At 37.8% G+C, this 54,484-nt stretch overlaps 4 protein-coding genes, 1 long non-coding RNA gene and 1 pseudogene across 7 annotated transcripts in view; 4 read left to right on the forward strand and 2 right to left on the reverse strand.

The window, feature by feature from the left end:
- The window catches only part of LOC104758028 (3beta-hydroxysteroid-dehydrogenase/decarboxylase-like), a 5,579-nt gene extending 4,286 nt beyond the window's left edge, over positions 1-1,293 (forward strand). Inside the window, exons 8-10 of one of the 2 annotated variants that reach the window (XM_010480832.2) lie at positions 185-383; positions 488-554; positions 800-1,293. In XM_010480832.2, the coding sequence (XP_010479134.1) occupies positions 185-383; positions 488-554; positions 800-1,008 (475 nt within the window). In that variant the 3' untranslated portion in view covers positions 1,009-1,293. The remainder of the gene's footprint in view (positions 1-184; positions 384-487; positions 555-799) is intronic. The other variant, XM_010480833.2, reaches the window with a different exon arrangement.
- LOC104759804 (uncharacterized protein At2g29880-like) lies at positions 5,138-5,794 on the reverse strand. Its single transcript, XM_010482688.1, has 2 exons — positions 5,438-5,794; positions 5,138-5,350 (listed from the first exon to the last, which is right to left on the reverse strand). Exons 1-2 carry the CDS (start codon positions 5,792-5,794, stop codon positions 5,138-5,140), a joined length of 570 nt encoding a protein of 189 aa, XP_010480990.1.
- LOC104758029 (defensin-like protein 289) lies at positions 12,374-12,904 on the forward strand. The gene is made up of 2 exons (XM_010480834.2): positions 12,374-12,488; positions 12,583-12,904. The coding sequence occupies exons 1-2, from the start codon at positions 12,437-12,439 to the stop codon at positions 12,837-12,839; spliced, it is 309 nt and encodes a 102-aa protein (XP_010479136.1). The 5' UTR covers positions 12,374-12,436; the 3' UTR covers positions 12,840-12,904.
- On the forward strand, positions 23,491-26,546 carry LOC104758030 (DUF21 domain-containing protein At1g47330-like). The gene is made up of 11 exons (XM_010480835.2): positions 23,491-23,854; positions 23,966-24,042; positions 24,128-24,211; positions 24,290-24,403; positions 24,493-24,579; positions 24,699-24,838; positions 24,938-25,025; positions 25,252-25,325; positions 25,423-25,640; positions 25,722-25,942; positions 26,014-26,546. The coding sequence occupies exons 1-11, from the start codon at positions 23,677-23,679 to the stop codon at positions 26,323-26,325; spliced, it is 1,593 nt and encodes a 530-aa protein (XP_010479137.1). The 5' UTR covers positions 23,491-23,676; the 3' UTR covers positions 26,326-26,546.
- Positions 29,314-31,366, reverse strand: LOC104758031 (annotated as a pseudogene).
- On the forward strand, positions 31,557-33,272 carry LOC104758032. 2 transcript variants are annotated; one of them, XR_762609.2, is made up of 4 exons: positions 31,557-31,821; positions 32,034-32,088; positions 32,711-32,794; positions 33,137-33,272. It is a non-coding gene; the product is annotated as an uncharacterized LOC104758032 (long non-coding RNA). The 2 variants fall into 2 exon arrangements; XR_762610.2 differs by lacking the exon at positions 33,137-33,272 and adding an exon at positions 32,967-33,130.

The following is a 54,484-nucleotide window of genomic DNA, read 5'->3' on the forward strand; positions in this document are numbered from 1 at the left end:
GTTACAAGAAGGTTCTTCCACTTTTTGAGGGTTTCTATCTGTAGTCGTAATTAGATATCTCGTTTCCTTCCTTATCATTTTTCCTACCCAACGTAAGTAAAAAATAAAATCTCCGAGTACACTTGATTTGCTTTTGTTCATGATGAGTTAATTAGAAATTGGTAAATTGCTGTATGTTTTTCAGGCCAAGTATAAAGATACCTGCAATTATAATGATGCCAATAGCACATCTTGTGGAACTGGTATATAAATTACTGGGGCCATATGGGATGAAAGTACCAGTGCTAACACCTTCTAGAGTAAGGCTACTCTCTTGCAACAGAACTTTTGATTCTTCAAAAGCAAAGGATCGTTTAGGCTATGCTCCTGTTGTCCCACTTCAGGTTTATACAATCTTTTCCTTCATTTGAGACAGAGATCGATATATCTTCTGCTTCGCTATTGCTTACCCTTGCACTTTCATTGTTTTTTTTTTCTGTAATGCTAGGAAGGTATAAAGAGGACGGTAGATTCGTTCTCACACTTGGCAGCTCAAAATCAACCCAAAACAGAAGGTACATATAGCTATGTCTCTGGATTTTTTTGGGAATTTCTTTGTAATTAATTAACTAACTAAAACCTGAACCCTGAACTGACACTGAAACCGTACCTAAAAGATTAGATAGGTACTAAGATTCACGAAAATCTAAACCAAAATCTTGATACTAAAAATTAAACTACCCTACTCATAATAGAAATTCACTAGTAATCTTGGCTCACATTCTGAGAAAGTCTTATTGGTGGCATATGAACGTTGCAGTTACTGATACAATTCAATGGAAAAAGCAGACTCTCATTGCCATAGTCATTCTGATTACTCTCTATCATAACTTTGTTGCAACCGGGGGATCTTCTTCTGTCATAATAATTGTTCTTTCCAAGGTTTTGTTGGTATCATCAATGTTTTTGTTCATCCATGGCATGTTACCAGAGAAAATGAAATTGCTCGGGAGCAAGAAGAAAGACTAAAGAAGATTCAAAAATTTGAGCTTTGTGTAAGGTAACGGCTTTATGTTTCCTCTCTACATTGATAGACATGACTCTCCTGTGTAGATGGATGTTGCTTGGTCTGAGTTGAACTCTGTAACAATCAAGTTCGATTACTCTGATACCAAAATTTAAGAATCGGTTTGGATCAATACTTGTGTTTGTCAGCTGAATTTAATCAACGTAATACTTTTGTATAGTTTTACACGATAACAAAGATTACGATTATAAAATCTGGTCATCGTCAAGCCAGTGAATATTTTTCCAGTTTTTTCTTCTCTTGATTGTAATCAAGTGATTGATCGTCTCCGACAATATTACTAAATTTTAGCTCTTTAGTTTGCTGATTTTCTAATTTTTGAGTTGAGTGACAGACTGACAGCCGTTGTAGGGCCATTGTTGTTGCTGTGATCTTTCGTTTCTTTAACATATCTTCTNAAACCAAAATCTTGATACTAAAAATTAAACTACCCTACTCATAATAGAAATTCACTAGTAATCTTGGCTCACATTCTGAGAAAGTCTTATTGGTGGCATATGAACGTTGCAGTTACTGATACAATTCAATGGAAAAAGCAGACTCTCATTGCCATAGTCATTCTGATTACTCTCTATCATAACTTTGTTGCAACCGGGGGATCTTCTTCTGTCATAATAATTGTTCTTTCCAAGGTTTTGTTGGTATCATCAATGTTTTTGTTCATCCATGGCATGTTACCAGAGAAAATGAAATTGCTCGGGAGCAAGAAGAAAGACTAAAGAAGATTCAAAAATTTGAGCTTTGTGTAAGGTAACGGCTTTATGTTCCTCTCTACATTGATAGACATGACTCTCCTGTGTAGATGGATGTTGCTTGGTCTGAGTTGAACTCTGTAACAATCAAGTTCGATTACTCTGATACCAAAATTTAAGAATCGGTTTGGATCAATACTTGTGTTTGTCAGCTGAATTTAATCAACGTAATACTTTTGTATAGTTTTACACGATAACAAAGATTACGATTATAAAATCTGGTCATCGTCAAGCCAGTGAATATTTTTCCAGTTTTTTCTTCTCTTGATTGTAATCAAGTGATTGATCGTCTCCGACAATATTACTAAATTTTAGCTCTTTAGTTTGCTGATTTTCTAATTTTTGAGTTGAGTGACAGACTGACAGCCGTTGTAGGGCCATTGTTGTTGCTGTGATCTTTCGTTTCTTTAACATATCTTCTGCACTTCCATTCTTGCTCTTAGGTAAAAACTACAGTAGTGAAAAATCAGCATCTTCTGATTTTGGCCAACATAAATAAATGTTATGCGTCAAATTTTTATTTTGTTCCCGTCTTATTTTATTTGATTTTGAAACCCTTAGTCGTCCACACAAAAGGTGTGGGTTTAATTCCTGGGAAAACGACCAAATCAACTAGAATAATTTGCAGAACACGTTTTTGTATCCAAACGTTATGCCATGCATTTTTTAGCCGAATTATATTTCCGCTAGCCATTTTTTTTTTTTTTTGACATAAACATAAAACAGTGTATGTCAAACATTTAATTGGGTATGAAAGTCCATTTTGTAAATTGTTCAGGTTGATTGAGGCAGTTTTTCCATTCAATATCCGCTACTTGCTCTGAGAAATACAGTAAAACCTATATAATTTGATACTCAATTGATGAATTAGAAAAAGTTATAAAATAACAAATATTTCTGTCCCAATGTAAAATTAACACAATTTGATAAGAGATATATATGAATATATATATATATATATATATATATATGATATTATATGATAATGGACCAGCAGCTTGAATCTAAGGAGCAGCACCTTGAAGTTGAGAAGAATAAAGTTAAGGAACAGCTTGAACCCGATGAGAATAGAGCGAAAGAAGAGGCAGCCTTGCAAATTTCTAATGGCCCAATGATGAGACCAAGCGACTTAGGTTCTGAGTGGAAGAGATTTTAAAGACTTTAAAATTAATTTAAAGTCTTAAAAACCAAAATTTTATCAATCATATTTTAGTTGCTTTAATATTTTTTAAAGCCTTAAAAGTCTAATTGTCCATTCTTTTAGTTTGTACTTACAAATTTTTAAAGCCACAAATGTGAGACTTTTTTGGCTGTTAAAAATTAAATAATAAAAAACTGTAGTTATTTGTTCTCTTCCTTATTTTTCATGATGATTGAAATAATAATAAAGCTCTCCACAAGTTTAAATATATATTTTACATATATTTTTTTATAAATTAATTATTCTTATTTTGTTCTCTTTCTTTTAAGATCCATTTCAATAATAATTATTTTTATTTTTATTATCATTATTAATATCATCATTTAAATATTTTTAATAATAAAAATAACAGTTACAGTTTGTTACCGTACAAATTTTAACAGTTAAAGTTTGTACAGTCAAAGCATCTACAGCCAAATTCTCTACAGCTAAAATTTTAAAATTAAAGTCTTTACAACCATAAGTAACAATCATTACCAATCAGAGCCTTTATCAAGCTATCACCATGCTTCTACAATAGATTGAGGGCAGCCTTAAACAAGATGTTTATCCAACTACATTGGTTGTGATCCGCTAATGTATGGTTTTCTTTTTCTTTAAAGGTTTTTTTGGTCAGAGCTTGATCAAAAATTTGTTGTATAAAACCATTTTTCTGCTTTAAAGCTGTAGTGTTTTAGTATATTCTATAACTATTTTTCATTTTGATAGTCCTATATGTCATTAAAAATACGACACTTTAGGTCAATAATCATAAATTTGAATTTATGTATACCTTGTACAAGAAATTCATTGATGAGGATATCAAAACCAAATCAACTGAATATAAAGAAGACACCATCAATATCCCCACTATGAATCAAGCACCAAGAACTAGATCATGCAAGAGGAAACTAAGAGAAGAAGTCAACAATTCTGTAGAGAATCTCATTGCTATCATAGAGCTTGAAGAACTCCAAGAAGACGAGATCGACAAGGAAATGCTAGAAATCACTCAAGAGAAACTCAATACTCCAATAACTGTGTTCCTACCAGTTTTCCAAGGAATCAAGGAAGCTTCTTTGTTTACCATTTCAAGTGCAGGAGAATCCACCGGTTTAAGAGAACTGCCTGGCCACAACAAAGCTTCAGACTGGCCGCTACTCGCTCAAACCCACCAGGATGATATTTGGCAAAACCGGCCAGTTTGACAAAATGCTCACAACCTGGCAGTTTCAATTTTCTTGTTTTGCAGGATTATGACTATTACAGTTTTTATGAGTCTTTCTTTTAAGAGTTGTTGTTTTTCAAGTTTAGTCCTTAATTTATTATATAATATTTGACCCTAGAAGGTTCCTAACTGTTGGACTAGTATATAAATTCCCTTATTAGCTATGTAACCCTTATGACGTTGAATGAAATAAAATGAATGTTTTCTTAGGTTTTCTTCTGAGATAGAAGCAACCACCCTCTCATTCTTCTTGTGCATGATTCTTTGAAGCTTGAGTGTTATGTGGCTTATCATAGATCTTTTTACAGATCTTTGTGACGTCTCTCGGTCCACCCACCGATCCATATCCCTCTCTATTAAATCTGTTGTTAGTGTCCTTTGGGCAGCAACAGTTTCACCATCTATCTACTTCACTTCATCAACCATTCACTAGAGTTTTTAGAGAGTGCAAAGTGCCTTAGGCTAGCTATAGATTATATATCTTACTCTAAAATAATAAAACAACTTAGAGCATCTCCATTGGAAAAAATAGAACATCTTAAAGTAAAATAAAAGAATAAAAAAATAAAAGATTTAAAGAGATGATTGTCTCCCAACAGACACTATATAACCTTTCATACACCATAACATTGGTCACTTTTTTCTACAATTACCAAAGAAAATCTTCAATTAAAAGTTAGTAGAAATTATTAAATTAAGGGGGTGGTATTGGAGGAGAGAATGTGAAAAAATTTATTAGAAAAGAATTAATGACATAATTCATAGATTTTCTTGTACTGTAAAAGATTTCCAAATCTTTCTTTGTGATTCTAAAGTCTATAATTTGTATCATTTTATTAGATTTGAGTAGAATTTTAATAGAATTGAAAATGGATAAATTCTTCTAGTTTTCATCTAACGTAGAAAAATAGTTACAAAATAAAATAAAAGAGTAGACTAGGTCCCAACAACAAATCATCTCTTGCTTGAAGATCATCATCTTCGACTTCAAAAGTTTCAACATTTGAATCACCACCAAGTCCAAACGTGTTGTTTCCCTTTGCTATAACAGTTTCAAAAATCAATTGCAAATCCTCAAAATCTTCGAAAGTGCTGGTTCTTAGGTTTTCATGCTTTGGATGCCCCTGAAAAAATATCATACATTAATTATTATTTATCAGTCGTAATTAAAACATATTTAAATTTGGGAAAGTTAACCAAAGGAGAGTTACCAACAAGTAGGCTGCCCACACATCATCTGGAGCTGTAAATTGTTTTCTGATGGGATCCCATCCAAAACCAGAACTGAAGCGTAAGAGTTCAGAATACAGTTTATATTCCCTCCTTAGAGACTTCATTCGATTTAAGTAATTAATGTAAGTCTTATTGCATTTAAGCTTTTTATTTAGCATTGGTAGTATCTTTTTCTCTACCGTAGTTTTACTTATTGAACCGTTTTTGTCACGCCACCCCTGTTTGATAGCTTCAACTAATATAGCCTGCAACTCTTGACTCTCTTCATATGTCCAAGCATGATATGGACCTTTCTTAGCTTTTGCTTTTGTGTGGGACTCTTCTCCTGCATCCATTCTAAAGAGAAAGAAACAAAAAAAAACATAAGGAAATGACTTAACATGGGAGTGTAAATAATTATATAAATCTGAAATAGAAAACTTACTAAGGATGACTGTGGTTTTCTTCAAATTGTTTTTGTGAGATGATATTTGTTTGTTTTGCTTTTGAGAAGTGAAAGGGTCTCCAATATTATATAGGAGAAGAATCATTGTAACAAATACTACTTTAAAGGGATTTTATGATATATGGTTGATAAGAGCAGATAGTAATTTAAAATTTGAAAACAAACATGCTAGAATATCCATAAAAAATATTTATCAGCTGATCCGATACATGAGAACACAAACTTCACACTAATCTTTCGAATATCCATAAAGAATATTTACTCAGTATCACTTTTACCAAATCACAGTCTGAATTAAAACAAATACTAATAATGTTGCTCATTTAATAATAATAGTCTCATTTCCAATATGTCAATGTTTAAAAGACGTATGCTCTGTTCCAATTAGTTTTGAGAACAAAGAGATCGAAGTAAAAGACGTTAAATCACATACGAATACATGACTCTATTTGCAAAGGTTTTGAAATCAATGCATCATGTAAGAGAGGAGACAACGACATCGACCGAAAGCAAAAAAGAAAAACACATGGTTGGAATCGAAATAACGCAGCAGCTTGAGAAACAGTACAAAAGAGAGAGAGAGCCTGTTTGGATTCATTTCACAAGCGACAACAAGTAGCGACCAAAAAATGCTTTATAATAAGTTTTTGGAAGGCAATATCTGGGGAGAGTACAACGCCGGTGTTAATATCGGAGACGCTGCGACTCACCAAAACAGTCGCCGAGAAAACCAGCAACACCTGTTATAGTTAAGTGTCGTCGATTGCCGGTGATGAATGACGTGACATTGAATTTTTTGATCGCTCACCTCAATCCTGCGACAAGAAAAAGAACCTTCAAACCAGCCGCGCGCCACTGCTGTAAGAATCGTACTGAAGAACTTGCATGCGTTTTCTGGCCATAATTGTTATTATTATTTTGTGCAAAGTATTATCCAAATCCTAGCTTAAAAGGTCAGACTTTTTTCTTCACAATTTGCACTAACAATTCTTTAACATTCTAGTTAAATCTAGTTACCATTAGAAAATACGTAACATCCAATAACACTAGAATTTAATAGAAATGAAAAGTTAATGACTTGAATAACACTAGATTCTGAAGTAATTTAAAAGACTATTTAAAAGTACTTAATCCAATAACATATGAATTTAAAAGACTTGATAAAATGTTTAATCTAATAACACTGGAATTCAAATGTCTAATCAATTCTTTCACATTCTCACCTCAAATAAACCCCCCCAAATTAATATTAAATCTCCTATTGATTAATAGTTTTGACACCCTTTAGGGGAGGATGATCTTAGGAACTTAAATTCCTCCTAGATTTTTTCCTTAGCAAATATAATCTATTAGAGCAAAATATTTATGTCAAAATTATACTATGCATTAACTAATTAAACTGCCATTTTCATGCTCCAAGGCATAGTATTTAAGCATCAAATCACCATGCGAATATATCAAAAACGTTTTTATAAACTCTAAACCATAAACTCCTACTCATATCAAGAAAGTTCACGCAAAAGACATGGCAGCATCGAAACAACAATCTTCATCATTTTTGTTTTCTGTCTCTCATGTTAGCTATATATATTTATATCTCTGATATTTTGTTTAGTCGATCTATTAAACTGAATAAAATATTAAATATGGTATATGTTTGCAATTAATAGGTACATTGTTGGTGAATAGGTTTGGAGTACTGGCCGATGATGATATACCATGCAAGACAACAGAAGAGTGTGTGTTGCGATGTGTAGAAAAACATGCAAAGTGTCTTAACGGAAAATGCCATTGTGCACATAAGCTATGCAAGACGGATAATGATTGTCCTGATACTCATCCCTGCCCTAAAGAATTTTATTATGGTTGCCTTCTTGGAGAATGTACTTGTATGGCTTATAAGAAAGCGTTACAACACCTAATTAATCCTAACGGTCTTTAGACTATTTAAGTGTTTAATTTACAACATGAAAAATTCTACCTTTTTATTAGTAAAATAAATTCAACCTTATTGGTTGAATTTTGTTTTGTTGATATATTCAGAAATAAATAAAAGTTCATCATAATATCAAATATTTTTAATATATCAAACTTTTAACTTCATTCAATTCTATTAGAATTGTTGTTAATATATTCATAAAAAGAAGTAAAAATCCTGTATTGTATCAGAAAAATATAAATTTGTTAATGCAATGATATAAAATCTTAACATTCGGCAAATTATGAATCTAAATTCTATTAAATTTTCTGTTGTTAAAATATTTTTAAAAATTGAAGTCCGTTTTATCCTATAAAAAAATATTTATACTTGTTAATGTTATTATATAAAGTTTTAATAATAAATTACGTAATCGCAAATATATATGCAGAAATTTATTTTCTAATGGAAAAATATGAACTAATATTTTTAGAAAATTTGGTAATATTATGAGTAATGGTGAATAGTTAGCAATTTTTTGGTGATTGACAATTTATGAAGAAATCAAAAATTGATATTGAAATCTGGGTACTAATTAAGATTAGACCGCCCTACTTATATTAATAGAACACTAGTAATCTTGGCTCATGATATGTGGTGTTTAATTTTGAAGTCTTTTGTCCTTCATTTAGTATTCGTTTTGAGTCATTTGTCACATTTTTTACGTCTTTTGTGTCTTTCCGTCCTTTGTGTATTTTTTGTCTTTTCTTGAGTTGTGATTAGTTATGGAGACGACGTGTTGGATTTGGAATATTTTGGTTGGATTCAAGCTTATTTGGGGTAAAGAAGAGGATGTGACTTTTAGACATCTCCAAGTTGAACTGAATCATGAAGTCTGGACAAGTTTCGAGAAATCTAGTGAAGTCTATAGACAAGTCTGCTGAAGTCTGGAGAAGTTTGGTGAAGTTTATAGACAAGTCTGCTGAAGTATGGAGAAGTCTGTAAAAGTCTGGAGAAGTCTGGTGAAGTTTATGGAAAAGTCTGCTAATGTCTGGAGAATTCTAGTGAAATCTGTTGTTATTCTGCTTGCAATCCAAACACTTCTTTTTTCTTAATTTTTCTATTCTCATTTTCATTTTTTAATTTTAATAAGGGTATAAATACCCCAAAAACCTAATTAGCAAGACACATCTTTTATCTTATAAAGCATAAGTCACTGCACCAATAAAATTTTGACAAATCAGTAAATTTTTTTTTTAAATATATAAAAAGAAGATAAAACAAAAAAGAGATCGTGGAAAGAAATAAAAAACAGAAATCTATATCACATAAAAAAACAAAAAAAAACATAATTACAGTGTGAAATAAAATTATTATTTTATAATAAAAGTGAGATCGTGGTAAAAAAGAAAACAAAAATTACACATCAATTCAGTTTCAACTAATTTACATATAACTGCATCATTCTCCTTTCTCAGCAAAATAATACGTTGCAAATTCACAGCATTTTTTGTTTCTCATAAAACTAAATCCGTTCCTAAATCCTAATATTTGTCTCACTTTCCTCCCGATCTCTTCGATGTCTATATATGCAATCATTTCTTCTTGCAATTTATTCTTGCAATTTATCATCTAAGTTTGTAGGTTTTATATTCTTCGCGATCAAACGAGTCGTCACTCTCCCTTCTACCAATTATGTGATAATTTGGTATTTATTAGTCAACATCATTTTGTATAAGTTGTTAATAATTGCAATTTTCTTTTTATCATTTTTTCTTTGTTGGTTATTGATTTTGTGAAGATAATTTACGTGAGAATCTGAGGGAAACCACTCATAGATGGGCTAGTGGTAGGATGGATTTCGAGTTGAGGATGAGATTTCCAATATTTTCGGGTTCGAATCCCCACGGCTGCAAACACCTTAAGTGGTCACCGCAGAAAAATTTAACATTGGGCTATGGGGCCTCCAGGAACCACTCTTACCGCCTTCGGGACGCATGCCAAACCTTCGGGCTAGTGGGCTAGTCAAAGCCCATTGGACTTTGGATACCTGGATTATAAAAAAAAAAAAAAAGGAGAATCTGAGGGAAACCCGTATATATATAGAAGACACAGACTTCGATTTAAAAGTTTCGTGGAAAATATCTTCCGAAGAAGAACACTTCCACAGAGCAAATCATGTAGCAAAAAATGTCTGGATTATGACCAACTGAAGGTAATAATCGTTGTTTAGTTTTAACATTTGATTTTGTTAAGCACAAATTGGTGAAATACCCTTTAGATCCTGACGCACGTTTACCATGTACAAAAAAAAAAAAGAACATACAAATATCTATATGTAGGCTAATGTTGATTTTTGTGAAAGAACCATGCATTAATGTTTGGTATGACATAATTTTTTAGATATTCTATAAGATTCAAATTATAAGTCTGATTGATGTTGAGAAACTATTTTTTCTAGTTTTGATTACTGTATTAATTTTGATAAACATGTAATCACACTAACTTTTTTATTAAAAAAAACCACTAGGAAATTATGTTTTAATACTAGTTCTATTATATTTTCTGAATTTTTTTATTGCACTTGAGACTTTTTCTGAGACACATTTTCTGGAGATTAGAGATTCATTCATCCTTCTTGACAATTTGGAGAAGAATTCTAAACTCTTTGCTTTTTATTTCATCAATTTAATTATGTTTTGTTAATCTCTTTGTGTTGTTGAATTCAGTATGTGCGAGTATCCTAATTGGGTTTTAGGGTTCTAAGTAGGGGATCAAATGATTTAGTGGTTTAACTGTTGCTTGAGAATTTTATTTTCTTTTTTGATTTATATGCTCTTAATGCTAGAATATGACTGATCACCTTGTTCTAGATTCTAGGTTTTTCTATGTATCAAAACTGTTCAATAGAATGCATGGACTAATATGAATTGAATAATATTTCTCTACCCTGTGAAAGTTGATGTTAGGAGGTATTGTTAATTTAGTGAACTTGTTTGATAATACAAATTTGATTAGGAGATTACAAATGAAAGTTTAGTAACTGAATAGTCAAGTTTAGTGATTAATACCTTGAAAGAGGGTTAGTAAAATCTTGCGTTCATGTGCTAGAATGGTTGTTAACTATTGAATTCCTTGTTTCATTTCCCCATTAATCATTGATCTCTCAAATACCCTATACCCCAATGTTTTAATCACATAAGTTAAACAGTTTTATTTATTGCATTTTAATTTACAATTTCTGAAACCAAACAAATAATCATTCGTTCACCTTAACTATTTACAAGTCTTGCAAATCTTTAGTGTACCATTGGTCCTTGTGGATTTGACCCTGCATATAATGGCTCACGGTTAATTGTACCGGGTAATTACTCGAGCAATCAGCTCACATACTGAGAAAGTCTTATTGGTGGCATATAATCCCTTTTGAAGTTACTGATATAATTCAATGCACAAAGTAGACTCTCATTGCCATAGGCCCATAGTAGATTTTCCAAAGATGACACTTCCTTCTCCACAACACATACTATAACACTCTGATCGCCACCTTTTAGTGGGCCCCATGTCTACTCTCAGTCCATGGGTCCACCTTCTTTAATGGGCTTCACATTCTCTCACTAGACCTGTGTGCCTATCCATATCCAACAGTCAGTTTGCTAGTCTGGAGGCTTTTAAGACTTGTTTACCGTCCTTACAAATCGCCATATGATATTTTCATATGTTTTGTCCTCATTTGTACAGTTCCAAACCAAATGTGGAATTCTCTCAGGATCTTTAACCGAAAAATAATTGCACTTTAATGACATATGTGGTCAAATCAAATTCTTTTAAACTTTTCTGCAAATTTCTGAAACCGAGGTATCACACATACGAGCTTTTCTTCTCGATTCTCATGATGGATACCTTTTGTGTCTCAAATTCTGATTTCGTTCTCATCTTACTTTATTTGGATATTTCGAGACTTAAAATTATAAAAATAATCAGTCACCGTCCCAATAATTTATATACCGGTTTAGTATAAATTAGAACTAATATTTTATGCTTTTAAAAATTAAATTTTTAATTTATAAATAAATTAGTATCACTATTAATAAAGAAAATATCATATTCCCACCATTGTTATTTTATGAAGGTTTTAGTGTATTTTTCATAATATTCCAAATGAAGAGGATGTTTAATGTGGATCTCATATTTAAATATATTTTAAAATAGTAAAAGATCTAGGAATAAAAAGGAATTACATCAATATTACTTTTAATCTTCATACCAAAAAAAGATTACTTTAAAATATCTAGGAATAAAAAAGGAGTTATATAAAATATTACTTTTAAATCCTCCTACCAAAAATAAAAAATAAATATTACTTTTAAATAGTAAAAAATATGGGAACATAATTTCCTCCTAGTTTTTTTCCTTAGCAAATATCATCTATTAGAGTAAATCTTATTTGTAAAAGTCAAGACTATGCATTAACTAAACTGCCATTTTCATGCTTCATGATATAATATATAAGCATCAAACCACCATGGCACCATGTGAAGATATCAAAAACGTTTTTTTTAAACTCTAAACCATAAACTCATCCTCATATCAAAAAACGTTCACACAAAAGACATGGCGGCATCGAAAACAACAATCTTCATCATTTTTGTTCTTTGTCTCTCATGTTAGCTTCTCTACATATAATCCCTAATATTTTGATTAGTCGATCTATAAAACCGAATAAAATATTAAATACGGTATGTGTTTGCAATTAATAGGTACATTGTTGGCGAATATCATTGGAGTGCAGGCCGATGATATATCATGCAAGACAACAAAAGAGTGTGTGGTGCAATGTTCAGAAGAAGATGCGAAATGTATTGACAGAAAGTGCCATTGTCCGCACCCAACAGTCGAGATTGAGCCAACCAATAAGCGATGCAAGAAGGATAGTGATTGTCCTTCTACTCATCCATGCCCTAAAGATTATTATTATGCTTGTGTTACTGGAGAATGTACTTGTATTGCTGTTTGAGAAAGCCTTGCAATACGTAATCATAATATATGAAAATTTTAGATGGTGTAGGTGTTTACACCATAAAATAATAATATTATAAATAAAATATTATAATTCATAAATAATGATATTATAAATAAAATATTACTCAATTATCATCTAAAATCCAACCAGAACCAACTCTCAAAAAAACCCAAAACCGATCAAATAACAATCCAATTTTTTTTTTTTTTTTTTTTAAAAAAAAAAAAANNTTCTTAATCTTGAAAACCAGACTGAACTTATACAAAAACCAAGAATCGAGTGATTACCCAAAATATAAGAATATATCCAAAATATTAATTATATTTTGATGTTTATAACCCAGTTTCAAAGATACAATTATAAACTTGATTATACCAAAACAAACCCGATTTCGATCCATTACCTCGATTTTATTATCCATTATCACCCATCACCGCGCCTGATATGTGTATGAACTGGCTCTTCTCCATCACCGTTTTCTTCAGTATCACTCTCCGGATACACATCATGGCGGACCGGTGGTTCGTCGACGAACTCGTTGACCAACTGGTCGATGTGAAATTCATCTCTGTCAATGGCTTCTTCATCGAAATCTCCTCCAAATTCTGCATCTAGAACGACAATCGACATTAACGATGTCTTCCCTAAGGAATCTAAGCTGCTTCGACTTTGGGTTTTCAATCTCTAAGGTTTTTCGCTCTAGGATTTTTCGCGAATTTGGGGGGTTTTTTGTGAACATCTACAACCGGATAAGTGTCAACATGCATGCATGTTTCTCAGGATAGAGTATAAACGTTTGGTGGAATTTGCTAACAGAGGATTAAATTTCCTAAGAGTTTTTAGTTTAAAATTTATTTATTAAAATAATAGTTGTGGAATTAAAAATGGATCTGTTGAAATTCTATTTATATTAAATTCCCATATTTGTACCGTTGCAACCTAGACAACCAAAACATGCTTATAGCTTCATTCACAAATACAGAGATCAAGGATGCTTTTTGCTCCATCCCATTGCACAAGTCGAGTGGGCCTGATGGATACCCAGCAGAGTTCTTCATCAGATGCTGGAACATTGTATGTGGTGAGGTCACCTCTGCAATTAAAGAGTTTTTTTCCTCAGGTAAACTACTCAAGCAGTGGAATGCCACCACCCTGGTTTTGATTCCAAAGGTGTGCAATGCTTTCTCACCCTCTGAGTTCAGACCTATCTCCAGCCTAAACACGCTCTACAAGGTTATATCTAAACTTTTGGCAAATAGGCTAAAGCAGCTTCTACCTGGTATCATCTCTCCCTCTCAGTCTGCTTTTATCTCTGGTAGAAACCTCTCCGAAAATGTACTCCTTGCAACAGAGATTGTGCACGGCTATCACAAGACTAATATTGACCCAAGGAGAATGCTTAAAGTCGATCTGCGCAAAGCTTTTGACTCTATCAGGTGGGACTTCGTTCTAGCAACTTTGAGAGGCCTGCATATACCGGATATCTTCATTGCTTGGATCACCGGATGTATCACCACACCCTCTTTCTCAGTTTCGGTTAATGGAGTTATGAGGGGTTTCTTTCGAAGCAAAAGAGGGCTCAGACAGGGTGACCCGCTGTCCCCTTACTTGTTTGTGCTAGCAATGAAAGTCTTCTCTAAGTTGCTTCACTCACGGTACGACTTTGGCTATATCTTTTATCACCCTAAAACAGAGGAACTAGGCATCTCCCACTTGATGTTTGCGGATGATGTTATGATATTTTTTGATGGAGGAAGCTCGTCACTTCATGGAATCAATGAGACTTTAGACGACTTTGGGGGATGGTCAGGTCTGGTCATGAACCGAGGAAAGACAGAATTATTTTTGGCAGGGGTGAATGACACTGAATCCTTAGCAATAACGCAATACGGTTTCCCTCACTACAACAAATATGCACATTGATAGCAAATGGAGATAGCTCATTTTCCGTCACTGCTATGAAAGATGAGATTTTTTTACGGTTACTTTATAATAGCATCTTATAAACGCTATGATAGGAAAATTATAGAGCGGGAAACAAAAGTGACTTAGTCCGCCAATACTTAGTGAAATACAATTAGACGACCAAAAAAAAAAACCAAAATCTCGAGACACTCTCTCTCTCTCTCTCGTTACAACCTAAGCTCGCTACACCAGCTCGATTTCTTCTTCTTCTTCTAATTTCTTATCTGAAATCTCTATCAAATCTCCAACATTATCGCCGTTTGTGAAAAGCCCCAATTTCGCCGTTCTTGAGAAGCCCTAAATCTCCATATCCATCGCAATTGAGAGGTCGAATCTTCTAAATTCTTCTCCTAATTTCGTTATCTTTTTCGATTATTTGTGATTTCGAACAGCTTATGTGTGATTTCGATAAGTTTAGGTCAGATTTGCCTTCATAAACGATTTGACTCAAATTTAGGTTTCGGATTTGGGATTTTTTGCCTTCATAAACGATTTCACTCCAATTTAGGTTTCGGATTTGAGAATTTTTAGCTACTGTTGGTGATTGCAATTTGGGTTTCGGATTTGAGAATTTTCGGTTTTGGATATGAGAATTTTTTGCTAGTGTTGTTGATTGCCTTCATTAACGATTCGATTAGAGAGTTAATTTGTGCTTTTGTTTTCCTAGTGTTGGTGATTGCAATGTTGGGGAACTGAAGCTTCTCATTTCTGGTGATTGCAACAGGTTAGTATCATTAACCAATTTTTCCAACTTTTGGTGATTGCAATGTTCTGTCCTTTAAGTCTCTTTCGTTTAACAATGATATTAGCTTGTTAATATTGTTCTTTTAGCTTGTTAATATTCGTATAACAATGATATGAAATACTCTTTTAGTGTTGCTTATGGTTTGAATACAAGAAATTGTCTAAATTGTTGCTTACGGTCTTTGATTGGAAGATTATTGATTTATCTCTATTATAACATATGTGATATGTAATATGTATCTCTATTTTCTGTTTCTTATTGATTGCATTATTGTTATAAAGGTTAAAATTAATATTATAACATATAATGTTGGACAAAGCATAGGTGCATCTAAGCAGGTAAGGTTATATATATATATAAATATTTTATAATTAGGTTTCAGATAGGGTTTGTATACTTTAAGAGTTTCTATTTTCTTTCTTTTTTATTTCTCTATTGAAGAGCTGATCCTGAATATGAAAGAGGTGCTTGGAAATTTGTAAGGGATGCTGCGACTTTATTTGACATAGACATGATAATATGTCCTTGTAAAGACTGTCGTAATGTAGTACGACAGTTAGACAGTGTTGTGGTTGATCATCTTGTAAGAAGAGGGATGGATGAGGCATACAAGCTGCACAGTGATTGGTATCATCATGGAGATGTGAAGTCGGTGGAGGAGGTTCAAGCCAAACCAAATTAGTGGAATGAGGAAGTTTTTGAGTTATATAAAGCTGCTGAATTTTTGGATGAAGAGTTGGCTTGTAGAGGTGAATTAGGTGAGAATCTGGTGGGTGACTTAAGTGAGATTGCAGAGTGTGAGGACCAACGAGAAGATGAGTTCCTTGCAAAGATATTGGATGCTGAAACACCACTATACCCAAATTGTTCAAATCACAGCAAGTTATCGGCTATTGTCATTTTGTTTAGGATTAAGACACATAATGGCTGGTAGGACAAGAGCTTCAACGATTTGCTTCAGACATTGCCAAGCATGTTGCCAGATGATAATGTCCTTCACACATCATTGTATGATGTGAAGAAATTTTTAAAGAGCTTTCATATGGGATATGAAAAGATCCACGCATGTGTTAATGATTGCTGCCTCTTCAGAAAGAAGTTCAAGAAGCTTGAAAATTGTCCCAAATGTAATGCTTCAAGGTGGAAAATTAATAAGCACACTGGTGAGGTAAAGAAAGGTGTCCCACAGAAAGTATTAAGATATTTTCCAATTATACCAAGGCTGAAGAGAATGTTCAGATCAGAGGATATGGCCAAGGACTTACGGTGGCATTTCACTAACAAGAGCACAGATGGAAAACTTCGTCATCCGGTAGATTCTGTTACATGGGATCAGATGAATGATAAGTATCCTTCGTTTGCAGCTGAAGAAAGGAACATCAGGCTTGGGCTGTCCACAAATGGATTTAATCCATTCAACATGAAGAATAGTAATTATAGTTGCTGGCCTGTGCTATTGGTAAACTACAATTTGCCTCCTCACCTTTGTATGAAGAAGGAGAATATAATGTTGACATTATTGATTCCTGGTCCACAACAACCAGGTAACAATATTGATGTCTACTTAGAACCCCTTATTGAGGATTTGAATCATCTGTGGAAGAATGGAGAGGTAACATATGATGCCTTTAGTAAAAGTACATTTACTCTGAAGGCAATGCTTCTCTGGACTATTAGTGATTTTCCCGCGTATGGAAACCTTGCTGGATGTAAAGTTAAGGGAAAAATGGGCTGTCCTATGTGTGGGAAAAATACAGATAGTATGTGGTTGAAGTTTAGCAGGAAGCATGTCTATATGTGTCATAGAAAAGTTTTGGCTCCAACACACAGATATAGGGAAAAAAAAACTTGGTTTGATGGAAAAGCTGAACATAGGAGAAAGGCAAGAATTTTAACTGGTCATGAAGTTTATCAAAATCTGAAAAACTTCAAAAATGATTTTGGGAATGTGAAAAAATCTGGGATGAAGAGAAAGAGAACTGTCTATAAAGAACCAATCTATGATAGTGATGATGTATCCAGTGAATCCGAAGAAGATGAGGAAGTAGAAGTAGATGAGGATGAGTTGTCAAGATGGAAGAAAAGATCAATCTTCTTTAATCTGCCTTGGAAGGTATGATTACTTATTTTTAGATTTCATAAACTAATATATGATTGAGTTGAGATTCTTATGAAATTTATTTCTATATTTTAGGATCTACCAGTACGGCATAATTTGGATGTAATGCACATAGAAAAGAATGTTGACATCATATTGCTGGACTACAATGTGTTTTATGTGCCTATGTTTAGATGTGACTGGGCAGTAAGAGGTAATGGAGTTAAAGTGGAAGATGGGTTTACACTTGTTAACTTGAATCAGAGCCAAGTAAGCTTTCAAAAGGATCCATTTATTCTAGCATCTCAAGCAAAGCAAGTATTTTATTCAACTGAAGAGGGATCAAGTTGGTCTGTTGTTATGAGAGGTGCTTCAAGAAGATATAGTAAAGAAGATGTACAGGATGGAAATGCAGATATAATTGGTCCATTGCCAGTAGATGTTGACATGGATACTGAAATGGATGAAGCTGAATATGCTAGATCTGATTGTGAAGGCATATATGTGCCAAATGTAGCTTCTTGAATCATTTATCTATGTGTCTTATCTATGCATATTATGAAGCTATAGATTTTGGTTGATGTTTGTTGATGTTTGTTGGATGCTATAGATTTTGTATTCATTCTCTTTATAATCGTCAAGTTATAAGTAATTAATTTTTCCTTTTATGCAGGTGAATTAAAATGGGTCGAGCTAAAAAGAAGGCTGCAGGAACGAAGAAGACAGGAGAAAAAAGAAAGAGAAAGTCTAAAGATGATGATGTTGAGTATATTTGTACTATGGAGGCCCAACCTGTAGCAACAGAACATCGTGTGGAGGAAGAGGTGCATAATTCAGAAGAACCACCAACTAAACAACAACCAGCTATAGTGACTGATAAAGATGGACCCAGTACAGACGAGCCAGAAGGAGAGGTTGAATTGAATGAAGGACATGACCAGCCTGCTAAGCATAAAAGAAAACGAGGACCAACAAAGATGAAAAACCTAGCTAAGGATCCAAATGAAAGAATGAAAGTTGATTACAATCTAATGGGAGACGCTATTGGTCCAGGGTCAGTTAAGTTGGCATCATATGTAGGTACGTTGATGCGGGAACACATCCCAATCAACATTGCTACCTGGAAGAAAGTGAGTCAAGATCTCAAAACAGTTGTGTGGAAATCTGTTCAGGTAACAATTAGTTTTTTTCGTTTTAAAAAGTTTGTCAATTGAACATATTTACTTTCATAATTATTGTGCGAGTGTAAGCGAATGCAGGCAAGGTTTGAGCTTGATGAAGATTGGCAAAGGGTATCTGTGATTCACCAGATGGGAAATCTGTGGAGAGCACACAAGTCAGTCACAGTGAAAGCTATTAATTTGGCTGCAAATAACCAAGAGAGGATGAATTTGAGACCAACAAATATTAATCCTGTTGAGTGGCAAAAATTTGTCAAACTCGAAACGAGTGCTGCATTTAAGGTAATTACTTGTTATTATAAAAGTTTAGTACTTGATTGGTGATTAGTAATTAACAAGTTTCATTGTTAGGTTGTGAGTGATGAAAATAAAGCAAAAAGAAAGAAACAGATACCTCACACCACTAGCCGTAAAGGGATTGTCAGACTAACAGAAGAAATGGCAAGCATATATTTTCTATTTATGTTATTTACTACCTAGTGCTGGTAGATTGTTGTACTGTTACTGAAATTTTGTTTTTGGAACAGAAAGCTGAAAGTGGAGATCCTTCCAGCGTGACAAGAATGAAGGTTTGGATCAAGTCTGGAACCAAAAAAGATGGTACACCAGTAGATACGAATGCAGCTGAGATGATTGTAAGTCTGAATAGAGTTGTTGAATTAGTGTTCATGTTTGAAATTGTTGGTGATACGAATTGCTGCTAACCTGACATTGTCTTCATGTTTTACAGCAAAAAGCAGCTGAAATTGTTGGAAGTGATGCTCCAACATTTTCAACAAATCCAGATGAAGATCACCTCGCCAAGCTTTTAGGACGTGACAATCCTGGTAGGCTGAGGGTAATGGGTAGAGGCATGAGCAAGACCAAATTAGCTTGTTTACAAGTGAAGAACAAGTGTATGGCTGATATGGAAGAGATGCAAGTAAAATTAGTAAAACAGGTCAATGCCTTGGAAAGTGAAATTGTCAGAATCAAAAATCAGGTTAGATACTTTAAGAGTTTTAAAATATTCATCAACCAGTTAGAGTATTATAAATTGACTTTATTTTTGTTTATGTTACAGAGACCAGAAGCTGAAATGGGTGAAAACTCAGCTGCAAGAGTAACAGATTCTTAATTTTTTTCATATCAGCTAAGTGATTCTCCTTATTTACGTTTATAACTCTTATTTTCTCATAAAATTTTTGCAGAGTGTAAACAGAAGAGGACATCCTAAGTGTGTGTTTCTTGATTGGACTGAGACGACAAATGAAAATGTTGGTGAGGGTCGTATTCTTTCTTCTGATCCTGATGACATAGTGAATGACTGTCGTCTAGGCCCTATGGATCTCAAAGTGTTAGTTGAAGCTGCATATAAACCAGATGCATTTCTATTGAGACCTGCACAAAAGATCTGTATTATGAAAGAAGCTGTTGGACATATAATCGCATGGCCAGCTGATAAGTGTAAACTTCTAGACAACGACATCCAAATAGAAGACATCGCCCCAATGGTAATTTGTTATTTGTTTACTGGATTTGTTTACTGATTGTTGTTATTTGTCAATAACATTCATACTGGATTTGTTTACTGATTGTGTTTGACAGGGTCTACAAGCAAACAAATGTAAACTATTGGATTTGTCTAAGGGTGAAGTAATTGTTGCTGAAGGGCGTTGGGAGACACAAGAACCAAGTGCATTGGTTAATGGACTTCCTCTTGGACCAAAAGCAGTTAAAGTATTTGTGGATTCAGTAAAGCAGCCTGATATATCACTATGGAGACCTACAGCTGAAATGTCATATCTTGAGGACTGTTTGATGGCTTTTGTATCGTGGCCCCTGAGTAGAGTTGATTTTCAAAATACCTCATCTCCAACTGATATACCAGAAGCTTCTAGGTCTGCATCAAAGGCCAAGTCTGCCGACACAGCTTCTAAGTATTCAGCAACAGCTTCAAAGGCTGCATCAGTGTCTAATTCTGCAGCTACGTCTTCTAAATCTGCATCTGGCTCTGAATCTCCTATTGATGATGCAACAGGTCCAAAGTCTCCAATAAAGAATACTTTACCATCACAGTCTTCTCTCAGGAAGTCTCCAGTAAGTGTTTTCATATATTATGAAGTTTTTTTGTTAATTATGATGACTGATGGTTTATATTGTAAACATGGCAGCGCATTACTAAAGTTATTTCCAAGGAGAATAAGAAGTGCAAGTTGATGGAATTAACTGGAAAGAACAGGGTTGTGGCTGAAGGACGATGGGCAACAAATGAGCCAACACATAAGGTTCACCACACTCCCTTGGGTTCTAATGCAGTTAAAGTATGGATAGATATTGTGAAGGTGAGCAATGTAAAAGTTTGGAGGCCATCAGATGAAATTGAGATTTTAGAAGATGCACTTAGCTCTTGCATTGCTTGGCCAGAGAACAAGGTCATTATGTCTTAAACTGGAGGTTTTATTGAAGTTTTATTGTGTAATGTTAAGTACCTGATGGTTTATTTTGTTCTTAAGACTTTTCTTATGTATTTTGGATATGAACTTATGATTAATTAATGGTCAATATATGACATTTTATAAAACTGGGTATGTGTACTATAATCACATATCAGAAAATGTTATAAAAGTACATGTAATAGAATATTTGACATTTGAATAATGCTATGTTTTAATCATCTATCGTAGCTTTTAAAAAAACGTTATGATATAAGAACATAACATAGCACATAATTTGACTAATTATTAAAGATAAAACAGCATTTTGCAACAGCTATCTAAGAGATGTATAACATAGCACGAAAAATCAAATATTGTTTAAATTTTTTAAAAAATTTAATCGTGATAATACAGCAGTTTATATGAGCTATGTTATAAAACTATAACATAGCATACTAAACTCACGCTATCGTATGTACGGTACATATAATAACAGTACCATAATATAGCGTCGATGAAAATGCTATCATAGGCCTATGATAGCGTTTTTCTCGTGATAAGAATAAACATATTTGTTGTAGTGCCTTAGGGCTCCTTGCCTATCCGTTATCTGGGGCTGCCACTGATGAGTAGAAAGTTGAAACTCATTGAGTATGCTCCTCTTGTTGAGAAGGTGAAGAAAAGATTTACTATGTGGGCTGTCAAATCCTTGTCTTTCGTTGGGAGATTACAACTGATAGCGTCGGTGATTACTGGTACAATGGTTTTTTGGATGTCGACTTTAAGCTCCCCAGAGGTTGCATCCGTGAAATCGAATCGCTTTGTTCTCGATTCTTATGGTCTGGAGGGATTGAGAATTATCATAAGGCAAAGGTCTCCTGGTCAAAGGTCTGTCTGCCCAAAACAGAAGGTGGTCTTGGCATAAGGAGATTTACTGAATAGTAAAACTGCGCTAAATCTAAAACTCATCTGGCTATTATTCACAGCAAGTGGTTCTCTGTGGGTTGCTTGGCAAAAATCACATTACCTTCACAGCTCGGCAAGCAACTTCAGTTTTAAGTTCTGGAATGCTACAAAATCAGTCAATGACTCGTGGCAATGGAAATGTCTCCTAAGGCTAAGGCCTCTCGCTAGGAAGTTCTTGAAGTGTAAACTAGGTAATGGCCTTCAAACCAGCTTCTGGATGGATAACTGGACTCCGTTTGGCCCACTCATCACTTACCTTGGTGAGACTGGTCCCAAAATCCTACGAATCCCAGTTACCTCAACGGTCTCTGCTGCCACTGATTCGAGCTCTTGGCTCCTGCCGGCACCTCGTTCCGACCATGCACTAAACCTCCATATTTTTTTCACCTCAATCAACTTACCACTAAACCGTTTTCAACAAGACTGGTTTAGTTGGTGTGTAGATAATGTTGACTGTGATAGGTTCTCCTCTTCGAGGACTTGGCAAAGCATTCGACTAAAGGAGGAGGAGAAAAATTGGGCACCATTAGTTTGGTTCAAAGGTGCAACACCGCGTAACGCTTTCCACATGTGGGTCGCTCAACTGGATAGACTCCCCACAAGGTCGAGGCTCCAATCCTGGGGTCTGCAAGTCAGCCATATTTACTGTTTATGCTCTTCTCAGATTGAGACCAGGGACCATCTCTTCCTCTCTTGCGCTTTCACTAAAGTTATTTGGAATATGGCTTTCACTCGGTTAAGGTTAAACACAGTTATGTTCCACCAATAGGAAGATCTTCTTTCCTGGATTAGTGGAAATTCGGAATCTGCGTCATATACTCTTCGGAAGTTAGTTGCCCAGTCGATCATCTATTCAACTTGGAAACAGAGGAACAACATGCTGCATAACTCACATCAAATTCCTCCAGCTACCATCTTCAAATCCATAGTCTGAGAAGTTTTAAATTCAATCCATGCTAGACAGCATCGTCAGAAGTTTCGCAACCTTTTGATCCGTTGGCTCATTTGATGATTGTTTTGCATCACTCGTTTGCTTCCTTGTTTTTTACTCTTTTTTTGCCAAGAAACTAAACTTTAGGTAACCTACATGTAATTCCTATTTTTCATTTTAAATGATATTTACACGCTTTAAAAAAGAAAATATATATATATATTTGTACTGTATATATTAAGGTGGTCCACCAGATTTGGTAAAATTCGACCGGAGATTAATCCGGTCACGATCTTAAAAACAATGTTAAATAAATACCCAAAAAGGAAAGCTTAAAACTAAAAGAACAAAAACGTTTCATTGCGTCTGATTCGGATGCGCACTACTCTACCACCAAAGAGTCACACTAACTAAAATCAGCTCTTTTGCCTAATTCTCCCCAAACACAATTCTCAATTTTGTCGCCGGAACAAACAAATTTTTTTTTATCAGACTCCTGCCTGCCTCCGGTTCCGGTAGCTTAAAACTATGGCGTCGGATCTTCCGTGCTGTGGAACCACGTTCTGGTTCTACGTCGTGATTATCATATCTCTTGTAGCGTTCGCTGGGTTGATGGCTGGTTTAACGCTTGGTCTCATGTCTCTTGGTTTAGTCGACCTCGAAGTTCTCATCAAATCTGGTCGTCCTCAAGATCGAATCAACGCCGGTTAGAGATTTGGAACTCAAATTTTTGTTTCATTTGGAATTGGAAAAAAAAAATGAGGTCTCTGTTTCGTAGAATTTATGATTTGAGAAGTTGTGAATTGGTTTTGTTTAGGTAAGATATTCCCAGTTGTGAAGAATCAGCATCTTTTGCTCTGTACTCTTTTGATCGGAAACTCTATGGCTATGGAGGTAATAAGAGATTCCATGGAGAGACTTGTTTGTATATATGGTTATGATGATGATGATGATCTCTGTTTTACGTTTTTGATTGTAGGCTCTGCCGATATTTTTGGATAAAATTGTGCCTCCATGGATTGCAATTCTTCTATCAGTGACTCTTATACTGGTGTTTGGAGAGGTTTCACATCTGTTTCTACCGATGTTTCGTTTCTTTTTCATTTGTACAAATTGTGTGATCATAGTAGAGTATCTGCAGATCATGCCACAAGCAGTTTGCACTCGATATGGGCTCAAGGTTGGAGCGATAATGGCTCCTTTTGTCCGTGTTCTTCTTATTCTATTCTTCCCCATTTCGTATCCAATCAGCAAGGTTAGCTATAGCCACTAGAATTTGTGTAACTACTTTTCTGGCTTTAATTAAAAATGCTCGGCTAAATCTGATGGAAATTGTTGCTTCAGGTTCTTGATTGGATGTTGGGTAAGGGACATGGTGTTCTTTTACGTAGAGCTGAGTTGAAGACATTTGTGACTTTCCATGGAAATGAGGTATGCAGCTAACTTAGGTATATGTGAATGACTCAATAGTTCTAGGAATGTGGATGAACCGTATCATCCTATAGCCAACCTTCCTGACTTATACTTGTACGTAATTCTTCCTTTATTAGGCTGGGAAAGGTGGAGATCTAACAAACGATGAGACTTCTATCATCACAGGTGCACTTGAATTAACTGAAAAGACGGCAAAAGATGCAATGACTCCCATATCGAATGCTTTTTCCCTTGATCTTGATACCAATCTTAATTTGTGGGTTTTCCTTTATCTTTTTTTGTTTCCTTTTATCTTCCCTTCTAGATATACGCTTGGATATTTTGGACTTATAATTTGCTGTCATTTACAATACAGGGAAACCTTGAATACAATAATGTCAGTTGGTCATAGCAGAGTTCCAGTTTACTTCAGAAACCCCACACATATAATTGGGCTCATTCTGGTACTTGCCTTTCATATTTCTCACTCTATTATTTCTGCATAGTTGGTGTTTCTGTATGTTTGGTATTCGAAGTAAACTGTATTGTCGAGCTTAAATTTAATTATTTAAGCCAATGTGTAGCCTAGTTTTAACAAGAGAGGAGTTTCCAGATATTAAAGAGTAGTTTACATATAAAGAGTATGACCTTCTCATTCACAGATTGTAATGTCTCGTTATGCTTGTACAGGTTAAAAATCTCTTGGCAGTTGATGCTAGAAAAGAAGTTCCTCTTAGAAAAATGTCCATGAGAAAAATTCCGCGGTAAATGAGACTCTCTAATGTTTGACTATTCTTGACATAGTTTACGGCCAGGATCTTTCTTGACACAGTTCTATTTGCATTTTTTCTTTGTGTACAGTGTCTCTGAGACAATGCCACTGTACGATATCCTAAACGAGTTCCAGAAGGGTCACAGTCACATAGCAGTTGTCTACAAGGATCTTGACGAGCAGGAGCAATCTCCCGAAACAAGCGAAAATGGTATTGAGCGCAGAAAAAACAAGAAAACAAAAGATGAACTTTTCAAGGACAGTTGTAGGAAACCGAAAGCTCAGTTTGAGGTATCAGAGAAGGAAGGTACGATGTTGGCATGACTTAGCTAGTTTCCATAGATAAACATGAAAACACATGTCTGCTTAATGTTTGTTTGGAATTCAGTATTCAAAATTGAAACTGGAGATGCAAAATCCGGCAAGAGCGAGAACGGTGAGGAGCAGCAGGGGAAAACGAGTTTATTGGCTGCTCCAGCTAAGAAGCGACATAGAGGCTGTTCGTTCTGCATTTTGGATATTGAGAATACCCCCATACCTGATTTCCCTACCAATGAAGAAGTTGTAGGAGTTATCACCATGGAGGACGTTATCGAAGAGCTTCTTCAGGTAACTGAATCTGAATCATAAGCATCTGCCTTATGTTTAAATGTGGCTAAATGTGTTTGCTCTGATTTCAGGAAGAGATCCTTGACGAAACCGATGAGTATGTGAACATCCACAATAGGATCAGAGTGAACATGCATGCTTCTCAGGAGAATCTACCAAGCGTAACCTCAATCACGCAATCGTCATCGGGCTCTACGAGTCCGAACCAAACATCCCATTTGGCCACACCAGATTCGAGTCCAACAACAAAGCTTTCAGATTCAAGACCTACAACAAAGCTTTCAGATTCAAGTACTACAACGAAGCCTTCAGATTCTAGTCCTACAACAAAGCCTTCAGGTTCGAGTCCTACAACAAAGCCTTCAGATTCAAGTCTTTCTTAAGTTTATATGAGTGAGGATATATAGTTACATGATTTTAAAGAAAGAAAAAAGGTTGAAGCTGAAGCAGCTTTACTTATTTAATTAACACTACATATTTCTTTGGTAAAGTTTTGGTCTTTGAGATAAGGACTCCGAATGGGTTACCAAAATACCTTGTACAAAAATTGCGCTTTCGGATCTATCAGCTTTGGTCCGTATAGAGTATACTATTCGGAGCCATAGACACTTTTCGTTGTATGGGAAATTAGTTTGATGTAAATTTCACGGAAGATATTTGAATAAAATGAACAAAATTTATGTTCCACACAGTATTTGAATTTACTTACATAGACTCGTGGCCAGTGCCGGCCTTGGGACCAGCAGTGCGACCGCTCTGAGTTCATAGATTAAGGAGACAAATAATGTAAGATTAAGGGGCACAAAAAAAATGCAAGATAAAGGGGCAAAAAAAATAATAATGCAAGATAAAGGGATCAAAAAAATAATGTAAGATAAAAAAGACAAAAACAAAATTTGTAACACAAAAATAGTTCATTAAAATATATTTTTACGAGTCAATAACCAAAAAAACTCTTTATTTTCCATAATTATCTCAACTGACTCCAACTTAGAACGCAAATAAATTTTTATAATCTTATCAAGTGTTTATATATTATCAAAATGAAATCCATATTTTTTTAACATATAACAGAGATTCAAAAAATTTTTTTTGATCTTTTATTCAAACAAAAAAAAAATTTGCCCAAGGGCCCCTAAAAACCTTGAGCCGGCACTGCTCGTGGCACATAATACTGTTAAGTTGGCCTAGCGCCAAACTGAGAACTACCTGACCAGATATACCACGGTGATCTGACTTTTTTGAATGGATAAAAATCATAGTAATCGGGTGTTTGAATCTTAATTGCCTAGCCTAACTTTTTTTCTTTATGACACTTGACCGTTCTTGACAAAACCAACTGAAATTTTTTTGACCGTTCACAAAAAACCAACACACAAGTAATGTGAACTACTAGTGTCACTCCACCCGTAATTGCAAGCACTTTGTGGTAATTGTAAGAAATTAAACGTTCACTCATTAGCTTTCAAAGTGAATGTTATGCTCAAAGAACAAATTATAAAAACCGCTCTCAAATAAAATAAATTAATGCATATGAAAAAAATATTATCGTCGTAATCACCAATGAAAAAGAAAATAGTGGGAACAATTTTAATTCAGTTAAACATTATAACACTATTCAGTATGTACCATAGGTGAAGCCAACGATGACGATGGAGATGGCGGCAAGTACGAGCTCACCTAGACTGCCCGCGAACGCGTGAGTGATGATGAAAAGATCGAGTTTATCTCAAATATATTTTTTAAGCATTCCAATATATTTCATATCTTTGACGAGTCGGTTCATCTCGTTTTATATGTTATATATATCTATAGATATATATATTTCATTTACGTCATATTCTTGATAACGAATGAAATTATTACCAAGGACCCAAGATTGTTAATATATATATAAAGGCAACTAACATGTTTCTAGGGTACCATGAAAAGAGCATACATTTCAACCAGGAAAACAAAGAAGTAAAAAGCATGTGTTGGTAATATGAATATCACTATTTGAAGTAGAAGAGTCAATATGGTTGGCTTCGATATTAACTCTAAGGAACAAAGAATTGTGTGTTAGTAAGTAATATAGTAAACAACGAATGATCTACCCAAACTTGAAGAGTAAGAGTCCACCCAAACATTGTGGTATCTTAGTTAAATGTTGTTATAAGATGACTTATTTAAAAGACTCCTTTTCTTTGGTTAAGTTTTTGGTGTTTGAGATTAAGGGGGGCTTATTGGTTTGGGATTGAATGAGAATTTTAATGACTTTATATAAAATCATAGAAAGTATAAATTGAAGGATTCTAAGAGATTGTTTAGAAGTTTTTTAAAATCTTGCAGATTTGTTTTTCCTAATCTTGTAAAATCTTTCGTAAAATCTTGCAAACTTTCTCAAAAAATATTGCACAATATTCTCTTGATTATTCAACGCTTTTGTCAAAAAAGAGAGTAAAAAAAAATATAAAAACAAAGAGAGAAAGAGATTCGGAGGAGGATTTGCTTGGAGGTTTTGCTCTGTTTCCCACTTCTTGTTACAGAAGTGACGATGATACAAAAAAGGGTGTCATGATCCTTTTAATATACTCGGAGCGTGACGTAAACAAACATGCACACACATAGAGAAGAAAGAGAGATAGAGATAGAGATGAATACAATATACATTGACCTCTGTTTCTCATGAGGATGCACATGCTCTTCTCTCTATTTCAAAAGTTTTTGTTTTGTTTCATTGCTCTCTCCTCGTCTCTCTATTGTCAGAAGTTTTTGGAGATATGATGGAAGATGATTGGGAATTTGCAACGTCGTCAAACGTGGCTCTTCTTCTCCACCTCCCAAAAAGTTATGGACTATGATTCTCACAATCTCTCTATTTGATGACAGTGTTTACATGACTTTTTTTATGAAGAAAATAATATAGAATCCTAAACCAATAACAGAATAGTTTAATTCATCAACAATCCAAAATTCTTTTGTTTTACTTGAATAACATAAAACTTTTAATGATTTGATAAAACTCTTAATCCAATAACACTAGATTTATGAAGTTTTTAGATAACTTTTTATAAATGCACAACTAATAACACAAAATTTTAAAAGAGTTTTGAAAAGTCTTGATTGAATAACAACATATTTTACATAACTTTTAAAGTCATTAAATTTTTTCTTAAATCCCAAACCAATAACCCCCTAAGTTTTGATTTTCTGTTTGTGATGTTTCATTCGAGAGTAAGTCGCAAGACACAACTCAATGTTTGGGTTAAATAAAATTTTTTTTTTTCATGCTATAAAATAACAAGTTTCAGTTAAATAAAAAAAATTATATTTAGTTAGTTCTTTGTCTTCCTTAAAATATGAGAAATCAATATTTTAACAGAGATCAATAGATTCTTTGTACGTAAAGAAATGGGTCAATCTTTTACCAAAAGAAAAAAAATCGATGTTGCATTATTGTTTCTCATCACACAATCGAGAGCGTCTTTGGCAAGACCTATAACCCATACAAGACACAGCAAACTCGTGGTGAATATTATTAATTGATGATGTTATGTATTCTTCTTAGTTCATCGATCATGGAGGAAACCTAGCCACGTCCACGGTTGCCGCGGCCACGATTTCCACGGCCACGGTTACCTTTTCCTCGAATGTCTCTGACTTTCACGCAACAGTCTTTGCTCGGAGGGATTCATATGATGCATCAATCCAGACTCACTGTCAGACCCATCTGAATCAACTGACTCTCCATCTAAAGGAAGTGATTCTCCAACAGAAAAAGAGGAACCCAAAAGGCTGAACCTGTTTTTTAGAACCCTATTTCCATCAGAATTGTATTCTTCGTCTGATGATTCTGATTCTACAAATTCTTCTATCTTCGGATAAATAGCTTCGTAGAGTTTTGACTTGAGTAGCTTTGAATCATTAACATTAAGATCTTCTATATTGTCTGCATAGGCGTAGAGTCTACTACAATCCTTTAAAAAGACGTCGTCTACAAAGACGTGGACTCTACTAGGATTGTTGACTGCGTCATCATGGTAATCTCCAAAACCTTGGATTTCAACACGCCGAAGAATGTTCCTTTCAGGATTGAAGTAGAAAACATAAAACGGTTGTTTAGATTTATAATCAGCCATCGACAAAACGATTTCACCCGTAGCAGTCACCGCAACGATGGACACGTAATGATCCAAGAACTTATCATCCCTCAAAGGTGTAGGCATATTTTGACCATTCCCGTTTCTCGGCATCCTCTAGAACCCACAAACGCAACTCAACGACGTCATCAGCGTAGTCATCATAATAAACCAAACCTAACTTTCCTATATAGTTAATCAATTCACAATAGCCTTATGGGTAAATAAAGTCGAATTTCTCAGACCTAACGTCAAAGCAAACTATCACAAATTCAAGTAACTCCTCGGACGTGTCACCTAAGTAATACACAACCCCATTGATGCATAACCCCACGTGTTACGGCACATTTTCTAATCCTTCTCCAACTCATTTCTCCAGTTCCTGGTGTCAGAATTTTATTGTGATCAGAACAATATGGGCAAGACATGAACAATACCTTGTATTGCTTGTCAATGGGATCAAATCCCAAAAAGCTATACGTCCTTCTGTACCTATACAGGTAAGGTAAGGCTGCATACCTTCCGGTTTTAGGGTTAAACATCACAGGCACTTCTCTGTAATAATCTTGTTCTTTGGTCCACATACCATAGAAATATATCAAACCACCGGCATAGCCACAAGAAAATTGTCGGTCTTCACGAGAACAGATCCGCTTATCGTCTTGAGGGAACTTCATATGAAATTCGGCTGTTACTACAAGAGAAGACAATACAGACTTCTCACATAAACTTTGATGGTGAGGCAACGAGAAGATGCTCCACAGACCATCTTTTTCAATGGCGAATATGAGACGCGGCTGAGCCGAGGATCTGGTCAGGAACAACTCTGTGAAATATGGACGAGAAATATAACACGCAATGAAACCTCGCGACTGACTTTGCAGGCAATCTCAATAATATCTCGAGGACGAGATCAGTCGGGATGGAATCTGAAACCATGATTGCTTTGTTTTGCTGATCGAAAACACAAGAGATATATATATGTTAATTCTTATATGAAGAACTAGAGAAACCCTAGCTACCAATTAAAATAGAGAGACAATAACTGAAAATAAGTTTTCTTTCACCAAATAAATCTAGAGGATGAAGACTGATTTTTTAAGACTATTTTAAAGTTAAAACTCACCGACGAAACGAACGGCGGGGGAGGATGTATACTGCTATCTCGGCGAGCTTAATATTTCACCTGCGTGTATCGAATCTCTCAGGGTTTGACCACTCCCTAATTGATATATCGTGACAAGCGTAAGAAAAAAATTGTGGAAAGCGGCCGTGAAAATAAAAGGAAAATAGAAACAAGAGTTTGAGGGGAAAAGTTCTCTCTTATTCATCCTGGATACAACATTTATATAAAAATAGAATATTAGTATACCGGATTAAGAGGGTATGTAACTCAAAAAAAGGAAAAAAATAAATCAGAAATAAGAAAAATAATTAAGAGGCTCTCTTATTTAGTATACCGGATTTGAGAATAAGAGACTGTATGTGTCAATTATTTGTTGGCCAAAAAAACTCTCGACTATTTTCTCTTTCTCCTCTCTCTCTCTTTGTCTACGAAGATATTGAAAAATCAGAAGAGATATCTCTGAAAAATCGATTGAAAGCTCGGTTTGAGTGATTCAGTTTCTTGTGACCTCCGGCGATGCATGTAATCTGAGAACAAAGGGGGATGAGCTTGAGACCAGAGACGCTGAGCATGAGAAGCTTAAGTTGAAGTTGAAGAAACTTCAGCAGATGAAGGAGTTCAACCCTAACATGGTATAACCCTCTAGATCTATTGCTTTTGGTTCTCGATTTGGTGATTAGATTAGAATTTGGTTTGGTTTTGGATTGATAGAAGTTTGTGATTTTGGATTGATAAAGCTCTACTATTTTCTGTGAGTTTCATGTTTTGTCAATGTAGAGGTTATCATTAGAGATTATCCAACTCAGTGAGGTCTCTTATTGCTGCAATTGACAAAATTTTGCAGATGAAAAAAGAGTTGCAGAGAGTGGAATTTTCTGGTAAAGCTTTTGCATCCGCAGGTTGTCCTCCAACAAAGCTTTTAGCTGATGTTCAGCTGCTTGGTGATCTCATTTCTGTTTGGTTGCATTGGTGAATCTGACGTTTATGTGTCATGAACTTATGATTGTGCATGTAGAATTGATTGAAACAGAACTTATTAGCATTCTCTGTTTTGATTCTGAAGACATAGATAGTATCCATTGTTGATTTAGATTGTGCTTTTTAAAGACTACAATAGTGAATAGATCTGTACAAGTGTATTTTCTGTATTTGTTGGTTGTGACTTACAGAAAGAAAAAAAAAAGCATGGTATGGTAAATGAAATATTTCAATTCCAAATTCTACAAGGTGAATAAGCTAAAGAATGAATTTTAATCTCTATTGGTGTCATTGATTTGTTTGCTTTCTTAGTTTAGCTGTTGAGATGGAATCTCCATATGCTTATACTCTATATAATCTGGTTACTCCAAACACTATATATAATCTGGTTACTCTGTAACTTTGAATTAAAGTTGAATGAGTTTCAGGTTTGGACTCTCTGTTCTCTGTCAAACAAGGAATAACAAACCACAAACTTAGTGAAATCTCTGCTTTCGTTATCTTTAGTTTGAGCAAAACTAACAATTTTAATCTATCTTTCAGTCTGATCGATCTCTGGGACAGAAACTTGCAAGCCATCTGAACGTGAGGCCAAGCATCTCCAGTTATGTTAAGTCTCTCTGTGAGGTACTACACATAATCTCATCAATCCAAGCATCACCTTTGTTGTTGTTTCGTGTCCATATTTGCAACTTACTGCTCTTGTTCTTATTTGTAGATGTAGTATTTAAATGCCGCAATCTGCTTTCTTATCTGATCATGGTTTTTTCCTTTTTGCTATTCATCTACATGTCGATAGTGATAATGCTAACTACAAAGGCTAAACATTTCAGAGATTAGCTGCTTTCAGTATGGATTAGATGTGAATTGCTGCTGCTTTTTTTTCCTATGTTCATCTCTTTAAATAAAGAGTTCATGAGGAAATTCTATTTTTCTGATTCAATGGTGTGTGGCTTTTGAATTGTGCAGATATGCAAACCAAGATAGGCTAAGCTGCTTCTAATGGTTATCCTGAAAATTGATCTGACATTGTTTTGTTTTCGACAATTTTGGCATGTTTTCATTTTTGTTTCAAGGCAGACTGCATTTCTTTGTTTAACACATTTTTCATCATGTAAAACTTTTAATTTCAAAAAATTATATTTTAAAAAAATAAGAGACTCAAAATTATATCCCACCATTGGAGGGGATAATTTTAATTAGGAGATCAAAAGTTCTTATTTTTAAAACAGTACATAATATATTCATTAAAAATTCAAATAGTACATAAGAGGCTCAAAATTAAAACCTCCCAATGGGGATGCCCTTAGGTTTAGGCTTTATGCTTTATACTAACGGGCCAATAATGAATATCTACATAACAATAAAATTATTTATAACATGGTGCTATTAGAAATCACAATTTTAATTTTTTATATTTTAGCTAACATAAATGTTATTTATGGAATTTCGATTTGGTTCCCATCGTATCTTAACACTAGGATTTATCCCATGGTACACCACGGGTCCATTTCTTTTATTTTTTTGTTTGTTTTATAAATCAATAACCCGTGCATTCTGAAGAAATTAACAGTCAAATTTTTTTAACAAATAGATCAAAATTTAAGTTATATTTATGTGTTAGTTTTGTTTAGTATAAGATTATATAATTGTATTTGACTGTTAATTATAGGATTTAACTCCCAATTTACCGCAAAATAATTTGTTCTCTACATTATCATAAATTACTCAATTTAATATATCTAATATTCTAATATTGATAATGTTAGCAAAATAATGAAATGATAAATTATCTGTGTAACACTAAATTAAAGCTAATTAAATTTATATTCATATTGATCCAAATCATTCGCACAATATAATTTCCTTGCGTGTTATTTTAATTTTTAATTGTAAATATTCATTATATATTAAAATAACTCAAATGTAAAATAATATATATCTGGAAATACTTGTTTGGTTACAAAATCCTAAACAATTTTTAAAATAGATATCCGTTTATAAAAATTCAAATCACATCATATGCTGAAAAAAATCTAAAATTTTATTAACTCTATGTATTAAATAGTAATTCAAATAATTAAATATAAGATTAAATATAAGTGAAAGGAGAATTCTATTTTAATATAATATATTGCTTTAAATTAGGTAGATAGATTGTGTTTGGTTGTAAGGATTGTAGAAAATTTAGTTGGGACTTGTTTGGATACAAAGATAAGAGAGGATGACACAAAAATGTACTTCAAAAATGTTAAGATAGATACGATTTTGAACAACCAATAAGGATTAGTCACTTTATTATTTAACATTTTTGAAAAATACAATAGTTTTCTAAATTATGATATTTAAAAAAGGAAAAAATTAATCTATGGAAAAAAAATGTACAAAGTTCAACATACGCTAGAAAGTTTTAGAAAATGTTTCAGAACCATTATAAATAAGGACTAATATGCTTCCAACTACGAATGAGCATGAAAGTTTAATTTATCAAGCATCCAAAATTAAAAAATTTATTCGGTTTAATTGGATGTTTTATTTGAGTAAATAAAAACTTTTAAAATTTTCAATATTTATTGTATTTAATTTTTTAAAAAGTTTAAAATATTATAAATATCAAAACTTTTAAAAAGTTAAAAGATTATATATAAATATTTAAACTTTATAGAATATTTTAAAATATGATAAATACTTAAACTCCATAGAAAGTTTAAAATACTATAAATATTTAAACTCTAAAAAGTTTTAAGTATCATTATTGGTTTGAGAAGTTTTGAGTATGTGTGGATCTAAAATTGAGTATATGGGTGAAGGTATCAATCAAAAACTAAATACATGTGCTGGCTATTTTGGTCTTCATGAATTGCACAAATCTTACAAAAAAATACTATGAGTTTGGTCTTGGAGTTTGCTGAGAATAAACAAAAAGTAAGTTGTGTGGCACTTTAAAACAAAAAGGTCCTGAATGATCATTCATTGGAAGAAAGCGAGGAAATGGACGAGGAAAAAGAAAAATAAGAGTATAACGAAGAACAGGATGGTGAAAGTAATGATAACAAATACCATGCAAAAATGACAATGAAGATGACAACAAAGAATATGGAGAGTCAATGAAAAAACACAAAGACATAAGTTATTTTTATTAGTTTGAATATGAGAAAACAAAATTGGTTCATGATTCTTAAATACAATTAATTTTTATATATTTTTAAATTATGTATTTGAAATAAAATTATTGCACTAATTGCATTAATAGTAATTTAAAGTTTTATAAGATAATATTTTATAACTATCATCAATTATTGATTTAAAGAAGTTTCAATTTGTATGGATCTAAAACCAAGTATATGGGTAAAAGTATCAATCAATACTGAGTACCTGTGGTGGCTATGCTGATCTTCATGAATTGCAAAAATCTTAAGAGAAAAAGACAATGATTTTGGTTTTGGAGTTTTGCTGAGAAGTCGTGTGTACTTTAAAACAAAAAGGTTTTGAATGATTATTCATTGGATGAAAGCGAGGACGTGTAGGGGGGTGTATTGAAACCATGATTTTGGAGGATTTTATGGGATTTAGGAAATTTGGAATTCTGATAGATTTTAGGAAAGTTGATATGATTTATGGTAAAATTCTTTCAAATTCCATCTAAAACCATGAGATTTGCATTTATGTATTCTTAACTAAACAAATCCTCCAGAATCTCTACAACTTATTAAAATCTAAATCCACAAACTGTTTTGAATAACAGTGGATTTTAAAGTAGATTTTTAAATCATCAGTTCAATAACAGTGGATTTCAGGAGAATTTTTAAAATCCAAGATTGAATAACAGAGGATTTGTAATTTTTACACAATTCACCTGAAATATCAAGTTGAATACACCCCCTAAGAGTATAACGAAGAAAACAGACGACGAAAGTAAAGATGAAAACTATCATGCAAAATTGACAATAAAGATGACGAGAAAGATTATGCAGAGTAAATGAAAAAACACGAAGACATAAGTAGTGACGGTCAATTCAATATTAGAAAATAAAATTGGTTCATGATTGTTTTGATCAGATTTGATTCTTAAACATAATTGATTTTCATATTTTTTTTATTGTGTATTTGAAATAAAACTATTGTCTTAATATTAATTTAATGTTTTTAAAAGATAATATTTCATAACTATCTTTAATTGTATATAATTTCATCTAAATATGTCAAATAAACCGACGCGTAGCATGGTTCAAAACCCAAACCGATAGTTTTAAATAAAAGCAATTGAAGTAAATAAACATACTGTGGTTTAATAAATAAATAAAAACATAAATATGAATTTTAAATTCATAAATCCTAATATTATTTATACTTTTTAATTATAAACTCTAAACCCTAACCATTTTTTTATAAACCCTAACCATGTTTTTATAAACCCAAACCGAAAGATAATTTTGTTTAATTAAAAAATCTAAACTCTAACCACTCTTTTGAAAACCCAAACCGACATATAATTTCTTTTAATTGTAAAACCTAAATCATAACCACTCTTTTATAAATCCAAACCGACATATAATTTCTTTTAGTTGTAAAATCTAAACTCAAACCACTCTTTTGTAAACCCAACCCGATATATAATTTTTTTTAATTGTAAAATCTAAACTCTTAATTTTATTTTGTAAACTTACACCTACATATAAACTTTAATCACTTTTTAAAAAACCCACCACCAGCCAAGCCACCAAGCCCTCTCTGATGAGTCTGAGATTCTGCCACCTGCTCACTCGCCATGCTCTAGGCTACACTCTCGCTGGCCTCGGGAACCTGTCTCGGACTGAAACAACTAGATCTATTTTTTTGTTTTTAATATTATAATTATCTAGTGATCTCATACTCACTAGCAACATTCAAATCAAACAGCGGAAATAAAAAACATTAAACCAATAAATTGAATAACCAATAACAAATAGAACAATAGCATCTATCCAACAACGCCAATAACATAAACCAAGTTATAGAACAATGAACCATCAACCTGAACAATCGTTCTAGACCACATCATTCCATACTAGCAACCTAACAACAGCATAGAACAAAAGAAATGAGCCTCTAGAACATCCTCCTCTTCATCGCCTTAATTCCACGATCACACTTTGCCTTCACCTGCACCACAAACAACAATTGAGATGCGTGAGTATTATCACAAATACTCTGTGAGCCGATCCTCCCATCTACTGGGCTATATACACAAGCGGATAGACAAACACAAACAATAAACAAAAGTAAGCAAACCAAACAACTCTGAACACACGTGACGACTCTGCGCACTTGCGTCGACCGACGCATTCCTTGCGTCGATTGATGCAACGCCCTTGCTCGACCGATGCAATCCTCCAAATCCCTAGCTGCGTCAACCGATGTACTCCTTGCATCGACCGATGCAGTTTCTCACGACTCCGTCAAATCCCTAATTGCGTCGACCTATGCAGTGGCGCGAAGGATCGCCGAAAGCGATCTCCTTCGTCTCCTCTCGGCTCCATGATGTTGAATCCGACCTCAACAGGCCAAAACCACCACGACAACCACGCACACACAAGCAAACAAGCAATCAATCACCCAAAAACATACAAAACACACACCTAAACGCGTAGATAAGCCATTGTCTCACACTCACCTTTGAGAAAGAAGAAACTGATACTAAACCCACGAAAATAGCCTCCTCAAAAGATTCTCTCACGTCCTCAGCCTCAGATCTCTACTCTCACGGACAGATCTCACAAGAAACGTCATAGAACTCTACAAGAACGCTCACATGAACTCTCTGGAAGTTTTCTTTCTTTTGCGGAAGGAACAAGTGACCAAACTTGGCAAGGGCGTCGAAATAACCTTTTATACTCGACCCCTAGGGTTTCCAAAACCCAAAACGCAACAACATGTTTGTTTAATTTAGGTTATCCCGCAAAATATACCTTGCGTCGACCGACGCAACTTTGCATCGATCGATGCACCTCCCAAACCGGGATTTTGGTTAACGGGCGTTACACTGACCACGACCATGACCACACCCATGACCTTTAACACGACCAGCGACTCCAACACCTCTAAAAATCTGCACTGCCAAGAACGGAAGGCTAAGAACCAAAAACAACTGAAACCACACAAGGAAGACAACTTAATGTGGAATCACATTGAAATCTCAAAGAGGATGTTCTAGGACCCCATGCCACACACAATTTACTAACCCACACAATCAATCAAGCATGCAATCCAAACATCGACGCACAAAGCACACATCAAACTCATACGTAGAACCGTATGGGATCGGATACCAAATTGAAACAACTCGACCCATTATTTTAACCAATATTACTAGTGATCTCATTAATCCAATAACAACCTAACACCAATCAAACAATAACATATAAGATAAACTAATACCATTAATCCAATAACCAATAATCAAATAACCGAATAAACATTATTTTCAATAATGTAAACAATGTCGTAAAACAATGAACCAACATCCTAGCACCATTCTAGTGACCCAACTCTAACAACCTAATAGAAGCCAGAAAAAAACCAAACGAGTTACTAGAACATCCTAATCTTCACTACCTTGATTCCATAATCACATTTTGCCTTTACCTGCACCACTAGGCCTGGGCATTTGGGTATCCGATCGGGTTTGGGTCGGGTATTTAGAATTTTCGGGTATTTTAGTAAATGGATCCTAGATCCATTTAGGTATTTCTAGTATTCGGATCGGATTTTGGATAAATACCCATCGGATTTGTATCGGGTTTGGATACCCAAAATCAATCCAAAATTAAATAGAACCGAACATAATGTCACTAACTTTTGTTTCCTTTTTCCCCATTGATTCGCTTCTGAAGTCTGAAACCCTTCTCCTTGGACCAAGATAATCGGATACATTCAAATAAACACATCAGCACATGTTTTAGACTAGATTATATGATACTTTCAAATAAACACATAAGCAAGCACATGTTTTTAGACAAGATAATCAGATACTTTCAAATAATCAGAGAAAAACATGTTTTCTACTTAGAGAACTTGATCAGATCAACAATACAATTAGACAAGGGATGAAACACAAATAATTTTAAATAAAACATGAAGCTAAATCAGAACCCACATAATTTAGCTAACACAAGTGAATAACAAGAACAAGAAACCGTAAAAAAAAGTTAAACAGATGTATCACCTTTGATTGCCACCGTGAAGTCTCAGACGAAGAGGAGTAGATTTTAGGGTTTTCCAGTTTGATAAATTGGGAGAAAATTAGGGTAAATGAGTTTACAAACTCTCGATGTTGCCGCAACAAGAAGATGAATGGGTTATGGAGGTGAAAGCAAAAAAAAAAGAGGAATCGGTAATAGAGGGTTGTGTCTTAAGGGGTTATGGAGCATCGAGTTTCATCGGATTTATTTTGGATTTCGGATAATACCCGATCGGGTTTGGGTATCCGTTGTTCATAAATCCTAGACCCATTCGGGTATTTTCTTCTATTGGATATGGGTTCAGTTTGGGTTTCTTGGATCGGGTTCGGGTTCGTGTTTCAGATCCGGGTATTTTCCCCAGGCCTAAGCACCACAAACAACAATTGAGATGCATTAGTATCATCACAAATACTCAGTGAAGCAATCCTCCCATCTACTGGGCTATACACACAAGCAGTAAGATCTCCACATGCATAAAAAAACAATCATAAATCAAACCAGGAAGAGAACAAGCATTCAACCGCATGCTGAGTGTTGGTGTCAAGCGATAATGGTCACTTGGTGTCTAGCGACACTGGTCACCTGGTGTCTAGCAACACTGGTCACCTGGTGTCAACCGACACCCCACCTCGACAACCCGAAAACCATAGCTGGTGTCGACTGACATCTCCACATAGTGTCGACCGACACTCACCAAATCTCTCACCCCGTCATGCCTTGGTGTTGACCGACATCCTCATGGTAGGACTGAGATAAAATCCGGTATCCGCGGATATCCGGATCTGGATAATAATTATTAAAATCCATCGAATACCGAATACAGATAATAATAAAAATGTGATTGGATATCCGGATCCGATAATAATATCCAATGTTTTATAATATGGCTTATTGGGGTATACATATGAAACAACCCATTTTTTTTTAAATAATATTAATTCACTACTGGTCACATACCCACTAACAACCTATCAACAATTAACAACAGCGGATAACAAAACAATCCCATTAAACCAATAAGAATTCCAACAATAACAATCCAATAGCCAATAATGCAATAAATCAATACCAGCAATGAAATAACCAAGTTCCAACATCCTACAATGTCCTATCAACTCAATACTAGCAACCTAACAAGAGCTAGACTACAATCAATCAAGTCTCTAGAACATCCTCCTCCTCATCGCCTTGATTCCACGATCACACTTTGCCTTTACCTGTACACCACAAACAACAATAGAGATGTGTAAGTATTATCATAAATACTTAAATACTTAGTGAGACCGTCCTCCCATCAACTAGGTTATACACACAAGCATCTAAGACTCTCATGTTTAAGCAAACAAACACACACAAACAATACATCAAACCACGAAAAACAAGTCTCGGATGAGACTGGTGTCGACCGATGCTACATCGGTATCGATCGATGCTTGCACAACATGGTGTCGATCGATGCTACATCGGTATCTATCGATGCTTGCACGACATGGTGTCGATCGATGCTTCTTCTGCAGTTGCGAACTGCACGAATACGAATGTCGATCTTCCGTTTCAAATCATCTCGAAACCGTCCCAAACTCACCCAAACACCTCGGGAACCTATGGTAAACACGAAAACAACGAACCCAAGCAAGCAAACATCACAAGCAACAAAGAACAACCCAAACAAAACATATCTCATGCTTAGATCAACCATGGTCAAGCACTCACCTCTTTTACAGGAAGATTGGGTTGAGAAACGGTGGAAACAACACCTTAGGAACCTTCTCCTTTGTTCCCATCAACATCTCTCCCTTCTCCAGCCACAGATCCCTCCAAAAACGCCAAGAACAGACCCAAAAACTCACAGAAACACTCTCCAACGCTTTCTCTCCTTTTTCTCTCTTTTTCGCTTAATAGCGACAAAACAAAACTCCCCAAAACCCTTAATTCGTCGCTTCTTCACTTATAAATGCGAATTGAGGATTTTTAATTGAACCAAACCAAACCAAACAGCAATTAAAACAAACACGACCAAACCGTAACACATGGTGTCGATCGATACACCAAGGGTGTCGATCGACATTCAGAACAAAAATGCAATATTTGGTTCGCGGATGTTACAATTCTCCCCCACCAGTAACGATTTGTCCTCGAATCCCGCAACATTGTCCATCCGTCAAGGACTTCCGTGCCACCGTCAACACGGCACGCACGTCCTCCGACCAGACTAAACACCGTCAGCAAAGGTTTCCCGTGCAACTGTCGCAACAGCCATCACACCTCCAACTGAACCATGTGGTCTCCCTCTAGCCAATATACTCACATCAAAGACACTATTTGCTCGCAACTCAGTGCTTCCCCCGTCCGTGGTCGCAACCAACGAACATGCCGGCTCGCTATCAGGCCAACCGCCTTAAGCTACGGCATCCAGGAAGTCACTCACACACACTCCACCCGCTCTCGGGTCGCAACCCTCGAGACATACCGGCTCACTGTCGAGCCACGGCTCACAGCTACGGTAAATATCCCGCTCTTGGGTCGTTACCCTAAGCGCGCTCTCGGATCGTCATCCGAAGCAACATACCACTCCCACTCTCTGGCCACAAAGTCCATCGAGCTATCGGTATCAAATGAGTTGGGCCTACACGACCTTGAGCAAAAAAAAATCTGATGCCATCGAGTATCTCCCGGCTAGATCTACCTCAACACTTCCCACAAAAATTCCCCTTTTAGAAACTTTCTAAATCTGGAAACCTCCTTTTTGTGGAAACTTTCTATTTATGGAAACTTCCAAAAATAGTACCCCGAGCTATTTCTTTTTTTTTCCCATGACAACAACAGTCAAACATAAAGAAAAATACTCATCTTATTAATCTTAAAAATGTCATAATCGTTACAACCTCAACGAAATACAAAAGAAAAATAAGATACAACAATCCAAGCCATCAACCCGCATCCTGAGCACCACCTCATCTTGGTACTTAGTCGCACAACCAACCACCCCTAAGCGACCAAGTATCAAGAGAGATGGGCTGGAATATTCCGTACCTGCTCCAGCCACGGACTACAACTTGGATCCGACTAGATAAGCTCAAGTCGCAGCCTACTTCTCAAACCACTTCATAAACCTTGCCTTCATCCTCGCCTCGGGCTCCCAAGTCTGCTCCCCTACTCCATCACAGTCCCACAATATTCTCATCAAAGGAATCTTCTTCTTCCAAAGTTCCTTGACCCTCCTCCCGAGCACCCTCAATGGTCTCGCCACCAAAGTCATGTTGGGCTGAAGATCCTCAGGAATCTTAGGCAACAACCGATCACCCTCGTGAAGACACTTCCTCAGCATCGACACATGAAATACCTTATGGAACGCACACATAACCTCAGGCAACTCCAGCCGGTATGCTACTGGTCCCACCCGCTCAACTACCCTGAACGGACCCATGTACCTCGGACTCAACTTAGTCTCTGTCAATGACCNATGAGTTGGGCCTACACGACCTTGAGCAAAAAAAAATCTGATGCCATCGAGTATCTCCCGGCTAGATCTACCTCAACACTTCCCACAAAAATTCCCCTTTTAGAAACTTTCTAAATCTGGAAACCTCCTTTTTGTGGAAACTTTCTATTTATGGAAACTTCCAAAAATAGTACCCCGAGCTATTTCTTTTTTTTTCCCATGACAACAACAGTCAAACATAAAGAAAAATACTCATCTTATTAATCTTAAAAATGTCATAATCGTTACAACCTCAACGAAATACAAAAGAAAAATAAGATACAACAATCCAAGCCATCAACCCGCATCCTGAGCACCACCTCATCTTGGTACTTAGTCGCACAACCAACCACCCCTAAGCGACCAAGTATCAAGAGAGATGGGCTGGAATATTCCGTACCTGCTCCAGCCACGGACTACAACTTGGATCCGACTAGATAAGCTCAAGTCGCAGCCTACTTCTCAAACCACTTCATAAACCTTGCCTTCATCCTCGCCTCGGGCTCCCAAGTCTGCTCCCCTACTCCATCACAGTCCCACAATATTCTCATCAAAGGAATCTTCTTCTTCCAAAGTTCCTTGACCCTCCTCCCGAGCACCCTCAATGGTCTCGCCACCAAAGTCATGTTGGGCTGAAGATCCTCAGGAATCTTAGGCAACAACCGATCACCCTCGTGAAGACACTTCCTCAGCATCGACACATGAAATACCTTATGGAACGCACACATAACCTCAGGCAACTCCAGCCGGTATGCTACTGGTCCCACCCGCTCAACTACCCTGAACGGACCCATGTACCTCGGACTCAACTTAGTCTCTGTCAATGACCTGTTCGGACCCCGCAACATGGCTATATTGAGGTACACTCTATCACCAACCTGAAACTCAAGATCCTTCCTCCTCTTATCAGCATAGCTCTTCTGCCGATCCTGAGCCTCCTTCATGTTCAGCCTCAAAACCCGAATCTTCTCTGAGGTCTCCTGAACAAAATCCGCACCATATATGCTCCTCTCCCCCCACCTGAGTCCAACATAACAGTGTACGACACGGCCTCCCATACAATGCCTCATAAGGGGTCATCCCACTACTCGCCTGATAGCTGTTGTTGTAAGCAAACTCCACCAAGCTCAAATGATCTGCCCAATGACCACCCCAATCCAACATGTACATCCTCAGTAAATCCTCCAAAATCTGGATCGTCCTCTCCGACTGACCGTCCGTCTAAGGATGGTAGGCTGTACTCATATGCACCTTTGTGCCCATCTCTGCATGAAACGCCTTCTAGAGCACCGAGGTGAACTCGGAATCTCTATCAGAAACAATACTAGCAGGCACACCATGCAATCTGACTATCTCCCTCACGTATTTCTTGNTACAAAAGAAAAATAAGATACAACAATCCAAGCCATCAACCCGCATCCTGAGCACCACCTCATCTTGGTACTTAGTCGCACAACCAACCACCCCTAAGCGACCAAGTATCAAGAGAGATGGGCTGGAATATTCCGTACCTGCTCCAGCCACGGACTACAACTTGGATCCGACTAGATAAGCTCAAGTCGCAGCCTACTTCTCAAACCACTTCATAAACCTTGCCTTCATCCTCGCCTCGGGCTCCCAAGTCTGCTCCCCTACTCCATCACAGTCCCACAATATTCTCATCAAAGGAATCTTCTTCTTCCAAAGTTCCTTGACCCTCCTCCCGAGCACCCTCAATGGTCTCGCCACCAAAGTCATGTTGGGCTGAAGATCCTCAGGAATCTTAGGCAACAACCGATCACCCTCGTGAAGACACTTCCTCAGCATCGACACATGAAATACCTTATGGAACGCACACATAACCTCAGGCAACTCCAGCCGGTATGCTACTGGTCCCACCCGCTCAACTACCCTGAACGGACCCATGTACCTCGGACTCAACTTAGTCTCTGTCAATGACCTGTTCGGACCCCGCAACATGGCTATATTGAGGTACACTCTATCACCAACCTGAAACTCAAGATCCTTCCTCCTCTTATCAGCATAGCTCTTCTGCCGATCCTGAGCCTCCTTCATGTTCAGCCTCAAAACCCGAATCTTCTCTGAGGTCTCCTGAACAAAATCCGCACCATATATGCTCCTCTCCCCCCACCTGAGTCCAACATAACAGTGTACGACACGGCCTCCCATACAATGCCTCATAAGGGGTCATCCCACTACTCGCCTGATAGCTGTTGTTGTAAGCAAACTCCACCAAGCTCAAATGATCTGCCCAATGACCACCCCAATCCAACATGTACATCCTCAGTAAATCCTCCAAAATCTGGATCGTCCTCTCCGACTGACCGTCCGTCTAAGGATGGTAGGCTGTACTCATATGCACCTTTGTGCCCATCTCTGCATGAAACGCCTTCTAGAGCACCGAGGTGAACTCGGAATCTCTATCAGAAACAATACTAGCAGGCACACCATGCAATCTGACTATCTCCCTCACGTATTTCTTGGCTAAAACCGCTGCTCCATCAGTTTTCTTGATAGCAGACTTATTCAAACGGTCCACAATGACCCAAATCGCATCAAACATCCTCGACACAGGCAACCCCACCACGAAGTCCATCGTGGGCAAACTCTGTAATAATCGACCAGGAACCTGATGCTCCGCCTTCACTAGCTGGCAAGTATCACACTTTGCCACCCAGTCGGCTACGTCCTTCTTCATCCCGACCTAGTGATGATACTGCTTGAGGTCACAGTACATCTTGTTCGCTCCTGGATGAATAGAGAACTTGCTCGAATGAGCCTCTCTAAGTATCTCCTGCCTCAAATCCTCACCCTTGGGCACACAGACCCGACCATGCACAAGGATAGTACCATTAGAAGAGACCTGATACTCTGAACCCGCAGCCTTGGAGGCATTAACCAGCCCCTCATCGCTCTCCTGAGCTAACCGCACTCTCCTCAACAAATCTGCTCGATCAGCTGCCTCCAAACCCAGAGGTTCCTGTGAGTTAGCACACAACCTCAATGCACTAATCTCACCTACCAACGCCTCCATATCCTGCTCCTGAGCCGAAGCCGCCCGCTTCCGACTCAAGGCATCTGCCACTAGGTTAGCTTTACCAGGATGGTAAGCTATGTCCAGATCATAATCCGCTACTAACTCCATCCAACGCCTCTGCCTCAAATTCAGCTCAGGCTGAGTAAAAATGTACTTCAAACTCTTGTGATCTGTAAATACGTGTACCTTCCCGCCATACAGATAAGACCTCCAAATCTTCAGAGCAAAGATCACTGCTGCCATCTCCAAATCATGAGTAGGATTATTAGCTTCATGCTTCCGCAACTACCGCGAAGCATAGGCTATAACCTTCCCCTGCTGCATAAGCACACAACCTAACCCCACTCCAGAAGCATCTGTATACACAACGTAAGGCTCGTTCTGCTCAGGCAGTGCTAACACCGGCATGGTAGTCAACATCTGCTTGAGGCTTGGAAAACTCGCCTCACACTCCGGTGACCACACAAATGGAACTTCCTTCCCTGTAAGCTTAGTCATCGGCTGAGCCATACTCGCAAAACCCCGAACAAACCTCCTGTAGTAACCCGCTAACCCCAGAAAACTCCGGATCTCAGTGGCACTCTGCGGCCTCGGCCTTTCCCTGATGGCCTGAATCTTCTCGGGATCCACCGAAACTCCCTCTGCAGAAACTTTGTGGCCTAAGAACCCCATCTAACGCTGCCAGAAACTGCACTTACTCAGCTTAGCAAACAACTTCTGCTCCCGCAGCTTCTCTAGAACTGCCCTCCAATGTACAACATGCTCCTCAAGACTCTTGGAATATACCAGGATGTCGTCGATGAAAATGATGACTGACTCGTCCAGAAACTCCTGGAACACGCTGTTAATCAATCTCATAAACGCAATTGGCGCGTTAGTCAACCCGAAAGCCATCACCACAAACTCATAATGCCCACACCTCGTCCTGAAAGCCGTCTTTCTCACATCTGCCTCATGTATTGGAATCTGATGATAACCTGATGCTAAGTCGATCTTGGAGAACCAAGTAGCACCCCTCAACTGATCCAACAACTCGTCAATTCTCGGGAGAGGATACTTGTTCTTCACAGTGACTCGGTTCAAACCCCGATAGTCGATACACAACCAGAAACTCCGTCCTTCTTCTTAACAAACAGCACCGGTGCTCCCCACGGTGAACAACTAGGACGGATAAAACCCATACTCAACAAATCCTCCAGCTGCTTCTTCAGCTCTGCCATCTCTGCTGGAGCCATCCTGTAGGGGGCCTTAGACAACAGCGTGGTCCCCGGTTCCAACTCTATCGTGAAGGGATCAGACCGAGATGGTGGTAACCCCTGCAACGACTGGAACACATCCTCAAACTCCTCCACAACCGGAATACCTCCAACAGAAGACTGCCCCCACTGACTCCAGCATCGAAATTATAACCAAATAGGCCTCACGCCCCTTCTCGATCATCTTCCCAGCCTGAATGTCCGAGATCACGAGACTCCCCAAAGTCGGTCTAATACCCTGAAAAACCAACTTCCCTCCTGGACGCTCAAACTCCACTCTACCCAGATAGCAATCCAGATGCACCTTATGCCGATGCAAACAATCCATCTCGAGAATCACATCATACAACTCCACTGGACTGATAAGCAAATCCGCTGGCCACGACTCCTCCATGATCTGAATATCAACTCCTCTAGCTCGTCCAATAACTCTCTGGAACTTGCCTCCCGTAACTCTGACAACTCATGTACGCTCCCCGGAGTACCCTCTGATTCCCGCACTCTCTGCACACTCCGAAGTGATGAAGCTATGAGAAGCTCCAGAATCGAACATAACATGAGACTTAAACCCGCCCACCAACAAGGTCCCTACACAAACCTCATGTGTTGAGAACCTAACATCCGATCACAAGCAAAAACAAACATAATCTGAACTATTGAATTGACCAAGTTCGAGTCTCAGAAGTTATACATGTGATCGCTCCTGCACTTGTGCCACCGGTCTCCACAGTCGAGTACACCCGCGACGTCAGATCAATCCAACCCACTGGCTGCACACACCAACTTGTTCAAAAACAGAGGTCGGCCTCTTCATCCTTCAAGCTTTGAGTGGAATTCAAGGAGGGGCGCACTGCAGGGAGGGTCTGTAGATAACTCGTCGGGGCGGGACTTCTTTGGGAAAAAGAACTTGAATACCACCATCTCGCTCTTTCCATTCTTCGGTGCTACCTTTTCTTTCTAAGAGATGGGGTTGGGGTTGTGGGGGAGAAAGAGGGGGTGTTGCTAGCTCGGTAGGCGCACAGGCGCGGGTTCCCACCGCTTACTTTTCAAAGACAAACTACTCCTAAACCAAGCCTGAACACGTTTCCAGTTGTTGATCGACGCGTGTCGTGATCACTAGGCATATACAAATATTCCTTACCAGGTGTCCAGCGAGAATGTTTTGACTACGTAAGCGAAGCAGAGATTTGATTCTCGTGTTGCGAGTGTCGTGTCTCGCGTTTCGAATTCATTTCGGCACTGAGTGTCTTCTTTCCACTAGGCTGAAATATGGCTGAGTTCTGCACACTTGCACCCCTGGCGGACCTCCAGCCTGAACCGCTGCTACTGCCATCTGCTGTAACTTGGGACAACGAAGCTTAATATGCCCCGTCTCTCTGCAGTAGTAACACACTTGAATATCTGCCTGCGGCTCCGTCACCGCCCGCTGCTCCATCACTCCTCGCTGCTCACCTCTCTGCGGACAGTTGGTCACCTTGTGGTCCTTGCTACCACACCCAAAGCATCTCGCACCACCGTACCTCGATCTCTGCACCTTGTGGTCCCCTGTTAGGAACAGAATGCGGCTGGAACCGCTGTGGCTGCACCGGAGGACCGACCACAACCACCTGTGACCTTAAGTCATCCTCTATCCCAGCTGCAACCTCAACCAGCTCCGCTCTCGTAGCATAGCTCCTCACTCTGCACCGAGTCCTCAGATCATCCCGCAGAGCCAACAAGAACCTCTGCACCTGAGCCGACTCTGGCTCCCATGCTCGCCCTGCATACCCCACAAGCCGAATGAACTCTGCATCCAGCTCCCGCACTGTACGGTCCCCCTGAGTCAACCCCAAGAATCGTGCCTCCATGCGATCAAGAGCCTCCTGTGGAAAATACTTGGAGTTATACTCCCTCACAAAATCCCCCCCAAGTCATATCCCAATGCACCCTCCGTGCTGTCACCGACCTCCACCACANGACCAAGTTCGAGTCTCAGAAGTTATACATGTGATCGCTCCTGCACTTGTGCCACCGGTCTCCACAGTCGAGTACACCCGCGACGTCAGATCAATCCAACCCACTGGCTGCACACACCAACTTGTTCAAAAACAGAGGTCGGCCTCTTCATCCTTCAAGCTTTGAGTGGAATTCAAGGAGGGGCGCACTGCAGGGAGGGTCTGTAGATAACTCGTCGGGGCGGGACTTCTTTGGGAAAAAGAACTTGAATACCACCATCTCGCTCTTTCCATTCTTCGGTGCTACCTTTTCTTTCTAAGAGATGGGGTTGGGGTTGTGGGGGAGAAAGAGGGGGTGTTGCTAGCTCGGTAGGCGCACAGGCGCGGGTTCCCACCGCTTACTTTTCAAAGACAAACTACTCCTAAACCAAGCCTGAACACGTTTCCAGTTGTTGATCGACGCGTGTCGTGATCACTAGGCATATACAAATATTCCTTACCAGGTGTCCAGCGAGAATGTTTTGACTACGTAAGCGAAGCAGAGATTTGATTCTCGTGTTGCGAGTGTCGTGTCTCGCGTTTCGAATTCATTTCGGCACTGAGTGTCTTCTTTCCACTAGGCTGAAATATGGCTGAGTTCTGCACACTTGCACCCCTGGCGGACCTCCAGCCTGAACCGCTGCTACTGCCATCTGCTGTAACTTGGGACAACGAAGCTTAATATGCCCCGTCTCTCTGCAGTAGTAACACACTTGAATATCTGCCTGCGGCTCCGTCACCGCCCGCTGCTCCATCACTCCTCGCTGCTCACCTCTCTGCGGACAGTTGGTCACCTTGTGGTCCTTGCTACCACACCCAAAGCATCTCGCACCACCGTACCTCGATCTCTGCACCTTGTGGTCCCCTGTTAGGAACAGAATGCGGCTGGAACCGCTGTGGCTGCACCGGAGGACCGACCACAACCACCTGTGACCTTAAGTCATCCTCTATCCCAGCTGCAACCTCAACCAGCTCCGCTCTCGTAGCATAGCTCCTCACTCTGCACCGAGTCCTCAGATCATCCCGCAGAGCCAACAAGAACCTCTGCACCTGAGCCGACTCTGGCTCCCATGCTCGCCCTGCATACCCCACAAGCCGAATGAACTCTGCATCCAGCTCCCGCACTGTACGGTCCCCCTGAGTCAACCCCAAGAATCGTGCCTCCATGCGATCAAGAGCCTCCTGTGGAAAATACTTGGAGTTATACTCCCTCACAAAATCCCCCCCAAGTCATATCCCAATGCACCCTCCGTGCTGTCACCGACCTCCACCACACACGTGTATCACCTGACAAGTAGTACACTGCCAAATCCACCCTGAACTGGTCGGGACACCGACGCGAAAGGAAAAGATCCTCCATCCGCTCTCTCCACTCATCCGCTACACTCGGATCTGTACCTCCCGAGAAATACCCCGCTCTCACTCGCTGCAGCTGCACCATCATCTGCATATACTGAGCATCCACTACCTCGGCCCCCGGCTGCACACCTGCCTGCACACCCACCACAAGCTGCACCGCTGGAACCTGCCCACCAACCACTAGCGGTACTACTGGAACCTACCGACCAACCACTGGCGGCACTACTGGAACCTGCCCACCAATCACTGGCGGCACCACTGGAACCTACCCACCAACTCCTGGCGGCACTACTGCTGGAAGTCGCTCCAAATCCTGAGCTAAGAAGCCCATCATGACATCCTCCCTGCCTGGAGCACCCCCTGCTGCAACCCCCACACCCGGGGCAACACCGTGACCGACACCGGGCCCATCCGCCCTGCCGTCACCCAAACCAGCCTGGTTTCCAGACACAGTATGATGAACCTGTGACTCCGCTACCTCCTCACTGGCCATGCTCTGGGTCACACTCTCACTGGCCTCGGGAACCTGACCTCGTCCCCGATCATGACCAGGACCACGACCACGTCCACGACCACGACCACGACCGCAACCAACAACATCCTCACCTCTAACCATCTGTATCACCAAGAACAGAAGGCTAAGCAACAAATATTTCTAATAACACCAGAACACAACTCATCGTGGAATCACAAAGCAGGCTCGAAGAGGATGTTCTAGGACCTCATGCCACACACAATTGACTAACTCACACAATCAACTCTAGCATGAAATCCTGAACATCAACAGCAAAAGCACAGTGAACCCTAGTCCTAGAACCGTAAGGGCTCTGATACCAAAATGAAACAANTGGGTCACACTCTCACTGGCCTCGGAAACCTGACCTCGTCCCCGACCACGACCACGACCACGTCCACGACCACGACCACGACCGCGACCAACAGCATCCTCACCTCTAACCATCTGTATCACCAAGAACAGAAGGCTAAACAACAAATAATTCTCATAACACAAGAACACAACTCACCGTGGAATCACAAAGCAGGCTCGAAGAGGATGTTCTAGGACCTCATGCCACACAAAATTGACTGACTCACACAATCAACTCTAGCATGAAATCAACAGCAAAAGCACAGTGAACCCTAGACCTTGAACCGTAAGGGCTCTGATACCAAAATGAAACAACCCATTTTTTTTTTTAATATTAATTCACTAGTGGTCCCATACCCACTAACAACCTAGCAACAATCAACAACAGCGGATAACAAAACAATTCCATTAAACCAATAAGAATTCCAACAATAACAATCCAATAGCCAACAATGCAATAAATCAATACTAGCAATGAAATAACCAAGTTCCAACATCCTACAATGTCCTATCAAGTCAATACTAGCAACCTAACAAGAGCAAGACCACAATCAATCAAGTCTCTAGAACATCCTCCTCTTCATCGCCTTGATTCCACGATCACACTTTACCTTTACCTGCACACCACAAATAACAATTGAGATGCGTAAGTATTATCATAAATACTTAGTGAGGCCGTCCTCCCATCTACTAGGTTATATACACAAGCATCTGAGACTCCCATGTTTAAGCAAACAAACAAACACAAACAATACATCAAACCACGAAAAACAAGTCTCGGATGAGACTGGTGTCGACCGATGCTACATCGGTATCGATCAATGCTTGCACGACATGGTGTCGATCGATGCTACATTGGTATCGATCGATGCTTCTTCTGCAGATGCGAACTGCACAAACACGAACGTCGATCCTCCGTTTCAAATCATCTCGAAACCGTCCCAAACTCATCCAAACACCTCGGGAACCTATGTAAACACGAAAACAACAAACCCAAGCAAGCAAACACCACAAGCAACAAAGAACAACCCAAACAAAACAGATCTCATGCTTAGATCAACCATGGTCAAACACTCACCTCTTTTATAGGAAGATTGGGTTGAGAAACGGAGGAAACAACACCTTAGGAACCTTCTCCTTCGTTCCCAGAAACAGCTCTCCCTTCTCCAGCCACAGATCCCTCCAAAAACGCCAAGAACAGACCCATAAACTCACGGAAACACTCTCCAACGCTTTCTCTCCTTTTTCTCTCTTTCTCGCTTAACGGCGACAAAACAAAACTCCCCAAAACCCTTAATTCGTCGCTTCTTCACTTATAAATGCGAATTAGGGATTTCTAATTGAACCAAACCAAACTAAACAGCAATTAAAACAAACACGACCAAACCGAAACACATGGTGTCGATCGATACACCAAGGGTGTCGATCGACACTCAGACCAAAAATGCAATATTTGGTTTGCGGATGTTACAACATAAACCCAAAATGTGTTAATTCTTGGCCCAACTAAAAAACCTAATCCCCAAACCTTGTCTTCATAGACTCCTCATCTCGACAGCCACCAAAAAGATCAACTCCACCAAAGCACCATCAAATTGCCTTCAACCGCCATCTCGTCCTCCCCTCCCCTTCCCCTCAGAGCAACTGGAATTACTTTTCTCATGGCAGATCTGGGTTGTTTCCGGTGATCAATCATGGTGGATCCCCTCAGTTTGTAGCTGACGATGATCAAAGCTTGTCCAACGGTTGTTTGATGGTGGTCAATGATGGATCCGGATATCTGGCGGAGATCCGGATTTTTAATGGATATCCAAACTTCGGATATCCAGTGTACACAGAAACAGATTCGGATATGAAAATTACAAATCCGTCGAAACCGGATTCAGATCCGGATATCCAATTCGTTACAGAGCTACCTCCTGGTGTCGATCGACACCGACCCCGCAACATCATTCTCGATGGTTTGCTTTCCGCCTTCCACCGTGTCCAATTCGGCCAAGACTCTTCTAGAGGCCATTAGAAACCTTAGTAACCACGAATCACACAAAACAAGCATGAAAAACAATCAAACAAGTCACATAATCACATAAATAAGTCACATAATCACAAAAATATATATCTTAGCTAAGATAAGCCATGATCATGCACTCACCTTTCGAATAGGTAGATTTTGAACCCAAAACGATAAAGCTAGCACCACAGCAACCTTCCCCACACGTCCTTAGCATTATATCCTCACTTTCAAGGAAGAAATCTCACCAATAGACACAGAGAACTTCCATAAACCTCAAGAACACTCACCTGAACTTTTCTCTCTTCTTTTATCTCTTGAAAGTGTCAAAAGCGGCTAAAGACTTAGAAAGTCAAGTTTTTCCCTAATAAACTTGTATCTTAGAGTTTTTCTAAACCAATCACGCAAAACCGGGAATTAAAAATCGAACCGAAACCCAACCACATAAGTTGTCAATCGGCATCCACCACTAGTGTTGATTGACATCCTTACCAGAAAACCACAACCAGTTCACGGGTGTTACATAATTGTAAAAACTAAACTCAAACTCATATTCAAACAAATATTTAAACTCATTAATAAATTCTACATATTTTGTTTCCTTAACTAGTTCTATTTTTTATTTTTATTTTGATTTATTTTTAACTATAATATTACATGGCAAATTTTGATTGGCTATAAAAGAGGAGGTGAATGAGAGAGGTGGATGAACCCAAGAAGTTTTCTGCTATAAATAATAAATAAATTAATATTTTTTTTTGTCAACCAAACATTAATTAAAAAAAAAATCAAAGATTGGTTGCCCAAGCCGGAGGAAAGGAGTTTACAAAAGAACTTACAGAAGTAAGAGGTCTCGAGGTTCTAGCAAGGCAATCCACCTTCAAATTAGACGCGCGTGGAATCCTGGACAAGGAGAAATGCAGGAAAGAATCTTTGAGAAAACTAAAATCATCCAGCTGGTTGGAGAACGCCGGCCAATATTCAAGGGACTGCACCATCGCGATTAGCTCCGGAGAGTCTTCTCAAAACTCTAGCCAGTGAGACCTCTAGAGATAATACACTCCATAACCCACTCTAAAACTTCTAGCTCCGAATGAAGGGGGGGGGGGGGG

This window comes from Camelina sativa, chromosome 17, assembly GCF_000633955.1.
Source record: "Camelina sativa cultivar DH55 chromosome 17, Cs, whole genome shotgun sequence".
In the NCBI taxonomy this organism is placed as follows: Eukaryota; Viridiplantae; Streptophyta; class Magnoliopsida; order Brassicales; family Brassicaceae; genus Camelina; species Camelina sativa.

Excerpts from the sequence above, each read along its gene's own strand:
- LOC104758030 (XM_010480835.2), top strand. The coding sequence starts at position 23,677 with ATGGCGTCGGATCTTCCGTGCTGTGGAACCACGTTCTGGTTCTACGTC. Across the intron at positions 24,043-24,127 it reads GAAACTCTATGGCTATGGAG|GCTCTGCCGATATTTTTGGA; the intron begins GTAATAAGAGAT and ends TTTTGATTGTAG. Across the intron at positions 24,580-24,698 it reads TGACTTTCCATGGAAATGAG|GCTGGGAAAGGTGGAGATCT; the intron begins GTATGCAGCTAA and ends TTCCTTTATTAG.
- LOC104759804 (XM_010482688.1), bottom strand. The coding sequence starts at position 5,794 with ATGGATGCAGGAGAAGAGTCCCACACAAAAGCAAAAGCTAAGAAAGGT. Across the intron at positions 5,351-5,437 it reads TGTGGGCAGCCTACTTGTTG|GGGCATCCAAAGCATGAAAA; the intron begins GTAACTCTCCTT and ends ATATTTTTTCAG.
- LOC104758029 (XM_010480834.2), top strand. The coding sequence starts at position 12,437 with ATGGCGGCATCGAAAACAACAATCTTCATCATTTTTGTTCTTTGTCTC. Across the intron at positions 12,489-12,582 it reads TTTTGTTCTTTGTCTCTCAT|GTACATTGTTGGCGAATATC; the intron begins GTTAGCTTCTCT and ends TGCAATTAATAG.